Source organism: Megalops cyprinoides, chromosome 16, assembly GCF_013368585.1.
Source record: "Megalops cyprinoides isolate fMegCyp1 chromosome 16, fMegCyp1.pri, whole genome shotgun sequence".
In the NCBI taxonomy this organism is placed as follows: Eukaryota; Metazoa; Chordata; class Actinopteri; order Elopiformes; family Megalopidae; genus Megalops; species Megalops cyprinoides.
The window spans coordinates 20373022-20441116 of NC_050598.1; the positions used below are offsets into that span (position 1 = coordinate 20373022).

At 39.2% G+C, this 68095-nt stretch overlaps 5 protein-coding genes across 6 annotated transcripts; all 5 read right to left on the minus strand.

Annotated features, from left to right (window-relative positions):
- Positions 1–11926: 11926 nt before the first annotated feature.
- On the minus strand, positions 11927–23718 carry emx3 (empty spiracles homeobox 3). Its single transcript, XM_036549058.1, has 3 exons — positions 23376–23718; positions 13418–13602; positions 11927–12094 (listed from the first exon to the last, which is right to left on the minus strand). Exons 1-3 carry the CDS (start codon positions 23716–23718, stop codon positions 11927–11929), a joined length of 696 nt encoding a protein of 231 aa, XP_036404951.1.
- Positions 23719–31722: 8004 nt separating this feature from the next.
- LOC118791248 (homeobox protein not2-like) lies at positions 31723–32517 on the minus strand. The gene is made up of 2 exons (XM_036548547.1): positions 32181–32517; positions 31723–32066 (listed from the first exon to the last, which is right to left on the minus strand). The coding sequence occupies exons 1-2, from the start codon at positions 32515–32517 to the stop codon at positions 31723–31725; spliced, it is 681 nt and encodes a 226-aa protein (XP_036404440.1).
- Positions 32518–35127: 2610 nt separating this feature from the next.
- b4galt7 (xylosylprotein beta 1,4-galactosyltransferase, polypeptide 7 (galactosyltransferase I)) lies at positions 35128–41079 on the minus strand. The gene is made up of 6 exons (XM_036548477.1): positions 40370–41079; positions 37783–38115; positions 37138–37363; positions 36935–37018; positions 36743–36847; positions 35128–36337 (listed from the first exon to the last, which is right to left on the minus strand). Exons 1-6 carry the CDS (start codon positions 40420–40422, stop codon positions 36182–36184), a joined length of 957 nt encoding a protein of 318 aa, XP_036404370.1. The 5' UTR covers positions 40423–41079; the 3' UTR covers positions 35128–36181.
- A 601-nt stretch (positions 41080–41680) lies between these two features.
- On the minus strand, positions 41681–46095 carry tmed9 (transmembrane p24 trafficking protein 9). Its single transcript, XM_036547958.1, has 5 exons — positions 45929–46095; positions 44639–44739; positions 44416–44541; positions 44065–44211; positions 41681–43843 (listed from the first exon to the last, which is right to left on the minus strand). The coding sequence occupies exons 1-5, from the start codon at positions 46074–46076 to the stop codon at positions 43694–43696; spliced, it is 672 nt and encodes a 223-aa protein (XP_036403851.1). The 5' UTR covers positions 46077–46095; the 3' UTR covers positions 41681–43693.
- A 1881-nt stretch (positions 46096–47976) lies between these two features.
- lman2 (lectin, mannose-binding 2) lies at positions 47977–55223 on the minus strand. Of its 2 annotated transcripts, none has more exons than XM_036548976.1 (8): positions 54632–55223; positions 53749–53867; positions 53412–53529; positions 52989–53068; positions 51323–51484; positions 50986–51100; positions 50021–50140; positions 47977–48513 (listed from the first exon to the last, which is right to left on the minus strand). In XM_036548976.1, the coding sequence occupies exons 1-8, from the start codon at positions 54828–54830 to the stop codon at positions 48353–48355; spliced, it is 1074 nt and encodes a 357-aa protein (XP_036404869.1). In that variant the 5' UTR covers positions 54831–55223; the 3' UTR covers positions 47977–48352. The 2 variants fall into 2 exon arrangements, with proteins under 2 accessions (XP_036404869.1, XP_036404868.1); XM_036548975.1 differs by lacking the exon at positions 52989–53068 and adding an exon at positions 53116–53198 and having other exon boundaries at positions 47978–48513.
- Positions 55224–68095: the final 12872 nt, after the last annotated feature.

Sequence of the window (68095 nt, forward strand, 5' to 3'; positions counted from 1 at the left end):
CCAATCACATGTGACTGAGCCACCTTTTCACAGCACCTGTGTAAGACATAGCTATAGTGATAGAATAAGGAAAAATAAAGGAATGAATATTTCCAAAGAAAATCAAACCTTTGAAATACATTTCAAATAAAATATTGAATATCAATATTGATAGAACACGTGTTCATGGATCACAGAATGTTTTATCTTTTAGAATTTTTTTTCTTTTTGGACAAGGAAAGATACACCACATAGAGAACAGTTTCAGTGCTTTCAGGCATGAGGTTCAGAGTATGAATGATACAAATTTTCAGCACACAACTTCCATTTAGCTTGATGCTTATGTATATAACATATCAAATATGTTCTTGGAAAAAAATCCGGGGGGCACACAGGTTTATATGTTTTTTTTTCTTTGTATTTTTAATATTAGCATTAATTATACTTTAATTACAGCCCTGTTCTGATTCACAATATCAATCAGTTACAAACCCAGGTTTGACTGACAGCGCCCTGTAATTGGTCAGCTGCTTTCCTTTCCTCAAGCAACCCCCAGCCAATCAGCATGGACCAAACAGGTGGCGGCAGAGGAAACAAGCTCTTCCACTCTATAAAACAGGCTAACTAGCTCCTGAAACTTGCCAGCCAGTAATTATCATATCATTTGTGTTGTAAATCACTCTGGTTCTTGTCATGGTATCATCAGACACACAGCAATTATGTGCTGCAAATCTACCTGGTAATTTAACAGACAAAGCTGGGTGGGTAACGTGACGCAGAGGTATAAAGGGGTGATTGGTAGCACACTTGAGAGGGTCTTCGCTGTAGGGAATTGGAAGAAAGGCAAGAAGAGCACACTGATACTCCCCAACAGATCCCACTTAATAAGAGAACATCTGCCTGGCCTTTATGTTAAATTTCATGATGTGCTGAAGGAATGGACAGGAGCTCCTCTCATGTGTTAAAGACCTTGAAGCAGAGCAGCTGTTCTAAAATATAAAGTGGAACAGCTGTAAAAGGGGCATGTCAAAACGCTTATTTTTCTTTTTCAATTGAAATCATTCTTACCTTACAAAGAAATATGCACACTCTACCAGTAGTCCTTTTTGATGAATCAGCTGCTTACCATAATCCCGTCCTTGATTTAGCCTTCTGTTTATTTTTTTTAAATCCGTATGATTACACTGATCCTGTTAGCGTTAGAAAAATACATTACCTAAAGTAATTATAAAGCAGCATCCCTACATTTCTTTGTTTTCACAGCTCATGACATCCTAAACTACACAGGTCTACCATTTGCTTGTTTCTTCACTGAACACAGATGGTCCCATCACTGATGATTCAGTCTGCTTTTGTGATAAAAACTGTCAGTCATCACCTGGGTGAGCCATGTCATTGACTGACGCTGTGGGAACAGCACAAGCAAAATGCTTCCATTATGTTATATTATGCTGGTACATTACCAAAAATGATTCATCTTGTGATCCACCTTTTCACCAAATGCTCTAATCAAATATTAAAATATTAAATAAATAAATATTAAAACATAACTAGTCAACTTCAAACTCAGTTGAATATAGCAGTTCAGTGGCAAAGACTGACAGATCGGCCATTTTAGCTCACCCTCTGGGACGCAGTGTCAGGTTTGGTCTAGCAGGATGCAATTACAAATTTTGGCAAGTTATTCCATGCACTTTTTCATGCATTTAACACTCCGTGTGAAGTGCTCTCTGGTGTCAATGTGAACTTCATTTTTTTCCAGTTTTCACCTATGTATTCTGATTCTGTTCACAGAGTTAAGTGTGGTGCTGCCTCGGTGGTCCACTGTGTTAATGCATTTTACCATTTGAAATGCTTCAACTATTACACTTAGTAATGAATCATTTTTTAGTTTATTTCTCATCAATCTGGATGAATGGACTGCCCGGTCAGAGGCCGATGTGTAACTGTAGCTTTGATGACTTGCAAAACACACAGTAACAGCTGAAAATAGTTTGGCAAAAAGATGAAATATTACAAGTCGGAGAATGTTTCCATTTTGCTGCTGGTAGGGCAGATTGGGTGCCGATGATTTATGGGATTGCAGGGCTTGTTGTGAGCTGCTGTCAGAACCAGAGACTTAACTCTTTCCTCACTCCCCATTCTCTCTTATGCCTCTCTCTCTTACGTCCACAGTGCAATGTGATCCAAACCGAAATGATCCAAACTAGGTGAGTTACATTGATGTTTACCTTGTTTCCAGACTCCTTAAGACTGCCATGACATAATTTTTTATTGGCTTATTTACCTCCAGATATTTTGCAATATTTAATAATAGTAATTACCATTAGTTCATTATGAATACGGTATCACACAATTGTGTTGGAAAGATCATGATTATGCAACGGGAACACTGCAATCATTTTCTTTGCTGACAAAACACACAACATCAATCTGCATCTTTTTCTGAAATACATTAATATGTTTGTAGCGAAGAAGGCACACATAACTACAAGTTGTATTGCTGTCTTATTGTTCAAATTTAGATAATCATTTCACCATGACTAAGACATGTAAGACATCTTCAAAGAAGGCAGTAAGCCCCTGTATTATTGGGTGTAATTGTTTATCTGACATTAAAGTATTAGCATCTATGGGTCTAATTAGCCAACCATCCCAAGGGATGATGCAATAAGCAAGGGAGTGTCAGGTGTCATCACATTAAATGTCCGCTGTTGTAATAATGTTCATAATAAACATCAGTATAAACTGCAGTGGAGCATAGTGGTTAAGGAGCAGGAATCGTAACTGAAAAGGTTGCTGGTTCGATTCCATGCTGGGGCACTGCTGTTGTGCTCTTGCTGTACTTACAGTAAATATCCAGCTGTATGAATGGGTAACATGCAAAAAAACTGCAACCTATGTAAGTTGCTCTCAATGAGCATCTGTTAAAAGCCAGTAATGTAATGTAGCTAATGTAGCTGCTATCTATGCTTTATGTTAAACTGGCACGATTCTGTGCTCAAAACAATTTTTGTTACAAGGTTAATAAAATATTATACGATGTGAGTGAAATAATCCACAGAACCAACAAATATTATTGGAATGAACTGGAGTGCTCACACTGAATCTTTACACAGTTCACAACATTCAGGACATTGTATTAAATTAAACAACTTATATGTCCAGTTTCTCCAAAGGTTACTCATTAACCCAGCAAAGAGTGATGCCTTTGAAATATGGCTCTAATGCAGCACCTGTCTGTACCACTGAGTCTGTTATATCAACTCATGGGAACCATAAATGAAGCCACCAGGGACACCAATCAGGGATTAATAGGGTCTAATTGTACACGTATTTTGATCACATCAGTAATAGCGTGGTGAAGCAGGGATAGGAATATTAACATAAGAAAAATTCATATTTGGCTTTGTATTCTCTGTTCTGCCCCTGCATCAAATGCAGTAAATATAGAGCTGCAGCTTCCCTTTTGCTGTAACTGCAGTTGTATGTATCGAAAATAAAGCAACAGCTGGAGATGTATCTGTAAATAATCCCAACACGGTGCATCAGACAGGCTTCCAGAGACCTCGTGCCAAATCCCCATCCGTTCTGTCAAATCCCTATCCTTTCTGTCCACTCCCTGCCAGCTCCAACAGTGACAACAAGTTATTTCCAAAGGGACTGAGAGCGTGTCCGTCCAGAGCAGGTTTCATCGTGCAAAGAGAGAGCTCCGTCTGATGCCTTTTTTTTTCAAATGAAATGACGAAAACTGCAAGCACAAATAAGGAAAACTTCTACTCCTTTTTTTGCACCCTTGTTTTGTTTTCATCGAACATCATCCCTTAGCCCCCCCCCCCCCCCCCCCCCTTGGGTCTGCATTTGCTGCTCAACAGCCAACTGTGTATTCCAAAGTGTTGGATGACTACAGCATGATTGATAGTCGAATGTACAGATTAGTGAGACAGTTCATCCCATTGCAGAGCAGACACACACCTACCAATGAGCCCCATGTAAATCATAGGCGAGCAGTATTAACTTTGACTGGAAATGCAAAGAAAAACAGTGACCATATTTCTTTCCTCACCAGCCTCAAGGTCTAGCTTCGTATCACTGTCAGCTAATTGCTCTAAACATGCAATCATGTAATCACTGCTCGTTTGCTGTAAACACTGGCAAATCACAATACTGCCGACACAGCATCAAATGACGGTGGCTCTGAGACACCCTGGAATACCTTGAGCAATTATGCTGTTCATGAACAAAGAGCTGTGATATCAAACTATAACCACTCCTGGGAGACACTGTAGAGGTCAGTTTGGGTGGCTAGATTATTTACCCCTGGCCAGAGGAATAATTAGAATTACAGCTTGCAGTGACACCGATTGAGCTGAACAAACACACACACTGAAAGCTAGTTTATGCACTGTCTCAGTGTTACAGGGTATTCATATTACCTGCAGGACACTTTTGTATATTTGAGCTAAGAGTGATCATAGTGGTTTAGGGTTGAAAGTTAACAGCAAGGTAAACAAGCAATATACCTCACAAGTAACATGATTCAATGGATTTCCTTAGGCTTATTCAGAGGAAGGCTGAAGCCCTTCCCATAATGCCTTACATGGCCTTGATATCATCAGTCTGTGATCTCCTCTATTTCAAATGACAGCAAAAAATGTTTGTGGAGGAGCAGTAGCTTCTGATTTTTGGGTACACAGGTCAAGAGGTTTATGCTGTGTTGGAAAGCACAAGACTGCAAGTCATGCGATCTAGAGTTCGGTCTGCACTGTTTGTGCATAGTACATATTGACTCCATCATTGACAGAGCATATCATTTTTATTCAGGCAATTTCTGAGCTTTTATTCAACTTTACATGTTGCTAACATATACAGTAAACAGCTTTCAAACGAATCCAGTGACAGGGAACCATCTGCACAATGCCTGTACCACTTCTGCTAATGTGGACTTGAAAAATGGTAGGTTCATGAAAAATGTTTTTCAAAGTGTTTAATCAACTATTTGTCTTATGTATAAATGGCATAGCTATTCCGGTTTGCCTAATTATTGGTAGTTAATCGAAAATGACCTCCTATTTTATTCATTTATTTATTTATTTATTTGTTGTGATATAGTTACACAGTAAAATGGGGATCATAGAAATCTGAATAAAACAGAAAGTGGATAAACGTGTTTACGAGGTATCATCCATTTGGAGACAATGAACTAGGCAGTATGTCCCATAAAGATCTTACTGAAGCTGATATGTTTTCCATACTAGCATGGCTCTCTTTTTCATGTTTTTCGATTTTAATTTTAGAAGAAAGTGCACCAGTGCCAAAAATGAAAGACTTCTATCATTACTGCAGAACTTTGTTAGGGGTGGAGTCCGTTATCCATTGAGTCAATCTCCTGAACACAGATTGCAGAACTTTGTTAGGGGTGGAGTCTGTTATCTACTGAGTCAATCTTCTGAACACAGCCTTGGCACACTGTACTAACATGACATCTATTAGGATTATGAATGACTTTAGTGGTATTTTCCAGTGAAATAACCCATTTTTAAAAAGGGTGAGCATTTGTAGTGTTGAATTAGTCATCATAGGACACAAGGACCTTAGGACCCACCCTACAAAACCATAAACAATACTCATATACTATTGGATATGATCAATACTCCTACTAATAATAATAACAACAATAACTAAATAATTATTTAAGTTTAAAAATCACATAATTGTAGGAACAGAAACAATGTCAAACAAGCATGATTAAAGTCATTACAGAACCTGAATTTAATGTCAGTACTTAAGTATACATTTAATAATCCACATGGAACTGATTAATAGAGCCTATGAACATCAATTATGAATGCAATGGGGGGGGGGGGGGTCATAATCAAGTAGATGCAAGCTTGATCTCCAAAAGGCAAGCACACACTACTTTGTTCATTGTCAGACGAAATTATGGCCGGGCGAATGAAAATTGAAAAGGAGGTCATAAATCTAACTAACAGAATATGAATGAGCCCAGGGGGGCTAGGGATCAAGAGGCAGAAAACGCGGCCGCAATGGAACAGCAAGCGGTGATAAAAGGAAGCCCCCGACAGAAACACGGAGGTTCATAATGCATGAGACAATGAGGTCTCTGAGAGTGTGGAGACACAACGCAGCGCGAGCTCTACACCTACATGCATCCAACCATCTGTTCTTTTGTTTACACCTTTGGGTTTCCACGGCAACCGCGGGGAGGCAGGTAGGAAGGACTGTTTAAAAGACATGAATAATCCAGGGCCGCGGACACAAAAGGGAGTGTTTAGACAACAGAAACTTTCCCTGGGCATGAATACATGTAATACTTACGAACATAAACACTGATATAAGTTCATGCGCAAGAATTCACAAGGTAATAATTCAAGGATTTCTTTCAGAGCTGCATTAAGGGTTGGTAAGGGTTGGTTCTAGTCGTAGACTGCAGTGATTCATCTTAACAATGATTAAGTGAGCCCTGGGTAATCTGAAATTTAGGAAATTAAAGTCTAACCACCACAAGTGCTAGAAGCCATTAATCCAAAATCATGCCCTTCATCTGTAGTGTACAGCAGGGGAAAGTCATACTGCTCTTGGTCTTCATCTTATCTTGGTTAATTAAAAATGTGTAGAGGTTATCTACCATACATCCATATAAATCCAAAGACAAGGTTAAAGCATGGCATAAATATGTAAAGGTGGACCATAAACCTATTGTAAAAGTAATGAAAGATTTGTTCTTTCCATCATTTTTCCCTTTGAAGGACATAGATATTTGAAAGATATAGAATTATGGAATTATAGATATAGAATTCTATACAATACTGCAATAGCTGGATGCTTTAAGATACACATCCCCAATTTATTAGTAACATGTATATTTTGCTCATACATTTTCCTTCACAGTTTATATGCATATCAGCTGATAATGAGACTGTCTATTGTAAAAAAGGTGATGGGAACCATGTAAATCTAACACCTTTCGTTAGCTCCGGGCTTGAAGAATTAGCAGGTGTAGATCACAGTGCATAAAGGTGACATGTATTAATTTTCCAGCTGGTGTAACTAAGAGCCTAAAGCCCTGAGATTTATGAGCAATTTACCATCAATCTGTAACCTCATAAATAAATTCTTCAGAAAAAAAACAAGCTGGATTTGGAGTGATAACCACAACAGACGGCCGAAAATCATCACTTGGGGGATAACTTGAGTGAGAAGAATTAAGACACAGCAGATAATCACACAGAGAAGGAAACAATGGTAAATTAGCCAGAGATCATATATCAGATAGAGCTAGCCACATTCATAAATTATTTTAGCATCTAACATTTGATCCTGAAAATTTCTTTAATTGTGCATAAGTGTATTTTTCTCAATGCAGCTTATCACATACATAATATTAATCAAGAAATTACACCTTAATTTAATTAGGAGGTAACATAAACAATGACAAAATGCACAGACCCTCAAAATCTCCTCTAATCACAAGTACTTTTGATTTCACCAAACTCCTTTGTAAAGATAGTGCCAGTGGTTGCGCTGAAGAGGAATGTTTTGGTCCTGCAAAGTGTGGTGTGGTTTAGGTTTTTTGCTAATTCTTCTATGAGAGGTTAGGAGCAACTGTCTAAACCCAACCACCAACCCAATATGTCACTGGCCCCCTCCCCCCCTCCTCAATCACTTTGACAATGTTTTGACTTGGCTTCCTGTCCTGGTCACTCACCTGTGACGGTCGCAATTCACTCTTCCACTTTCCCACTCTAATGCCCAAGAAGAACAGGTAACACAGGGAGGGGTCCAAGAATGACACCTGTGATTCTCGGTCTAGCAGTGAAGCCTGGAATGGAGTAAAAAAGCATGCCACTCGACCTGAGTAAAATTACACCACCAGCCAGCACCCAGGCTTGTACAAGACCAAGAGTTGCCTCAACTCAACAATAATATGCAAGAACTATTATCCGTGGACCATATTTAGCAATGAAGCCACAAAAAAGCTCATGTTACAATAATGGCCTCTCTAATGTGTGCGGCTTGTACACGTTTCACGTTTTTCCACAAGTTTAGTGGGAGTGGGCTTGGCTTTTCTTTCAGTGTCAAAAATGCGGTTAAAAACTTGAGACTGTGCTAAGTAGAGGCCATAGTAACTTTGATCAGGTATGTCCGTCTTTTGTGTCCCCTCGTCAGGGATTCCTGCAGGTGTCGGGGGAGGTACACCTTATCCCTGTGTTACAAAAGAATGTGATGACAGGTAACTCCATTAGGGGCCAGTGGCAGTGTGTGTGTTAAGAGAAGGAGACATCTCTGCTCACCTTTAACGTTCCCTTAATGCTCCAACTTTTTCATCATTGATGTAGCCCTCTGTATGCTTCACGAGCCTTGATAGCTCCTTCTCTCTATCACATAATGTGAGCATGAGTTCTGCCTTCCTCCTCAGTTTTTTTTTTTTTTAATGTAGGAGGGATATTTAAAAGTGTGAAACTTAGAGGCTTTCATTTCGACACATGGTAAACTGCAGCTAAAGAGCCTGTAACAGATTGTGTGTGCGCGTGTGTGTGTGTGTGTGTGTGTGTGTGTCTGTGTATGCGCGTATGAGTGAATGAGTGTATATAGCTTGAAAAATGAAAAAATAAAATAAAATCTGATTAATGAATAATAACAATCGTTACCCCAGTGCAGTCAAAGCATTCACACAATATTTCATTATGTTCCACGGAGGCTTCATGAAAAAAAACATCGTGGGGCTAACTGAAGCATTTCTAGCCATGAAATAATACAGTTTAAGTGGATGATATCAGATGGAGGGAAAAGAATTTACTGAACTCTTTGAGCAGAGGTGTTCAGACTTTAATGACTCAGGAGCCACAATGGCCATCATCACAGGACAAAAGAAGTCACATTAAATGCCTCTCTCAGTCACCCATTAAGCCACTCACCCATCCACAGTATGGGAATGGTTACACTCATGTGTTTTTTGTTTTTTTTTTCTATTTGAAGTTGAATTTCTATTGTTAGGAGAGGTACCCTGCTTTTGTAAGAGCTGTATGTGGCTCTTTAGTCACAATGTGGAGATCGCTGTGATAAAGCACATCTACATCTAACCTCAGATGACAACAGACCCACCAAGCAGGACCACATAGATCACCATACGTCTGAGGCACACACCCCTCTTCTCAGGGTACAGCTTTACTGCACATTGGTCCAACAGTAACACTGCCCTCTACTGCTCTACCACAACCTGAGTATTTTAATCTCATTTCCTTTACAATCCAGTGCATATATGCATACATTTTTATGTATGGGTTCAAACATGTCTATATATAAACCAGGACGGAATCAAGACATAATTAACCCTACGACAAAGTGATCCATCAAAGCCTATATTTAAATTTTAGAAGTAATTGGCCATTTATTTTTATGCGATTTGTATTCCTTTTTTTATAAACTAGTCATAACGCAAAGATAATTCCGTGTTACATGTGTTTACAGCACGACCAGACTGCACAAAAAGAGACCTCGATGGGAGTGAGTGTTGCTAGGGAAGCCTTTGAACACTTTAAATTACGTCGAGGGAGGTTAAATATACTTAATTTCTCAAGGCTGTCTCCTGCCGCTAAAAATCTCAAAAAAAAAATTAGCGTATGAATTGGCCTTTCATTTACCCAATAAATATTTTCATCGAGAAAATCCTGAATAAATCAAAGGACACATACATGTACTATGTGTGTGTGTGTGTGTGTGTATTTCTTAAAATGCCCTTCAGTTGTTCATTGGCACTTAACACTATTGATTTTTTTTCTGTTATTTTACCCCGCCCATTTACCGTTGGGGAGAAAAAATTCCCCACATACCTACGAGGGTAATGAATGGTCCCTCTCAAGACTCAGAAGGGTACACCTCGTCGCGTTTCCTCACAATAATGCAGCCGCTACAGTCTAATACGTTCAACTTCTATGTTTAAAAAGACAAAGCAATATTGTATGCAAATAATTTGGCTCATATGCGATCTTTATTTATCCTTTAATTAAATAGCTACTAAGTGAATATGTTAGTCTAATTAACCAAAACAGAGTCAGGCATTTGCGTTAATGAAAAAATGCGTGCAGTTGCATTGAATGATAGACTATTTAAGTTATTGTTCAGTCCAGAACAAGCAAACTGTACTGCCGAAACACCGAAAAATATACGTAATTTTTATAAATGTTTTTTTTTTTTTTTTTTTTTTCAACAGACAGCACGATTCCGTCAGTTAATTACACACATAATAAAATATTTTTAGTGCACTCCATGTGTATTTCGGGGAGGAAAAAATTAACACAAGTATACAGTTTGACACAGAAAATATATTCTACAACCAGTGCTTACATAAAAATAGCGTCGACTCACAAATGTTCTATATACATACTTTGTGCTTTTTATGTCTTACAGTTTGCATTTGCAGAATTCGTTTGTGTTTATTTTCTGTAAGTATGCTTGCAGGCACATTGGGAAAGTAGTTCTGTTGGTTTAACAATATGTTTTAAAACGTATTTAACTTCGTTTGAAATGTATGTTTCATAAGTACCTATAAAATAAACTAAAAAATGTATTGCTGTTGAATATTCATATCAATGCAACAATATATTTAAACACAATTAAACACCTGACATGATTCATTCAGAGTTATTAAATCTGTCAAAACCGATTTAATCTGGCGTGAACTCTATATAGTGTTTTTTTTCTTGTATAATCATCTTCCAAATTATATAAAAATTTAAAACAAAAATATATGCCTGTCCAAATGAAGTGATATGTAAAGTAATGCCCATATAAATCTGATTATTGTTGCCAAAGTATTTATTACTACCAGTACCAAGTACTAACAATAATGTCACTATTATGGTGATACGTTTTTTAATTATTATTTTAATTTTTTAAAAAAGGTTATTGGATTCATCAGCCAATGTCTCAAGCTAATGTATTTTCAAAATGAGCTACAACAAAATTCACCTCAGACCCTGATAGGGAACCCAAATTTTTACTTCACGCCAAAAAAGTTTAAAAACACAACAAACCAAAATTTTTTGTTTGTTTTTCTTTTTCTTATAAATCAAATATATAAAAAGACATTCCTTTCATGTAATTATAAATGGCGAATAACCTATGACTTCATGAGAGGGCCACAAAGGAAAACATTTTAATAGTCTCAAACCACATTATTTGCTTTACAAGGTTTTAATGTCTTTTTTTTATTTTGATGTATCTGTCATATCTTTAAATTTTGTTTGAATTCATATATTGCATAGACTACCATGATAAAGACAGATATCCTACTCAGGCATCCCCTAACATTCCTCACTTCTCTACCAATGGCTTACATCTGACCACAATTGTGCTTGTTAAACATTAACAATCATGTACACAGATATCACCGATGAACAGAGAATGAAACGAGACAAACGTGACCACATTTAATCCAAAGACAGAGCATATTGAATAGGGAGACGAGTAACCTCAAAGTTCAGGCAGGCAGAAAGATGGCTTCCGCTGAATGGAAGATGCAGGTCACAGCAAAGCTCCCTGGCTCTTTGTTTTCTTCTCCAGCACAGTGGCACCTGCACTGCTGTAGAGATCGTCACACCAAAAAAGCAGGGTTCAGTGTTGACGGCTGATCATCACTTAATCTGTCCTTTTTTTGAGCTGCTCAGCCACGTATTGTGAGATCTTTCATTCCTTCTCTCTGTTGTTTGTGTGTCAATCAGGCGATGGCCAAGTGAGGTTTTGAACTGTTCAACGTTGCTTACGCTCGGTGCCATAATCTAGCTCAGAGCGCATAGGTGGCACACTGAAGGTTCAACAAACATCTACATTTAAATGCCTTTAAAAAAAAAAACTTCCACCAAACATTCGCAGTCAGTGATTACAATTGAAGGGGGGTTAGTTAGGTTGCCGTAGGTGGGTGACATCAGTCCTCCGATATGACGTCGATATCCTCTGGGCTGCCCTGCTGGGTCGCTACACGCCAACGGCTGACGTGCTGGCTGCCTTTCCTCTTCTGCTGGGACTCGGGTGACTCCTCCTCCAGCTTCTGCCTCTTATGTTTGGTCCTTCTGTTCTGGAACCAGACTTTCACCTAGGGGAGAACCGTCCTTTAGCATCCAGAAATCCAACAGGCCCACAGAATTGGCCCTATTTTCAGCACAACTCAAATGCACTCCCTCCTCGAGGCTGAACACCGAATTTTGTTTTTTTTCTTTTTTGCACAACAAATTCTTGTTTATTACAACACCAAACAACAACAGAAATACTGGTTAAAGCCTCTTACTCCAAGAAAAGGACAACTTTATTATTATTACAATATTGCTATTAAATTCAATAGAGCCTGCTTAGTTTGCCCAACTGGAGTTTTTTTTTTTTTGAAGATTGTCAGCAGAATTGAAATGGTCTCTTTAATTCATTCTTATCTTTAGGCAGTTGCCCCCAGGAACAAACCATGGGGCACATTTAAAAGCAACCTTAAAGCAGCCCTTCACGTCCCTCTCCTATAGATATAATTTGATGTCAACCAAAATTATCAGGTGGGTGAGATGGGGGTAATTCCAAATTCCATTACACTGGAAAATAACTTTTCTGATCTTTTAGTTTTATAGTCATGACTTTTTAAAATTATAGCCATTTGTTTTGTTTAATGCACCACCTGAACGAGGATCTGATTACAGAGGTGCGGGGCTTTTTCATCAGAGAATCAACTTACAACGTAACATTTTACTAGCTACCTACCCAGCAATTTACACAGAGGTAATATTATGTATTACTCAATTTCCAAAAGTGCAAAAAAAGAAAGAACATTTCATATTCATTTTTTGGTAGCATGATATTATTATGTTGCTATATTAATTGATGTGAGCTTAAATTAGTGTGTGAAATCTAAAGTCTAAATCAATCAATTCTGCTAAAACAGTGTTTTGGTTCAGGACCTGTGTTAGGAACGGCACATTTGCGACATGTGATTCTGGCATAGTTTTAACATTATTTGGATACAGTTTTCTCTAAGCAATTCATATAAAAAATGCAACTACACTTGTATATTCCTCATGCTCAAATGCATGTGAATCCATGTCGTAGTCACTAAAAAATAGCTGAAGAGAAAATACATGACCAGTCAAGTTCTTCAGGGTGTTCATCATAGTGGTTAAACACGATGTAACTCATTACTGTAAAAAACACATCTGTAGCATTGACTGCAATGGGGAGATGAAAAATGATTGTAAGCCTCACTTTAATGACAGTCACCTGCCCCCTTCTCAATTCAATCAGCCGTCCCCTGGAACAGATCACTTCCTCTGTGCTTGAGAAACCTGCTTTTACAGGCACATTTGCCCTATGGTGTGGATGTTGCACGGCATGACTCACATCCCCCTGCCCTGACTGTTTCAGCCCTGTGGAATGCGCTCACCTGCGTCTCCGTCAGACACAGCCCGTTGGCCAGCTGCTTCCTCTCGGCGCCCACCACATAGTGGTTCTTCTCGAAGGCGCGCTCCAGCCGCAGGAGCTGCGAGGGAGAGAAGGCGGTGCGGATGCGTTTCGGCTTGCGGGAGAAGGGCCCGTGCAGGAGCAAGTTCTCCGGACTGCTGTCCTCACCTGGAGAGCGGGGAACAGAATAGACCAGATACAGGAGGCAGAGCGTCAGAGATGATAGACAGGAATGAAGAAACTGTGTGTGTGTGAGTGTGTATGTGTATGTCTGTGTGTATCATGAGTGGGATGGGTGAGTAATTGAGTAACTGAGTATTTGTGTGTGTGTGTGTGTGTGTGTGTGTGTGTGTGTGTGTGTGTGTGTGTGTGTGTGTGTGTGTGTGCGTATGTGCGTGCGTGCGTGCATGTGTGCGTAGGTGTGGATGTGTGTGGGTGTGTATGTGTGTGAGGAGGTTATAGCTAGGAGCAACAGAACTACACCAGTATGAGTGGAAAGGTGAGGGAGTGCCCTTGTGTCACAACTGCACATAAATGTCACCTGTGATCCATATTTTGAGTACACCACGTTTCTTTTGGATTAGACATTTCCTAAGACCCCATATGAGCCCATTCACTGATCACCATGAGTGTCATCACAATGTTCCCACGCCCGATTCCGAGGGTTCATGCTTGTACTAGCATGGATATGTGATTCTTGTCCTGCAGATGTTCCGCCAATCATATTGTGTTTGAATGCTCTGGCAAACTTATGCTGTATAATTGACACACTGATATTGATTCAGCTACCAGGCCAAATAACCTTAAGCATAATTTTTATGGTTAATGTTTGAAAAACAAACTGTAACCATTTGTTTCCATACTTTAGCAAAGGAAATTGATTTTCATTTGGAAATAAAAACTCACATTGGAAGCCAAACGGATATGGGATATAACCCTTAGATACCTAATTTGATCTGATACAAATGCATACATGGAAGTTAATATTAAATTGGCATCTCCATTTACTATTTAAACCACATTTCTTAAATTTCTTGAATTTAATGTGCACGTGATGTAACACTACAGGTTCCAAGTTGATGTTGCAGGTTAACATAGACTGCTGGCATTCAGAGCCCCAACAAATTGACTTTGAACTCCATGCTAAAGTCTCATTTTTTATATTCTGTTTCAAATTGTATTAATTTGTTCCTGTTTATATTCAGAATAAGTACCTCATACCTATCCACTTCAAATAACTATTTTGCTTAAATATGGGGATTATTGCACTTGATGATGGATTGGGTGAAAGACTGTAAGTCACCACTATGAGAACAGCTATTACAAAGATCAACTTTCAAGGAGATTTCCTGTAAGTCTTACAATTGATTCATCTTGTTAAGACTCAGGAATTCTATTCTATTATTTGACTCCATAGTAAATAGAATATAACTGACACACATATATTGCATTAACACCTCTGGTGCATGGCAGTGTTGCTTTTACACACCCAAAGGTACAAATGAAAATTAACTGGATTTATTGCCTTCAGGCAGGTGGCAACAGGCCTCTTAAGGATAATGTTTGGAGGAAAATTTCCCCATTCTGAAAAAATGTGCCCCATAGAAAGCTACCTGCTACATCATGTAAATAACTCATAATTGCAAAGGATGTCAAAGACATTTTATGGTAAATGACTGATCATTCCTTTCCATTTCTTCATCAACAGAATGCAGCATGCCATCTGAAATGGGATTTGGACAGATGCTGGTATGGATAGAATTTATGATAATAATACTGCAATAAACCATATCCAGAACGATACAGGGTGACCCACAGCCGGTCGCCATTGACTACAGTGGCTGATTCCACGTTTCCACAACTTGTTCCAAAATCAATGCTTTTATGAATTGCATTTTTTCAGGTGTTTGTTTTTTGCTCACTGGGATTCCAATAAAACAACATGTTCATCTACCCTCAATCAAAAACTGTCTGAATATCAACAAACATTTGCCATAATTTAACCATTCGATGTGTGCTTTGGCAGTACTTACAAAACCGCTAAAAGAATAATGTGCTGTTAAATGGTTCTGTGTATACAGTACATTACAGTATTTAAGGTTTTTTAAGTGCAAGCTGGCACTCCATAACAAATTTCAAACTTTTTTTTTCAAATTTTTACAAAACAACTACCCAAAAATAAAAATAAATCTGCTGTGACAGTTCCATCTTGAAGGCTATACAATCTTGCCTGACCAAGTGACCTTTGAATTTCAAACTAACAAAATGAATGCTTTTAAATCTTTAAACAAATATGTCCACTTACGATCTCCAACACACAAAGCTGATAGCCTATATGTTGCACATTGAGGTCATGAACTCATTTGTATACTAATGTGTTGTATTTATGTATTGCTAAGCGTTTAAGCCATAACGTCTGTTTTAGATTTGCGAAACATCATAAGTAAATAACTTGGGCTGGAAAAAATGCAAAAACAATTGTGGAGAAGAAATTGATATTCAGTTAAGCAAATCAAAATTTGACGTGCTTGCATTTGAATTCATTCAACCCAAGGCGATAGTAAAATTTCGGTATTCTTCGGTTGCATTGTTAATGTGATTTCACAATCTGCAGACAACATCTGCAGCCCCTGGTATAGGGTCCGTTTATTGAAATTGTTCCTAAAAAAATGAAATATTTTACATAAGCAAATAGATCTATAAATTGTGTGACCACCAGTGGAGTTGGGTGTGCCTATGTTGAAAAGAAAGTGTAACACAAAAGTCACCTCAATCACGTGTAAGCAAAACTGGCCAAATGGAGGGGTGGAAAGGAGGGGTCAGGCGCAAATGGACAACATAAGATGTGAGTGACAACAGATTCAGACTGGATGTGCCTCTCAGACCCAAATAAGTGGTAGCAAAATAAATATTGGGTCTCCAGCCAAATTTGAATAGGAGTCAGCATGTCCATATAAAAATTGTCTAGGATGTTTGTCACAGATTCACGCCTGAAAACAGTTTGGCTTGTTCGAGCCCTGAGCGAGAAAATAAAATTAGATGGCCCAGGGGATCACACAGTATTGGAGTTTCACCACTGTTTCTGCAACTGTTGGAGAAATTTATGGAATTATACATTACTAGAAAATCATCTTAGATTTAAAGAAATATTGATTTGTGATATGAACAGAGTGATTTATTACACCGTGAAGGTATAGTTCACAGTGCCAACACAGTGCTAGTGAAGTTAAGACCATAAAACTTTGCAGCCACAACCTTTACATTTGTGTACTGTTCTTTTTTTAATATGGGAAACTACAGCTGAAACCTTTAAACCTGATTGCATTGTTCCCTCAATGATTCACTTTGCTAAATTGTTGTTAAACATTTGGAGTCAGAAAATGGTGGGATGCAATTGAATTTAAGAGTGAATGTATCCTGGAGCAGTGGGGGTAAACTGCATCTCTCAACATAATGAGTAACAATGCAGATTTGGGGTCACTCATGTACTATGGAGATCAGAGCTCATGCCTGTGTGTCAGACTTATGTCTATAGTTTCTTCTCTGCCAGGAATGATAGCCAACAATATAGTGGGGTTTTGCCACAGACTTTTGGTGATTATTCGGCTTCTAATTATGAAGCCCAAAATGCCACACCAAGGCTTTACGTTTGCATTCTAATCATCAATAATTATCAGACTTCACAAACTCTCCGCATCTATTTCTTTGCCTTTTACAAGTCTGAGAAAATACAATGGTAGCATCAAGCGAGGCCTTAACCGCTACATTCATCAGCATTACCGCAAGATAAACAAGGATTTAGCGAGCTAGGCTTCTCCTACTTCAAATGTTTTTAGAAGCATTGAAACCAAAAATGTTTTTCCTTCAAATAGTGCCTTTGAAGTTGAAAGCTTGTGAAAAGCAAAGCACTTGTGCTCATATGTGGTTAAAGAAGGTCCATGATATAGATAGCTTCAGACAATGATATGTCTTTAGTGAAGGTGTATGAGTGTTTGTAAGCAAATCCCACCCCTGTGTACTGTGCACTATATATTTGCACACTTTAAACGATACAAAGAAATTTGAAAACCAACACTAAGACTAATTAACTACTATTCAAACATGAACTGAAATATTAGCTACCCATGTGTTCAACTTCTTCAAGTGTTTGGAACCATTGAAGTGTATTTAAGGATGTACAACTGTATAGTGGATTCTGCCTCACTCTGTGTGTGAATGCACTGCACATATAACTAATAAATTACATTTTGGTGCATGGCAAGTATTCACACGACTGCTGTCATTAACACAAAGATTTGTGGGGCACACCTGACTGCTTCTGTATGTAAACGTCCTACAACCAATGGAACCGAAAATATGAGGAATGCACTTTGTCTCTGTCAGGCAAAGAGTGCATATTTTCTGTCATGGGACTGTCACTGGCAACCATCCTCAGCTGGTGTGCTGAAAATCCTTTGAACATCAGACGACAATGCAATAGAAATATTTCGGAGCAGGAATGAGAGGAGCTCAGTTCTGGTTAAGAAAAAGAATGTAAACAATATGCTCTATGAGGTCAGGAGGCGATGACAAATACTGCCTAAATATTCTTCTATGAGCATCTAAAGAATGAAGGCAAAATGACCATGCTTAGAACACTACTTGATTGGTCATGAGTTTAAAGAGCAAATTTTCCACATTCCATACGGAAAAATTTCCTTTGATGGGTTACATTTGCACCTTGCATGAAGTAAAAGCATTTGGACCTTCCTCTTGAAAAATTTCAGGTTGCAATGTAACATTGCAAAATGTCTCTGAAGTATTTTAGCTTTTTTTTCCTCCGTTACTTATTCTAACAAGCATTCCATGTATGATTTTGCATTTTGTAGTTTCTATTATTGTTATGATCCCACACCTCCAATCTGTCGTCATGCATATTTGCCTTGGCTGCAGTGTGAAAACGGATGTGCTTTCTCGTCTGGCATCATCTGTTGTGTTGCGTCACCTCCGAGTCTCCCCCGGGACGACTGGTACAGTGGAACACTCCCCGAGTCCCAAATCTTACGGCGACTCAGCCCTCCTGAAGAGCTGGGGGAACCCTCCGGGGGTTTGGACTGAAGCAGGCACTAGCCAATCCTCAGTGAGCATGCCCCCCCAACATGGCTGAAAGAGAACCAGATGGCACCCGCAGCAGCATTGCCACCATTCCCCTGGCATGGACAGGCTCAGTCTTGTCAGAGTCTGGGGGGGGGGGGGGGGGGGTTGGGGGGGTAGGGGTGGGGAGGTGATTCTCTAAAGCTGGAGCAGGAGTGGGACATGGCAGGAATGGGGGGCACCAGACCATGCTTTCGTCAAGCCATGAATTCGGTAGTCTTTTTTCACTATGACCTGGAGCTGCCGATCCAAACGCCCCTGGGATACAGCCACACCTTCCCAATATACAGGCAGAGTAGGCCTTGCTTTAGGTTCTCTTTAGATGTTATGCATTTTGTCCGCACGGTTCAGTTAAATTAACTAAAACGCAATGTGCTGTAAATGGAAATCAAAATGCATGTTAAGGACAAAACGCCCATTGAACGGAGGTTAGAGCCACATAAAGCAATTGCATCTTAGCCCAGTACTGTCAATGTCTGTAAACCAGGGCTGTGTTCAGTTCAAATCTGAGGGAAGTCTGAAGGGGAAACAGAGTATCAACATAGTACATCATGCACGTCAGTTTGATTGCATCTTATCTACACCCCATAATTCAGAAGTGCTGTTTGGGCCACTCAATATCAATATCACAAAAACAAATTATAGACAATGAGATGGCTATGGAAAACAAGAACGTAGGAAATGTATTTGTGTATGCGCATCATAGCCCCTCTGGATTGGTGACATGTGATGAGGAAAAAAAGGTGAGCTGGCAGGTACAAAGAAAACCTTCAGACTGGCAAGCAGATGAGTGACCGGGGTCAAATGAACTGTCAGACCTCCTTCCTGACGGCAACAGTCTTCGGCACTCAGAAATGCACTTTATTAAAATACTGTACACACTGCATTGGACCAGGTCTGTCCGGGATCCTGTTTACTCGGTGCTGCATGAAAGATTCAAAGACACGCAGGCCTTCCCCGGCCGTCCAGGAAGTAGCCGAGCTAAAAACCTTGCTCACCTTTCTCTCCAACAATAAGTGACACTCTCGACGAGTAATCCTCTCTCACTCAATCCCCTCGGCCATATTTAGGCTTGTCTAAACAGTCGTTTTCAAGGTTATTGGACACCATTAGTGAGTGGATCCGTTCTGTCAGTAAACAAAGGGGGCTTTATCTGAGTCCCGGATCTGAGAAACAGTAACAACAACCCCTGACTTCCACCAATTACCTGGTGCAGGCCCTGGAGGGCCAGAGCACAGCGCAAGCTGCCCCAGGCACACCTGAGGCGGCTGATCTTAGAGGCGCAGCCAACGACCCGATCACTGAGACCAGGGAGCGGAGAGTTCTTGATCCTTCTGGTTTAACAAATTGCTTTGTTACCAGGAACACCCGGCATGGGTGCTGGTTATTTCACGCAGTTCAGTCAATAAACAAATGTATGTTTTGGTCACAAAAAAGGAAGCCTTGAGGCGAAGTGTGTTTTTTGAACAACTGCTTTAAATTCAATTCCAAGTTTAAAGTTGTGGACAAGACTTGCCGTGATGATGACTATGTATGAGCTGTCAGCCAGTAACTTTCATGTCTGGAGCATTTATGTTTGATATGGTTTCTAACTAGGCTATCTGTTAAACACAAGTAGATCTTCATGTAGGAGATATATATATCTATAGACCTTGATTGATAAGTGAACTGTGTGCAAACAACAGCACACAGTGCATGCCATAATGTGGAAATCCAGCACTTCCCCGTGACTGCATGTAAAGGACATTTAGTTGCAGAATACGCTACGCAAAGCATATGTTATTTGAGTTTAAAGCTGTTAAACAATCAGCTCTTGGGAAACATTCCATCATTGCAATTATTTCTGATGACCAATGAAACAAGTGTTCAAAAATTATTCACAACACATCCCGAGCGCTCCGGAAAAATAGAAAGTAAAACTTTACATATCTGTAAATGCAAATGGATCCTGACGTCCTAACTACTGCCGAAAAACAAATATTGTAAATCAATCAAACTGCATTTACTGTAGTACCCCTCCCAATGGAACCTCCACGGGAGTGGTTTACAAACATCAAAATATATACTGTATATTTAATTTAAAATTTCAAAAAAAATTAAATAAAACAAAATAAAGTCAGCCGTACATGAGGCAGTATTTCTGCAGAGCCCTGCATCACATCGTCACTGACCAGAATTCACTCGTTACAGGCGAAACTAAAATTAACTCAAATGTTCAAACCGATCGCATGAATATTTTATGTTCCGTAATTCCGTGGAGGTTATGTGCTGCGATATAGATAATTTTCTTATAACACTGTATGAGAGGATGCTGCTGGCTCTCTGAATCTATTTTTTGCACTTCTGCATTTCAATAATTTAACATTTATTTATGTTGAGACAACCGGGCTGTTGGAAAAAATAAATAAAAGGCTAATTTTACGTAATACAAACGTAAATGAAGAAATCCTAGAAATGCTCAGATTATTATTATTAATCATAATAATAATAATAATGATAACAATGATAATAATAATAATAATAATAATAATAATAATAATAATAATGTTTTGTTGTTCTTGTTGTTGTTATTAGTCATTGTTGTTGTTGTTATGATTATTTCTTCTCAGCACTTGATTATGCCGAGCTTGCTTTTCCGTTTTTTTGCCATTACTAATTTAAACAATTTTAGATATTGGGGAGCAGGACTGGAACTAATTGAACTGAATCCATCTAATCATGTTGGGATTATTTCGATTACTTTTGTCTTTATTCATACATTCTTTCTAGTTTTAGCTTTGGAAATGAACTAAACTGTAGGCCGAATCAGCCATACAATCTGTGTTTAGTAATTCATTGAAATTGAATATTTATTTTTTTTACGGTGCTCGTCGTTGACTACTATTTTAGCAAGTAAATCAGGGTCATTTAGCCAATAGCATACATGAACACCTCATGAGTCGTCTTATTTGCTTCTTTTCACCGTTCAGCATTATTTCCGCTGAACTCCACAACAGAAACGTCGTAGCATATGTGTGATTTAACCTCCCTCTGGTTGATGATGTTTAATGATCAGTATTGACCTTGCCAAACACATATATTTTTTTCTGAGTCCTAAAATTCAACATGTCACTGTAATGAAAACATGATTTTTTTTCATTCCAGTGACATATTCATATGTCATAGACATGAAATATGGCGTAGTACCTGTATGTTTAGTATAGTATTTGTGTGTGTGTGTGTGTGTGTGCGTGTGTGTGTGTGTGTGTGTGTGTGTATATATATATATATATCGATAGATAGATAGATAGATGTCGATGAGGCTTGGGGTAAAATTATTTGGGTTGATTACGAGATCAATATACCATAATTTTTGGGACGCAGTATGATCTATAACAGTAATCACATGAATGACAGTAAATGTGCTAGTGCATTACCATTAATTATAATATCAATAAAATATTAAATATCGTTGTTTATACTGTCATGTTTTGGGTGTTTTCTCTCTTAACGCCCGGTGCTTTTAGAATAATGTTTAACATAGAATTACGACGTTATTAATACAGTGGTCAACATTCTTATCTTTACAATGTAGACATATATGTGTGTATGTGCTTACTAACTCGTAAAAAGCATGGAAACAAGCTTTGAGAAATCACAATACACAACAACTCAGTGGTCCTGCTCCAAAGTCTTTTATGTTACGTCTGTCCTGACTAATTCCTTGTGTGAAACACAATAGGCCATTCGTAATGGTGTCCAGTTTATAGGCTACTAGCGGCAAAAAAAAAAAAAAAAAAAATCGAGAAAAATATTATTTTTCTATTTTTAAAGGTTGAAAACATATCAAATGTTAGACATGAACATGCAGGGGACCTGAGATGTAATTGTCGAATGGCGAGGCCAAGTTTATGAGTTTTAACACGCCGTTTGACATTGTTAGACTTTCCGGTGACGGGATTTTTATTTTATTTTTTTATATATATATTTTTTTTTATGAAAGACCTTTTACTGTGACAGATGATCTACAACAGTCTGCAAATTGATCTATGAGTGACACATAGCCTATGTACTTGTTGAAGCGTGTTTCCCCATTCATTAAAAAAAGGAAATTGTGAAACTGAATTTAAAGATGACAAGTATGTCATAAAATGCAAGAACATTATTGAATTCCATTTCTGTCTCAATATCGTCTGTTTCACCCTCAGATTCACTGTAAAAACTATTTTCAGTTATAATACCTAACTGAACCTGACCTACAGCAAAAAAAATACACAAATACAGGAGGTGGGTAGGTATTGCAATAGTTTCGGATGTTGTCGTTAGTTGCACTTGAGCAGTCTCGATTATAATGACATAATTTAATGATTTGTGAACTGTACAGTTCTTTCAGTCTGTCTTTTGGTTTAAAAGCGTCTGCGAAATGCCAAATTGTCTTTCTTTCACATTGGGTCAACATGACTATGCCATCCTTTCCTCATATCTCTTTTGCCTTACTTATTATTATTATTATTATTATTATTATTATTATTATTACAAAACGAGGAAAAAGTAACGTTTTGGCGTCTTTAACCGATTCGTCGGGAAGGGCACTTCTCGTGTCTTGTTTGATCAATTCCCATTCAGAAGACCTGCGTAACAGTTGCGTATCAAGCTAGTAGCTTGATACCTTTATTTGACTTATTGGTATGCTGTTGTCACTGCCATTTTCACAACGGTCGTCATCATTACCATCATCTAGCTATCGTAATGGACACCTTCTGATTTATACATTTCCAATTTTTATGCCAGTAATGTTAAGGCAAAGGCGTGGAAATTGATATACTTGCCTTGGAACCTGTGTCCAAGATATCGGTTTCGAAGAACCCATGGGTAGAAGTTCAAAGTCTCTCGCTGGTGCGGGTTGAAAAAATGCTGGGAGGGCAACTGGAGCGGATGCAGAGACAGAGCGGTGTTGGTCGAGTGTGTACCCGGGTCTGGGAACATCATATCCGGGCTACTGTACACGGTCCTGCCGGAGTTCTGAAAGCAAGTCGCAAAGGGAGAAGGGTGAATTGATTCCGTGAATCGTAACGCCGTGGGTCTGACAGGTTCTTCACCTGCAGTCGAGGAATTCGCTTCTTTGCCAACCAATGACTCGATGGTGAAGCATTTCTTACTATGTTGGTACATCTTAAACTTTTTTTAATCGACCAGTCTTTTTATAAGTTGTTTAAAATGTTTCTGGATCGAAGCAAACGACAGGGAAATTAGACCGGTTTATGACGAGAAAATAGCTCTGTCTCTAAAATCCAAGCAACGATAGCCTATTTTTAGTCCCCGAGCAATCCATAACTTGGTGCAGTTCCTTTGGTCTGAATGTCGTTGGTAGAAGAACTTCCTGACGCGACGGCGATGAGATTTGTCGAGTTGCACACTGTGAAAATACGATATAGTTGTATTTCTGGATCAACGCAGAAAATATCAACAAAGGAACGCAAGTTTCTGATGTTAGCAACACTTTTCAAGTAAAAGAGAATATCTTTTACGACATGAAGCTCAGATCAGAACATATCAAAACTGTTTCATCCTATGACAGCGCTGGCGTTGTCTCATCTCATGCTCGGGAGCAACATTTTTGAACGCTAATAAGATCGAGGATCACTGAGCTTTTGATAAAAGACCTGTCACTCACTGAGCTCAATACCTGCTTTCGGCTTTCCGTTCGCAGAGGTGTGGTGAGCATGCGCAGATGCAGTCCTATCGCACCAATTATAGCCACCTTAGTACAATATCATAAGGTCGCGGTTATACACCGTGATAATTACGTAGATTAGGTCACATGCTTGAATAAGATGAAAAAAACGTAGCTGGTAATTGCGCAATGCATTATTCAATTTCTGAAAAAAAACAGATATTACTACATGCAGATATTTAAGAAAAAAATACAATCAATGTAATTACTCCTAACGAAACATTAGAGTAACAATAATAATACTAATACTACTAATAATAATACTAATAATAAAAAATATAATAATAATAATGATGATGATGATGATGATGATAATAATAATAATGATAATAATAATAATAATAATAATAATAACCTTTTAATTGATAATACTAGAATGTCGAGAATCATATCTTTGGTATTATTACTGTTGTTGTTGTTGTTGTTGTTTATGATGCAATATTAGCCTAATTTGTGTTCGGACACAATCCAAGGGTATTTTACTGTTCAGTACTCTTATGGGCGCTTGGTTTACCAAATGAGTAATTCGTGTATTTTTATTTAGACAGCAAGCATGTGTTTTAAGCAATTAGGGTAACAGGAAACTTGATGTTCCTCAATAGTCTAAATTATATTTGTTAATATGAGGTTCGTTCGTTCATTTGCATCTCTTGCATTCGCCGTCAAGCGAAAACATCGGTTTATAGCGCCCCCTGCAAGCAGTTCCATCAGTCTAATGAGCAGATACAAACATCCTTGAAACTGTAAACCATTCCACGCTATTCGCTGTCATACAGTGTGCCCCCAATTTGCTCTCAATTAGATGTAGATCATATACATTTATTTAAGGCCAGGGTATGTTCGTCCAGATTCATTAAATGAATGTCTTTCAATATCAAGGAATGGAACAACAAACGTAGCACAAAAATTCCATCTTGTATCGTTGGTAATAATCCATCATTGACCAGCACACATGATAAATGACAAATGACAGAGAGGTAATACGTCTCTCCCATGAAGCCCCAGTGTGCATATCATCCCAGAAGACCTATAGTGGACAGATGATGAATGGCCTTAAGTTTTAACAGAATATTATAGGTATTCTAGCTTTTGGAAAGTACTCCTGAGCCACTCTGCAAGCACAGATATGACACTCCCTTGACTGACCACAGACATGGACAAATGATTAACCCACTCTAACATACACTCCTTGTAGCTCATTATGAGCAGCTGAGACCTGTAGGTCAGCTTAACTGAATTGTGCTGTTTATGGTGATTCAACTGCTGAGCATCTTTCATTAAAAGTATCATGAAAAGGTATACTCTTCCACCTAGACTTTTGGACCGACCTCTTACCACAAAAAAACCAAATGTTCTCCTCAAATGAGCTGACACTCTGTCACAGTGGGGATGGGGATGAAGGTTAGACACATGCTCATTTGACTCCAATCAAAGCGAAGTACCAGGAAATATGTCACGCAATTCTGTGTGCCTGGGTACCATGGCTTCCACCTTTTGTCTCCAGCCACGTTAAATCTTGTGGGGGTAGATCAGAGTCCCAGAAACCCCAGGACAGATGTCACCCCTTTCACGTGGAACAATCGTGGCTCAGGGCAGCCACAAAAGCCCCCCCACTCGCCCCTTTCAGGGTCCGCTCGGCGGAAGCCCATGTGAACCACACAAGCCCAAAGCAACCCTGTCCCCGCCCCTCTTGTCCCTGCCCGCCCAATCCCTCGACACATAATTAATAGCTTTCACTTGCAGCTTTTTGCCCCTTTGCTTTTGATTCAAACGGCCATTAACATCTATTAATTTCGCCTCTGGCAATTAATTATAGATAGTGCAGCACTGAAAGGAGGCATTAACCAGTTGGAGTTTTTGTAGGCACTCGAGGTGTGAAGCTGAGTTAAAAAGCGATTATTGTCCCCCTGCCTGGAACCAGCTAACTGATGTTAAGCCCTCTTACAAAGGGAGACACCTTAATAAGGCAGCGTTGGCTATTTTACCGGTCATAAAAAACACAGACAAGGAGATTAGGAGAGTAGCTGCCATCCATTCCTGAACATATTAGAGCACCAAAAATGTAGTGCAGTACATAACTTTCCAAAATGCACGACATCACATGGAGATTCATGCAATTATTCCATGTGTTACCAAGGACTCAAAGCTACAAGAAAAAGAGCCAGTGCAGACCAAATGAGCAAAACTGAACTTCACTGCAATGGTGCACACAAAGGAAATGTCCCCTCAAAAGGGCAAATTCTGTAGCCCACGGTCTTTGGTGAAAACTGCAGAAAGACTGGCAATGGTGTAAAAAGGGAGCATTTGGTTGTCTTTTGATAAAGAACCCTTTTGACAAGGAGTTTAAAGGGCTACTAAATTAGTTTAATGCTGCTCTATTTTTTCAGAAGTTGTACAATGTGCCTTGCTTTGATTTGAAGCTGAAACTGTGGGCCTGTAATAGCTTTGATTTTCTTTACACAATCAGATGTTATGATGATATGCTTTTATGGAGATATTATGGAGTGTTCTTGTTCTTTTATGAAATACATATTCTGTTTATAAAATTATCTTAATTGGTCCCTTTGTCCATTTGTGAGTTTAAAAAACACTGCTAAGTAATTGCAATATATCCCGCATCATACTATTGCCTCAAAGATAATGTGGAGCATTCTTATGTTAACACAAATCTGGAAGTAATACCACTGTAAATCCCATTACATCTGGCAGTATCTGTGTAGCAAAGGCACCGCTGTTTTATTTTTCTTCCTTATTCCAGTTCTTTTTTTTTAATTACAATACAACAGTTGAATGTGGTGGTTAGATTTAAAACATTAACTATTATAGAATATTAATAATGTGGTACAATTTATTAGGGAAATAATCTGATAGGGGCTGTTGCCATACAAATAGCGCCCTCTAGTGGATTAGGTTTGGGCCACATAACGATGTTTAGGGCACCAAAGCAAGGGAAATATATCTTTTTTTATTCATCTATATTTTAATATATATTATTCATACTCTGATGCCTTTTCACACATCGGCATAACGATTAGAATTGAGCTCTCTTTAGTGAAATATTATACAGGGGAAGCTGCTGCTGTATTTTTAAATGAAAGTGCCCACTCAAAAAACATTAAGTGATTTTACAAATTGTTTTGAGGACCTCTATTATATTTATAGGAATGATAACTAAAACACTCAAACACACAAAAGACACCACCAAAATACCAGTGGTCTGGCACGGGTATCTTACAAAACAGTGTGTAGAGTCTGGTCTGAAACCGTTCTTTCTCACATTCTGTACATGCGTTGTGTTCGTCTACAGAATACAATGTGCAATACAGAACTGGAATAATGTCATAGTAGCCCAGTTACTTCCATAGCAGGGCAACATGAGTGTCGCGTTCAGTAAATTATTCATGAAACTGGCATTTAACCAGCAACTGAGAAAGACAGCATTGTCATAGAACATGTCAACACAAACTCCTTCATCTGCTTTCAAACTTCTTTCAACATTTCAGTTTCTTTGGTTTCTTATATTTGGTTTACGATTCTGAAGTCTGTTGCAAAAGGGTTATGTCTGGGAGCGGGCGAGAACTCCGTTTTGCAACCAGCATATTCGTTCCTTCTCTATAATATCGTACAGTTCCGCAGTACATGGTACATGCAAAGATGTACTACTGTTAAGGGTACTTTTTACAATCCATGCTTTTCAGGTAGGTCACTGATTGTTACAGCACAGCTGGCATTGCGAGCTCAATGAGCGACAATACTGAACAAAAGAATGAACGGACTGCCTAAAGTGCGTGCTGGCCTTTTCCAAAACTTTTCAAAGACAACATTGCCTTGCTCCTTGGTGTACCGTTCACTTCTCCAACAGAATATGCAATAGAAGCCTGCATTTGAAATTTACACCTGAATTAAGACAACAGACCTCTATTACAGACTGGAGTTTACAGTTACTTTTTACCTTGCCCAAAGGTACAACAGCAGTGGCCCACCTGGGAATAGAACTTTTAAGTCACTCGCAAGCCCTGTTCCCTCCGACTATACAACATGGTTGCTTCAAGTTTAGCCATCGCTCCAGAATGTAGCATATATATATATACATTCCACCATTTCGTGAATAAATTGCATAATAGAATTTATTATTTAAATAAATTATTTAAATAGTCTATGTATTTACACAAATAGATGACGCATTGGCTTGCGGTACATCTGAGAAAATGATATATTTGAGAAAATGTCACTAAAACATTAGAAATACTTACAAATGAGAGACTGAGAACGAGGTGAGCTGTTCTCACGATCCAATGGACACCAAACTGTGATACTTGACTTGGTATGTTTTGTTAGTTATTGCATTTTAATAATCTGAAAACATGTAATAACTGTAGCAGCAATATTTCTGCAAAATTACTTCAGAACATGACATTTCTTATCGTTACAAGGATATATGTCACATGTCTTTCGAACACTCATAAGAATGTGAAATATTCTTTTGTGGGAAAAGCACAATTTATGAGGTCATAAATTTCATCTCCATAAGGTGAAGATCGCGTCGATTTTGAAATTTGTGGGGATGATTACTATTTTAAATTATTTGCTCAAAACATTTCACGGAGGTAGCCGTATTTAAAAAGAACTACTTCAATTCCCACTTACAAAACCTTTCCTGCCGACATCATTTCGAGCCCATAAATGTCAATTACTGAAAGGAATTTCCCTACACACCTGGCCATCAGGAACCCGGCGCTCTGTTGCTATGAGGACTGCCTCGGGCAGAGCCCTGTACCGTAACAAACCAGCTGAAGCCAGGGGCCAGATAATGTATTTACAACGGCCTTTGGAGAGTTTAGAGCTGGCGGCATTTAACGCCATCCTGTCCAATACAGTATGTCCTCTGGCAAGCTAAACGGACTTAACTAGTCCAGTCCTTACTCGAAGAAATTATGACATAAAAGTGCAATTTGAGGTAAAATTCTTACATTATTTCAGAGAAACGAAACGCTTAATGCAATGCCTTAAAACACATTGGCGGTGTAATTGTGTAATTGTGGCGGAATGTGCTCGTTATCACAGCACTGCCTTTACATAGATCTAGAAGTAGGAGTGACACTTCTTCAAATGCACTGCATCCGCGTTTATGGTATGTGTAACCTATCTAGACACCAATGTAATATATTTATGTAAGTATGTATGTGTGCGTATCCTAGACTAACTACTGTGCATGTATCCTTGCACCTGACACTTTTCATTTTTTGAAAAAAAAAAAAAATTGCACACATAATGCAGTTTTTTTTTCGAGGTCAGAGAATATGTGATCAGGATTTTAGACGGAAACGGAGTGTATATAAACTAGGAAATCCAGAAGGATCCCGTGTTTGCACATGCTCCGGAATACACATGAACTACTTGTGGAATGATGGTCCCAGACGTTCATTATCAGGTGAATGGGATGGGAATCATCACGGAGAAAACAAACCAATGTAGGGTTATACCGTAATGACTCCGATCAACAGTGGCTAACACAAATGCTTGCATTATCCTGTTTTAAGCGTGAATATGTGACTTATGGGGATATTTATGTTGCGAAGGTCTAAATCTTGTTTGTAATAAATAAACTGTTGATACGTAACTGCCGTGAGGTGTTTCAACAGTTTCAGTGTAGCTAAGGATAAGCTTAGGTGAAAAGCGACAGATTTTATATAGCAATTACGACCGACATAAGATCTTAAAATTTGTTCAGAAGTAATGGAAAATAATTATTAATAGGTTATCTGAAGCAGTGTTGTAAGTTGCTTCTTAAATCGGTATTAAATTTTATCAAACAGTACAAATGAAGATGTTTTCACGAAAAATACTGAAAAATGCTGTAACTACAATTACCGACCGTAATTTATTTATGTTAATGCTAACACTGTCGCCCACCTATATTACCCCACGGTAAATGTTCATAATCGCACATTCAGATTAAACTTCTAAGCATAAAAATATACTTAGAGCACTGGAATACAAATAAAACTCGACGTCACAGCGCGTGCACTGCTATTGTTGCATAGTGTTACAGTAATATTTAAAGCCAGCTTTAAAATATACACATTACAGTAGGTTTTGCACAATAGTATGTCACCGTCGAAAGGCAGACCTAATGCCACGACCGGCGAGAATATCTGCACCCGGAGGTTCAGGATTAGTTCGTATTTACTCGCACCATTTAGTTAAACATCAAAATAGAAACAAAGCTATCTTCGTCGAGGATAGCAGGTATTGTTATCCTCAATAGTATTTAAATGGCTTACATGATGTGTCAACGAGATGCAATCTGAATTTGAAGTAAAACATGGCCAAAAAACACCTTTGAACATATTTTTTTAAGTTCGATAACAGGAACGCGTTGCAGCAAGATAAAATTAGTTAAATTAATTAAAGCGACATTCAATTAAATTCTAAACGCAACATGATTACAATTAGAAATATGACATGGTAAATGTTGCACACTGTAATAATGGCAATAAATCTGAAAAAAAATCTATACCTATCGTCCCTCTCTTTGAATATAACTAAACTGGTCACAACATATAATGTAATGGTATTGGCATCATTTCAGGCGTTGTCTGATGAACAAAGAAACGTTTCTTTGGATAACTATGTTACCATTGGGAGCTTTACATTATTGCAGTATTCATAAAATACAATAATGGGACGCTAGATCAAGCAACTATCTTTTTAATCCCATTGTGTGATGGAGGTTTTGATAGTAACAACCAACAATAAACCATTCAGAGCTTTTATCATGAAAACTAATGGCGAAATAATCAGACAATAACCTTTAAAAGGCAAATGGATAGCCGGAGCACAGAATAATCAGCTGGTCATCCTTATTTTAAAACAAGATGTTGTGGAGTGATGTCATGAGGTTTAGATAACACAGTAGTTTAGAGTCATGCATGATTTAAAGATCAATCTATAAAATGACTACTAAACGTTTAGCATGTGCTTTCTGTTTTGTACAAATACCCGTATGAAGCAATAGGTGAGTGTGGAGGGATAATGGAAGAGAAATTAAACTACATATAATTTTCGCGTCAAAATACCTGACTTCATAGTTTGTACCTGTTGTATGACTTAATACTGCAAATCGTAGACAACGCTGTTGCACGAAATTATTTGTAAAAAGGTTACATCTACGTTGTCTGTGATTTGATCATTAAACCCCATTGTATACAGTCTAACCTCAATGTATTATTTATGAGACAACAGTAATTGATGTTGGATTCGTTTTTTATTGGGAAGATTTTACAATCACTCTTTGATATCCCACACAGTGGAACAACGATCTCTGAGTGTAAAGCACCAAAGTCATCTTGTTTAACAAGAATGCGAATTACATAGGCTTACGACACGACACGCCTTACGCCACGATATTCTAAAACCATTAACTGTCATTTTGTCCTTTCTCAAGATGACCATGAATCCTCCTCTTCCACCGTGTTAAACTGGTCACCCTCTGTTGGAGAAGGGATCCGGAGTTCGTTGCTCTGCGGAGAGCTGGAGGCCTTGTCCTCCTGTGTCTTGCGCCATCTCGTCCTCCTGTTCTGGAACCAAACTTTCACCTGCGTCTCAGAGAGGCGCAACGCAGAGGCCAGGAGCACCTTCTCAGTCCCCGTCATGTAGCGCTGCTTGCTAAACACTTCCTCCAGCTTCTTCAGCTGTTCGTCGGTGAAGATGGTGCGGATTCTCCTACAGGTTCTCCGTACGTAATTTCTTCTAGACATCAGCTTTCCACAAGGCCCAGAAAAACCTTTAAAATGAAACATATGTTCAGCACAACTTGAATATCGCGTGAATATTGTGAGTAATTAAAATAAACTGAACGAACAGACAGAATAAATATTTCGTCCGGAACGTATCTTACCTTCGTTATACAGCGCTTGGTGGTGGATGTCGCTTTGCTGATAACCCATGTAATGGTGGGGGTAAGAGCCAGGCGAGCTCGGAGCGGAATATCCCGCTGGAAGCCACAGTGGCAGAGCAGGCGGTGCAGAAAACGTTGGCCCATGATGAGTTTCCACTCTGTGTTGGACAGGTTCCCGGGGACTGGTGGAGAGGATGGCCTCGATACTGAACGAGCACTTCTGTGTTCCGCTCGTCCCCGGGTGTTTCATGTGGAGAATCGGCTGCCCGTCCCTCGCGGCGTAACAATAGTTCATTGGTGAAGCATATGACGGCCGGTTGAAAAACGCTGTATCCATACTGTTCATTCCTCTATCCTTCTGTCACTCAACGGGATCTTGATTCCGTGAGAATGCGAGTGTCGAAGGCTGAAGTGACCACGGCTTTATACCCCAGCCTCAACCGGATTGGATGGAGCATTAACTGTGCCCCAGGGTGTTGTCACAATGCTGGAGAAAAATCTCTTTGAAGAGATTAGGGTTAAACTTGTCTTGATGAGGCGGTTGGTTCGAGCTGGTGAGTGCTAATGGATCAACTACGACTCGATAAACTCGTAAATAAAGACTTCAGAGGGTTTATTGTCAATGCACTGATGAAGTGACAAATATCACCAATCAAGCCAAGCGCAAACCTACAATCGTTCCTCAACGGGGCCTTTATTGATCCATTATATTTTAGATAATGTGAGCCATTGAAGAAAAATACCCACAGTTTCGACAAACGCCCACAATAAAAATGCATGCTTAGTATGCAGGCGGATTTTAGAGTAACTGTTTTTTCCCCCAAAGAATAGTCCGACGTCGTATCCTTAATAAATACCATGCAAATTACACGAAATGAAACCATGCGCACGAATGCAATGATGCTATAAAGATGTGAAATTGAATCGTGTGTACCCATTGAAATTCCGACTGTGCTGAAAAACGTGTAGTCTAGTATAACATGCAGTTATTCTATCCAACATCACGTTGTTTGGTCACTTAGCGTATTTAAAGCGAAAGAAAATGGTTAGGCCATTTTTGTGTTGGGTTTGCTCAACCCATCCGTTCTAGAACGGGTTATGCATGTCATCAACAAAAACTATCGCACTATTGAATTTGAATTTAAACCGCAGCCCATTCAATTTAATGTATGGTATTATGGCTATGGTTAACGCAACGTTAAGGTTTTTAAGATTATTTCAACACATAATAAGCGACAGGAACTGCACTTCGTGTTCACGGATCGTTAAGACGCAAAATCGACTGAATCCATTCAAACGTTTGATTACTGAGCGGGATATACATGGACTCACATTTGAAAGTTGCACTGTCCAGAAAAGAGAAGATTAACATAAGTGGACCACAGCCAAGTCCCGCCACTGAACACTGCATAATCAGTTGTTAATTTGCTTTTGATCTAGTAAGTCTCCCCTTCATGGGGTGCGCGGAAGTGCAATGATATAGCCTACACTTCTTCACAAGCATTTAGCTTTTTTAGTGACCAATTCCGATTCACCCGCTTTCCTCTACTTAGCAACGCTTTTATTTCATGAGGTTGGAAGAAATGTAATTCCAGTATGTGTTATGTGTTAATTATGTTGTTGGTTATTTCGACTTGATAAATGACAAATGAAAAATGATGAATATCAAGCCATAGTTTTGCTCCTAAGACTAACTATGCAGCTCTAGCACTATTGGTTTTATTACTACTAAATTTACTAAATTAGCTATAATTGTGTGTCGTGCTGTTCAGAGTAGTTTATATAATAAGTTCGTATAGAGACATTGAGTCTCTTATTGTATTGAATATGTATCGATTTAACAACTATTGCCAACAACTGAGAGGACTTAAGTTACAGTTAAGTTACAGTATATTTTAACATTTCCACATGTCTGAGACATTTGACTCCCAACATCATTAAAATAAATATTCACCAACCGCAAACGCCACGTTGGGTGCTAGAGGATGAATTTCTATATCAAGTTTCGACATCTGTGCCTCTGATTTCACGTTTTAACAGGTTGTAATCTCCAGGCAGAATAGAATAGTTATATTACCATTGTTGCTATTAGTACTCCATGTGAGAACGCGCCATAGAGTTCAAAGAGTCTCAAATGCCCTCATTTGCAACTTTTCACAGGATCATTAAGATTAAAGCGACACTCCAAACAATAGATGATCTGGAACAGTTAAATTCAGATAGTTTAGCCTGTAATGGCTCAACACAGACTGATTCCGGACATAAAATGTCTTACGTTAGTAACAACAATTTCCTAAATGAAATAATTTCCTAAAATGCTGACAGTATACGACGCGATAAGAATCAGAATACGCCTTCGTGAAAGTCACAAGTTCAAACTAAAATTCTGAACTTTCACAGAGTTCACTATAATAATGTGTGGATATGTCTTACGACTCTTAAATTCTTGTATTCATTTAAAGACTAAAGACCTATAGATCGGGAGTCTTAACTGCTAAAGATGGTTTTCATATCCGGCTATGGTTGTTTGCCAGGGACCAAAGCAGCATCAAGACCAAAGTAGCATCATATTGTGCCATCTAGTGCACAAAGATGGCACTGCACCCATGCAATGTATTATTGCCCTGTAACAATTAAATGATAGAAATGCGCTAAAATAACATTTGGATTTTAGTGTATAAACTCTACCTAAGTACCTTGCTTAAAGTAAAACTGCAGGAGATAGAGTGAGGACTTTCAGAGTGTTATGTACAGCATGCCTCTAGCCGAAAAAGATATTTATTTATATATATTTATATATCTATATATTTTTTTAACTCTTCCTGGAAGCTGAAAGGGAGGGTGTAGTAGTAATAATTGCTCTATGATTATTTAAATCCAACGTTTATTGCCACTCTCTCATTTAAATTCAATGATTGTCACTAACACAAATCAGCATAGGGCAAAGAGGTAATATATTTTTGAAAAGTTGCATTGAAGAAAAAAAAAACAGCAGGAAAGAGGAATGAGCAGGACCACACATTTTACAGGTCTCTGATTCAGCACTTTATATACATACTGTGCAAACACACGTACCATACCATTTAATCTCCGTTGTATGAAAGCCAACAGATTATACCAAGGCTTTGTTTTTGCGCAACTGACGCAGTATGTAAAGGGATACAGTTAAGAGTTCATGTCATGTGCTCTGTTTACTGATAGGATCACATCAACGCGGTCCTCTTGACCTCCTGCTTCAGTCCGCCGATAAAACAAATCAAACAGGGAACAAAGTGTTTTACAACTTGGACATAAAACCTATTGTGGCACTGTTAGCGTATCAAGGAAACTCCTTTACCAAGCAGCATGAGGTTCATGATGACAAAACAGGTCTTTCCATCCAAGCACCTTTCCACCCACTCTGAAATGGTAACACAACTTCAAGTGCCTTTGAAGGAAAGAACAGTCTTGCAATGTATGATTTTCAGACACCACATGTAAACAATAATACTGACTGAAGCACACGTAAAACGTTCCAGAAGTACATGAAATACATTTCAACATCTCCAAGTATTACCTGTATTACCATAGCAAATTCACTCCAAATGGATCATCTGCCAACTGCTATCTCTTCAAAAAAAAAAGTCCTGTTAAATTGTTTCCACATACAATGTGTACCTCATTTCTGCTCACATAAGATCCTAGCAAAAGGTTCAGTTTTGTGACCTCTTCAAAAAAGTCCCTGAAATTTAGTCCGTGATTCAGCACTTTTCTCCAAGACCAACTTAGGCAGCTATTATGTAGTTTATCCAGAACTGAAAGACAAAGGGGGAAATACTAGTCCAGTTTAAATGACGCTGTCACTGCAGTGGCCATCCATGCCCTGCCTTTATGCCTACATGTCTTTGTTGGCGTAACACAGAGGGGTTTCCTGGTCCCTGGCAGCCTCTGTATGCAGCCAGAAGGCGGATCCAGACCCCTCTCCACTGACCTATGGTCCACGTGACCAGATTCAAGGCATACTAACTTAGTAGACACCAAGGCGTTTGGCTATGGTCACACTCCAGTGTAACACTGATGACAGTACAGGGGGCACCGCTGATCGTGAGCTCCTGCCTGGACTCCACCTTGTACCGCAGGTTGGTCAACCCACCCTCCGGGTCCACCTTGAACTGTTCCTATTTAAACAAGGCAAAACATGGCAATTGCTTTACTACAAAATTTGAACAAAATCAAAGTTTTAACATAACAATGAATCGTCATTTTATGGAAAAGTTTATTTAGAAAATATGTACATGCCCTTTTTCCATTCCCAGATGACCTCGTCAGAAGAATGGTTCAATAGTGTGAGCAATTTCATTATCAATGGTGATGAAGGACAAATGGTTTAATAGTGTGAGTACTATCATTATGAATGGTGATAAAGTGGTTTCTACAGCCATGGCAAGGTTACAAAATGAAGATCCAATAATTCCGCAGGTGTGATGAGGCCCTGTATTCGATAGCTTTGCACTGGTACACAGTACATGTGATTATCTTTTTGTGGAGATTGTTAGCAGGTGACAACAGACTAAATAACTGACCTGCTTTTGGGCAGCTATTCTCTTCTGGTCTCTCTTCCTCCAGGCAGGGTCGTGAATGTGTCGGAAGGTTTTGTAACCCGTGGTTATCCCACTGGGTCGAAACAGCTGAAATAAAAAAGACGATGTGTGTCGGTAAACAGGCGCCGTGCGAATGAAAACACTCCACTGTCCATTCGAATAATGCAGGAATACCTGTAATCCAGCTGTTCTCAGTCTCCTGTAGAACTCATCGTCTTCCCTTCCCCAGCCCCAGAACCGGTTGGACATGCCATTGCACTGCAGTGACAGAAAGAAGAGTCAACAGAGCTACAAACACAGCGTTTCCTTAACCTACTGCTCAAGGTGCTCAGCATCTAAGCAGTCTCAAAATGTGGAGATGTGGAGCACTGGGTTACCATTTGATAGTGCTGCTTAGTGAGGAGCAGTATCCCTCCCACGTAGGTCTTATAGTGGTAGAGCGGATGCAGCTCCGGGGAAGCTATGTGAAAGGGCCCCTGTTCTGGGAATCCATAGTCCAGCGCTTCATTCTGAGGCAACAGGTCTACATCATGCATAGCGATGTAATCGGTGTCATTCCCGCTTTCCACGAAGCCGACGTTGATAAGTGAAGCCCTATTGAAGCTGTAGAAGGAGAAGTTTTTTTTTTTAACTCAGAGCTGAGGATCAAGCTTCTTCATATTAGTTACATCAGAAATTTACTATGTACATTTACTCAATAGAGAGTAATGTACAAATGTGCATTACATGTACAAACTGTTACAAACTATTCATGTACAAACTGTTACAAACAGTTTATGCATTTATCCATTTTATGGATCAGTCGCATAGCTCAGTACTTTTCACTTCTCCACAAATACAGCACCACAAAATGATCTTGTTGTCACAGTGCAGTTTAACGTAAAAGACCGAAACTAGTTTCAAGCATGTAACTGTGTTTAAAAATAAGCTGAGTTGGAGGCCTATTTCTGAATATTTAGCATAATCATTCTATACTTTGAAAACAAGATGCGGTTTTGAAAATCAATATCCTTCTGTCTTACCGATAGTGATCCAACTGGTTGATGACAAAGATCTTGTGTCGTATTTTCTTCTTGTTCAGGTAGGCATGCATGTAAGGGACGAAGACCAGCAGCTCTTCAAATCTCTCCCGGAAAGGGATGAGGAGGGCCATTTTATGAGGACCCCAAGAGGGGTCGTCCGCTGCGGATGGCTGTCTGTCCAGCAGGCAGGGTTGGTGAGGCACATGACTGTCCTCCACCACAGCGCGGCTCATGTCACCCGAGCAGCTGAGCTGTAGCCACAGAAGCGGGCCCAGGACCAAGGCCATGCACAGGCAGAACAGCTTCAGCACACTGCATTTCCAAGACAGAAATCTGAAAGACAAAGGCAATTCATAATTCTGCATGTTTCAAATTGGTTGAATATTTACTCATGCTAAATGTTGCAAATTGCATACATACACACAGAGACTTCAAAAAAAAAAGTCTTTAAAAACCACATCGTGCATTCGGCACATCTTGACACTGCACTTGACTACACTGCTGCTAGCCATAGGTTTATTATGTCACAGTAATAATTAGGGGTGGGGAGGTATAATTGATTATCTGGTTACCTGCAAAAAAACAGACAAGTGAATGCTGAAAATACTGCTCAAATACAGGATATTGTCACATGAATTAGGACATGTGTTCGGACTCTTTTTACAACACCATTATTGCAGATGTAACGGTTTTCTTTCCCCTTGAAAAATAAGGTTTTTTCCCACGCACAGTACAGTTTATACCATATCATATGACTGCTGCAGGCTCCAGATACTTTCCTTTAACATCAGATCCAAGATCAGCTGGTCCACACCCAATCCTAACATCAACTATTTCATATGAAACTAAAGCTAATGTGTAAAGCACAGGTGCACACTACTGTGGCAACGTCAGTGCTCAATTGTTGCCTGATTTAGAAAGCTGTCATTTGTGAAAGTGATACACACGCTGATGCAGCAGACACACAGTCATCGAAGAAGCAGTGGCATTGATTCTCCTTCATATGTCTACAATGGGATATTACGACATACTGTATCAATGTACCATGTATCATGTACCATGAGGTGGAAAGTGACCTGACCATGAAGAACTAAAAATATTGATACCAGGTCAATGGCCATTCCAGAGGAACACATCCTGTTCCCTCATGTAGACTAAATCTGTTTATGTGTGAGGGTCTACAATTTGGAAGCAAACAACAGTTTTCAAGGGCAATTCAGTTACCTTGGAATCTTACTTCTAGAGAATGGCTGATTACAAATACCCAAAGGTTTTCCGTTCACATCACATGCATGTCACACTGCAACAAATAGCAAAATCACTCAAAATTCACACCCCTAATAACATTAACCTCATAGATTCAGGAAAAAAGGCTGAAAAAGGCTCTTAAACACAGGGCCTAGCCCATTTAGCACTTAGTATAAGCCAAAACTGACTTGCACATCTGTTAAAAAACCGTGCATGCCAAACATCATGTTTAACATTCATATCATGGCTTGAAATGGCATAGTGGCAAACCAGCGAGATAAAAGCAGTGGTTTAGATTTGCTACACTTCACTGTCACTTGTTTTGATTGACTTTTGTTAAATGTCAGTATCAGTTATAGTTACGCTCTGAAACAGGTCAAGCAAACACAAATATTAAGTGACCTGCTTTCTTGTTAGCATGTGCGAACTCATTTATATTTCTCCCTTCCCCTCGGCCAAGTTTCCGAAAACTAGTCTGAGCTTGAGCTGTCGACATCAGGACGTCGCTCTATGTTCTGTAGCTCCTGCAGGTTGCGCATATGTTACCATTTTGTTCTCACTAAATTGAGATCACATGAAAAGCTACAAACAGCGGGAAACAAGTTGGGGTAAGGACCTTGATCTTGTGGAAACGCCGAGATGACAAATACAAAAGCACGTGCACAGCCTGTAGCCCGAGGACTGCTGTGTAAGCTCCAGCCATAGGCTTTGGGTCCACCGTTCAGAAAGACCCTACTGCTGTAAATGAACCTACAGCATTCTGTATAACGCCACAGTTTCAAAACTTCCCAACGTAAGTGTTGCACAATATTCCATTGTGGCAGAATGTGGTTAGAAAAAAAGACAACGATCATGCACTTTGTGCCACTCATGGAATCTTTGATGCACAATTCTACAATAATCATGAGAAAGCAAACGTCGGAGAACCACACTTCTACAATACTCACAAACTATTTCCTTGGCGATGCAGAGCTTTTTGGTGTTCATCTCTGAAAGGTTGTCCCAAGATAATATCAAGATTGTATAAACAGATCATCACCTCTAACGCCACTTCGCGTTTGTGTGTGACTATTAGCTCAACACTTAAAGCTAGGTAACTTACATAGTACCACTCCATTACTCTGTTATACAAAGCCTTCACATACACTGAATATTACATGCATTATTGATTGTTGGGTAAGATCACTCGCACTGCATTATAAAATATGCCCAGGTAGCTCAACCTGAGCAGTGTATGGAGCAAACATAGCCAGCTACACATAACTTACTAGCTAATCCAGTTAGACAGCTAACGTTACCATCAAAATACACCGTAAAACAATCATTTAAAGCACCTTACCTTCTGTCCTCTTTAAAGTAGAGAACCGGTTTTCTTCGAGAAGAATACATCATCTTCACAACTACGCTTCCCAGAACTGTCTTTAGCAAACTGGCTAACTTGGTAGATAGCTAGCCAAATAACACCCCTCGACTTCGGCAGTCTAGCTAATGCTAGCTACTATTTTCTATCCGTACAAGAAACTGATGTCTTGGCTGTAAATCTACAAATGTACATCTCCTTGTCAATTTTCTCCTTCCATTTTACTTCAACGCCATCATGTCCCGATGAAAGCCTATTCTTCTCTTATCCAACTAATTATAATAGAAAATGGCATAATGTACCAGGCTAGTTACTTAGCTGGTTAATATAGCATGGATTCGCTTTCGCTTCGAATAGCTAGCTAGCTAGCTAACGTTAATTAAGTCAGCTGCCTTGCTACATTTCCCTTTTTCAGATATCTAGTCTAGCTGTGATAATTCAAGGTAGAGTGAGCGACAGCTACACTGATCTAACTGGCATGCTAACATAGACAGCTAACGGTTATTATTAAAAGCCGTTGTAGTAAGCTATCGAAGGTTACAGCAATTAAATCTAATGAATCCTATACATCGACATAACAAGACGTTTTTCCCCCTTCTAGCTAACCGCATTGTACATACACTGGCAGACGAAACCTACAATCAAACGGTCTTCCTTTCCGCTGAAAAAAATGCTACACGCTGGCTATTTTCAATCAGGTGCGTTTCGAAGATTGTTCTAAGTGGAAACCGTGGCCAAAGTATTTAAGTTCCTACGCTCGAGAGGACTACATTATTTGTTACACTGCGTAAACAAAGAGGACGTTTGCTGCACTTGTTCAGTAGCGCTTTAAATGTTTTATGTAGTCTGTAATAAGGAGCCACAGGCAATTATTAACATAAGAAAATATACAGTACACTTATGAAAATCCACGTATTAGGAAAATCCACATAGGACGTAACTACTTGGTATTTTATTTATATCCTTTAACAGCATTATTCTGTTGAATAATTAATCTAGAATTAGATCTAGAATCTAGAAATTCAATTGCTATACCTTTTGTTAGCACGAGAAACACAGTCAATATTGAGCCGATATTGTGAATATTTCTAGATATTCTTTTAACTGCTGTTCACCATTAATTGTGTACTCCTCTCATAGTTTACAAAAAAAAAATCATGTAGGTGTTCAATGTAATAACGTTATATGGCTAATATTATTGATATTAAATATTAAAACTATTTTAAACAACAAAAAGCTTATGGGGGGAAACTTTATTTTCAGGTCTCATTACAAAAATTCAATTCAAAAGAATTCTTAAAGATTTGCATCCAGATTTGAACACCCTTAATAACCCAAGAAACATTGAAACGCAAAACCTTCACCCATTTTTCACTGTTACTTCTTATTCATTAAAAACAGATCAAATTCAAAATATAAAAGACTGATTAGCCAGACTCTTCTCAATAATACAAATGCAAAAAGAAAATGGCACACTAAATGAATGAATGAAAGTCTACAACAGAGCATTTGCTATGATGATTAACCAGAGAAATTTTGTGGTTGCGCAATACCGAGACGAAACACAGGGATCTGATTCCTCAGATGTGCCTCAGCAAAAATAATCAGCAAATGACTTTAAAGTACTGTGATCAGGACCCACTATGTTTTTGGAAATGTTAGGAAAACATTTACAACACATAATGCTCAAATCCCATTGTCCTTTACAGTAGCATACATACATTCAATTCCTTTTTTAAATTTAAAACAAAAATGTTAACATTTTACAGTGCCAAGAAATCCTGGATAGGAGGAAATGCAGTATGTGGTATTCTTCATTCTCAAGATCACTTAACTGTTGTAAGTTCTACTCAAACTTCTAACCCAGTTAAACCATGCACATGTAGATATTCTAACCAGAGCCATTTGCCTGAAAAGTTACTACACAGATTGGAGGGCTTACACATTATCTATTAATGTTGGTATGTACACCTACAACCTAACAGATTTGCCATTAAGAATGGAATGGGCAAGATGGTTGCCTCTTTGGACACTTCAGTATATTGCTTTGCCCAAAGACTCTATAAAATTGCCAATATGGGCCAATCAGACGGAAATGCACATTTTCTGCACCATAAGGAAAATTACCTGACCTGGGTTTTATTCCAATTAGAACATAAATGATTGAGATTCACGTTGTAAAACGTGTCCCTAATGCATACTCCCACCACAATTTCACAACCCAAAAGGACACCGGCATATTACCCAACCAACTACCATACAGGTTTGGTTCAAGTGACAGTAACTAGGTCTTCCAATTGTCAAAGACTGTATACATAATTCATGGTATATAAAGCAAACAAAAACACAGCAACTGTAACAGATGGCACAATTTCCTGCTTCACATCTGGCTAGTAGGATTTTCCATGATCAAGCCCTGAAAGGTCACTCTGTCAACATTGCTATTAACAAGTTTATGTCTGACCATCTAGGACTTAGATCGGTAGCACACTGGTTTAATATCACAGTACAAAGCACATCAAATTAATCACTGGAAGTATGTTACACATTTAATATTTTGTTAAAATAAGCCTTTTGGATGTTATAAAAATCCCATTTGCCGCATGAATTGGTCAAGTTCTACCAAGAGCAAATTTCACAATACAGACTAAAAATGAGCTGATCATGTCTAACACAGCACTATGCTGTAAGAAGGGGTCAGTAAATGATTGTGTAATGTTTAAAAATAACTATCAGTGGTGTTTGAACTTACTTTATTGTCATTTTAGAAGACTCACACTGACCTACCTTGATTAATGATAGGTGTATGTATTCTTTACCTGTTGAATTACATCAGAAATTTTCAAGTGGTTTTTGTGATTTACAAAGAAAAAAGTGAGAAGTGCAACTAACCTTTACATTAATGAGCCTGCTGAAGAGTATCATAGCCAAACAGACAATCTCAAAAGCAAAACAGAGGCAGAAAACTAAGACCAAATCAGTGGCTAAAACCATGCCCTGCCCAAAATAAAACACAATACAGGGTAACCTATTACAAAAAAGGGGGGATTTATCACAGCTTTTAAAATTCAAGCTGAACAAGTATGTTGTGACTTTAATTGGTAATCAAGGGTATTTTTACTGTACAACAAAAAGGTAAAAAATAAACTCCAAAGAAAAACTGTGAGGGAGGAGGGGAAATGCAATGTTGGAACAATATTAAGGTAATTTTGCCAGTCCAGATCTTTGAGATTGTGACATGTGCTGAGTGATGTTTCCTTATACTGCATGAACTGAAAATGCATAAATAAATAAGAGTGCATTCTAGACTAGTTTCTTGGCCTCAAAGAAGCTCTTGAGATGCCTCATCTGCCAGAAGCCGATGGCCACGAGGATGAGCGTCTGCACGATGGACCACCACAGGACCCTCTGGTTGGTGCTCTCGCTGGTCTGCCTGAAGCGTTCTTCACGGTACTGTGAGAGAAGACCGGCCAGCAGGTCACACAAACAGCCAGAGGTTTCAGCAACGGACACCAGCAATATGCAGCAAGTTTTCTTCTGCACTCTGTCCACGTTGTCTTTCGACTTGTGGTCCTAAAATGCCTCAAAGAAAATCTGATCAAAGCTTGTTTATGCTGAGCAGTGTGATCAGATTGCTTGAACTTATGCTGTGAAGAATGAAAAAGGCAACCCACCCTCTGGTAGTTCTGCTCCTTCTGAATCTGGTCAACCTGTTCGACAAGCTGTCGCACCCTAAGCTGCAGCTCTGTCAGCTTGTCTTTGGCTGCGATTTCGGCATAATTGTTGGTATGCTCCCCAACCTGGATGTCCAGATGAACCCTCTGAAGAAAACATTTTTTCTTAGTCAGGAGTTGCGTTTAAGAATGAACATAAAGCTGAAACCCACAGATCATTACTGGAAATAGGGACAAAAGTTAACTAACAAAAGTTATCCAATCACGTAGCACCACCTTCATGCTATGTACACATAAATGTTTTGGTAAAGACTCCTGGTGCAGCATGTTAGCTTGTTGTATAGCTCTCACCAACATTCCCCCAGCAAAGAGTGCAAACTTGGACGAGTTGGAGTGTAGGCAGATCTGATGTTCTCCTGGGGTGTGGGAAGTGAACGTGAATCGGCCCTCCGAACCGTACTGACGAGACAAGATCACCTGGAAAGCAGTGGTAATGGCAGACAGAGTGAAATCAAAACTCACAATTATATATCTCACCTGGGGGGCATAAAGTGATTAACCCAAACCAGCGTACCTTCTCATCAGGATCTTTCACTTCAACAAACATTCCGAGTCCTTGTGTGGCAGGCAAGTACTCTTCCTTCTGTTTGTCATACAGCTGTGTCCGATAGTTCCCTAGATGTAAGGAAAAAAAAAACGTCATATGAAACTCTCAAGAAAAAAACTGAGCCCCATTAGCATTGTCATTCAAAGTGTAGATCGAATCTTCGCTCTCAGTTAAAACGTAACAACTCTGCAATGTCACAGATTTCCAACAACCTTAGGTTTAAGGCATGCCTACCTGACACTCTTAGAATGATCAACCGGTTCATACCCCTTTACATCTATATGACTGAATCTGCACCACGGTATGGCTGAATCTTTGCAAAGCACCCCAGCATCACATTGCAGGAAGTGGTTAGCAGCGTATGCGGTTGCGTGGCTTGCAGGAGTTTTGAACGGAGAGCATAACGTTAGGCTAATTTCGAGAAGAAAGTGCATCTCGCCTCCATTTCACCTGTTTGAGTTGTAGACTGAGGATCTGTCCACCTGCCGTTCGCTAGGCAGACAGCTACGCATAGCATGATCACAGAAGTTCACAGCAACGAAAACCCAATGAGCAACTACGCAGGCAGTAAGGCACTACAAATGTCGCCCTTCATCGCTAGCTATCCGTCTTTTCCATAGCTGACATTTACTAGCAATGGTAGTCCAATATACTAGTAGTAAGCTAACGCTATTCGAGCAGAACAACTTATAATACTAAGCTTTTGTCAGTAGTGCCTTAAACGAATGGAAGACCACGTAATAGACTGTCATCAACAGTCGCCTAACGTTGCTACATTTTTCGGAAACGTGAAACTAGTAGACTTGCAGGCTCGGTAAACCAGCGGATTAAAGAGAAACGGAATCAGCTTTTGCCAACTGACACAAGTAAACTAACCAGCTACTTAACAGAAGCGTTTAAAATCGACCTTCTTTCTTGCTTGCAATTTGATCACGGCAGCTAACTATCAAGTACACTGGACTAGTAAACTCAATTACGGACAATAGCCTAGCAGGCTAACGAGCTAACGATCAAGACTACATCGCGAGTTAGAAGCTCGCTATCGATCAGATTTTTTTAGTTAACCCAGTAACATTAGAACATTTAATCTGTGATCAAAACACCCTAGAGAGTTATTACTGTTTGTCTGTAAAGTTAGCTAATCAGCTAGTCCAATAGTCATCAGCCTTCCAAACGAAGGACCTTGCTAGCAAGCTAGCTAACGCATTAGCTAACTAGCAAGTTCAATACAATAAATATACTCAGGAAAACAATTACCTATGATCATGGTTTCATCGGGGATCTCCTCTATAAAGCATTTCTTTTCTGTCTCCCCTATGTGAAAATATAAGGCGGAGGAAAAATTGTACAAAATGTTAAACAACAAAACAGACCACACACTAAACTGCATTTTGACGGCCACCATCTTACTACCGGTGATTGGGAAAGACAGGTAGACAGAGCTGAGTTTGCGCAAAGGAGCCAATGCCACGTAAACTATCACTCGGCATCATCCAATTAATGTTGGTGGCTCAACGGCGGGCATTTCTGGTTCTTGTAGTTTTGTGAATGTGCTCGGCGTCTGCTCCGAGTCCATTTTTCGTATGTGCGATTACTTTGTAACCGAGACGCTTACTCAATTTTAAGTGAAGATAACACTTCACAAAATACACTAGGCATACATACAAATGGTATGAAAATATACTGAATATAATTCACTAAACTAAGGCATTGATCAATATATAATCATTGAACAAACCAAATACCTACATACACATAAATATGCAATGCACAAGAATATGAGGGTTAATGACAAAATGCAATCATTACAAATCATGGTGTGGCTGGAATAACCTTTTTATAAAATGATGTGGTTTTCCTGTGTGTTTAGGAAGTAAGGGAACTCAATACTTATTTCTTGGTTAACTGCCAAAATGCTTCATACATGCCATTTCAATAAACATGCTTGGAAAATATATGCATTTCAAATGTCGGTTTTAAATAAAGAGTGCTCAGTCGATTTGTGTGAATTAAAGTCACTTTATTACATCAGAACCCAACATTGTAAGAACATTGTTTTTCCCAAAGAGCAGTGCGTAACACAGGTTGATCAAGTTTACCAACCGAACATGCAGCCGGACTCCCTGCGCTTTATGGCCTTCTGCTGTTACTGGTACATTCTGTATCAATAAATATGTTTCTGCATTTACTTTGTAAGTTTTCTTTCATTGTTAACATAGGGGGCTATAGTCAACTCTGCTAAGAAGTGTTTGAAACTTAAAAAAGATTTTGATCATTTAAACTAAACGGATACCACAAGGGGAAGGCCTTATACAAAAGGAACATAACACAGAGCGCTAGTAACCATGTTTAAAGACAAAAACACCCATTTTGTTATACGGATGTGACCACCACCCCCTATATAGCATAGTATTCTAGGTTTCTGAATGGTGTTCCTCTGTAATTATATTCATATAAAACATTACATGTACATTTACCCTACAGGTTCATGAAAACAATTGTTCTATGATCATCTGTAAATACTGATACAATTTCAAAGGGTTTGTCTAAAAACTGCTGTTACCAGTTGTGTTTGGCCCTTTTTTTGCCACAATCAGTTCAATTTACAAGCAATTTAATCATTGGTGAACTTTATATATCATGTCAGTACGACATCTTTCATAATAGCCCCCCCACACTGTGTATCATCCTAATATCCTACCAGTGACACAGTACTCACTGATCTATCAGAGCGATTTTACTGCCTCAACACTGCTGGTCTCAATAAACCAACACCAATCTGCAAGGGCCAGGCAGATTGCAACCCATCTCATCTCCACCCTTCCATCTCTGAGTCCTTCTGAAGAATTTTTCCATAAAACCTAATATACCACATCTAACAAGTCTGTAAAGTAAACCAATCCTTGATGGACCTCACATTTAATGTGTCAACTTAGATTTCTTTTTATCTGTGAAACAAAACTCTTCATACAGTTCTGTCATCATAATGAACGACACGTGAACGTTTAAATTTACCTGCTTCCACACTGCTGCCATTGAGCTCCACAGTCTGCTTCGTTTTTACCCCTTTCCATGATTCATCCCAACACTCTTAGTTCAAAGAAAGTGAAGGAAACATGGTTAACACTCAAAAACACTTTAAGGCTGATTCCAGAAACAATCCCAAGGTATAGTTCAAACAAAGCAAACTTCATTCAAAGCACAAGCCAATTAAAAAAAATAAGAAAATCGACAACCTTCTATACATCTGTAAACAAGCGTAGTCAGAGTGCATGGGTACAAAAAAAAAATCAAAACAAGTAGAATAATCATCTTTATACAATGCTGCTGGAAAATACTAAATGTCAGAAAATAATTTCATTTGAAAATTCTTTATTTATTCAAAAATCTGAAGATTCCTGTTTAAAGATTAAATATCTTTTTCAAAAAGAAAATATTTTTAACAAAAAAATTATGAACGAGAGAAACAAAATAATCAATTTAAAATGAATCCCCCACCTTTTCAATTTTTAAATCATCCAGATGCCTTGCAATTATGGGCCATGAGTTCTACAGCATGTTGAACATAGCAAAATACCATAAGTTACTTTCTCACTCCAGCACTTCAGAGATATAAACATTGTGATTTTGTACAATCTTTAAAAATTCACATTTCTTGAATGTCTCCTCTTGGTCTGTCTTCTAATAGAACCTCTTGTTTCTTTCCTGCCTCTTCTGGAAGACAACAGCCCCCACAACAGCACACACAACAATACCAAGGAGGGCACAGAGCAATAGGAGGAAGACCTTCCATCCTGTCAGAGGAGTGCTGCGGAAATTGCCTGTTGGATCATCAATGTTGTCTGTGCCGAAAGAGGAAAAAACAGATACTCAGTACTACAGACACTAAAGCACTACAGAACAAATGCATTATCTATCAATTCGTAAACAAAACGAAGACACCATTTGTTATCGATTATACTGCCCATCCCTCTTGTGCTCTGTATTCTGTTTAATTCTAGTCCTGATATTCCTTCTGCAGAGGATATAATAATTTTAGAAAGACATTGGCTTGCCCATTTCAAATGTTAAGAATGAAACCACTGAACTATTGTAATAATAACAGTTCAGCTCAACACTAAAAGACTCCCCCTTGTGCTTAATCAAAACCCACTTTTCAGACCTTCCCCACTCCTTCCCATTATGGTGACACTGCAACCTAATTTATCTCAAGCCATTCATCATCACAAATCACAATTCTTTAGAAAACTTGTAATATATGTCATATTTATCATGGAGGATCAAATTGTTGCTATGCAATGCATTAATATGACATCTATTCCTTTTATTATTTTATCTGATTTGCAGTACAGTCTTTAGAATTCTACACTGGTTAATTACATTGTAAGGGTTTATTGCTTATGGATCTGAATAAATGCACAGCACCATAGGGACTTCCAATTTAATTAATCCGGGGAACATGAAGATCAGCTGCTCTCTGTAATGTACAGTTGTCAAAAAAACATCTGTGTTTCTGACATTTATTATAAAAAAACGCATTGTTACTGCCTGCTGACGATTAATACTTTGACGAATTTGCTGATGAATGCATCAAATGACCAGAATTCTCTGGAGAAATATTACATATTTACAGTGACATGCTTCTAAATTCCATAAATTGGTAAGTCTTAAATGAAGATCAAAAAATACAATTCCAGTCATTTAACCCGGTCTGCAGTGTCAACAACTTTAAGTAGTCAAAAATAAACAACCCATCTGATGTTTTTAGTCATTTTTTAGACCCTCAGTCATGGAATTTGTCTTCCTATTCAAAGATGAACAATTTGGAGATTGCAAAAGTAATCTGCTTGTGGCATACATCCAATGATGATGCGATGAGACAAAGACAGATTACCACTGTCACGGATTCACACACATAATGATTTTAACTTGGTTAATTGTAATTCAAAACATATAAATTTTCCCTGTTTTAGAAAATAAGTCTAATAATTGCTCAGAGCCATCCTAACAGCTTTACTGTTAATCAGAACTGTTTAAGCCCAATTGCTTATTATTCATGACTAATCTATTTATACATTAACTTCAGAATTTCCTTAAAATCTAATGACAATGATAATGTGAAATTAGATTAGGACCTCTACTAAATGATGAAAAGAAGAGCACAGAGCAATCAAATTCAGAGTTTTTCTTTGAGGAATGTTTCTGATATTTAACCTATCCTGAATAAATAGGTTCTGCAATCAATCAAACCATGCATAAATTCTTCATCTCTAACTTATCAGCAAAACACTCTGGTGAGGTCATGTCTGGAGCAAGTGGGGCAAAAGAGCTTATGACTGTGTGAGCCACCTTTTGGGGACTTTAGCAGGCTAACACTGGGCTCTATCTTAGTCCAGTCGAGGCTGTCTTCTTCAGGGGTGTGCTCCACCATCAGCTGGTACATCTTCATGGAGATAATGTCATGGTTATCTGGGGGGAAAAAAAAGATGAAGAGAGGTTTTTATTTTCAGCGGAAGTCACTGTCAACAGCACACAAATGTAATTTCTAAAACCTGATCTCACATCTCTGCATTTGAGTAAAAGGTACACAACATTTTAAGGTATGGTCTCATTAACTTACCCCAGTTTTTGCAACTTGTTAACTTTCAGCACCAGAAGAAACTACGTTTACTCACATTGATGCTTTAAATAATTCTAAAAATTGAATAGAATTGTAGAAAATTGCATTTAATAAGACTACACTTTTATTATTTATCACATTAATGGTAATAGTAGCTGCTGGCTTACTATTAACATTTTTGGCAAAAACAGAGGGACAAGTTATTTCAAGGACTCAAGACCTTCACCATGCTGTAAAAAAGTAATCTGATCAGAATTAAGTACAGGGACATAAAAGAAACTGTCAATGATGGTCTTACATAAAGATCTGCATTAACCAATAAAATAAATCAAAATTACAGAATAAAAGGAAATCTTTACATCATAAATGCTGAAAACATGTACATGCAGAGAAGTCCTAGTGATACACGTTCTGTTTAAATGAATAAAATCACTAAGGTATTTAGTGGAAGTGGAAGCGGATCAATGCAAACGTAACTGACACTGAGTGTTCCTCATTTCTCTGTGCGAAATCTCGTCCGATTGGCTCCAAGTGTCTAATGGGTCTTTGGATTGACCCACTGAATTATGATCATAAAAATCTAGGGGCCAGCCCCTTTGTAGTCTGCTTGGGTACTCAATGAGTACTGCAAATTATAATGTTCAGTATTTTATATAAATGGCCCTTAACTTGTCCTGACAAAATGTGTACCTACCAGAAAGGTCCCCTGTGGCTGCAGAGGCCCCAAAGTAGTATCCTATGGGCAGGCGGACACCACCAATATCGATGCATTCCTTCCATTCATTTTTGTCATCTACATCAACCATGACCTGTTAAAATATCAAGGCCAAATGATGCACATCATTTTTGTTGTTGTCTAATTTTCAGTTTTGCAAATCCATAACCACCAGCCACTCAAAACTCAACACTGTTTAATGCGGTAAGACCAGAGCTTCAATTCAAAATCTAAGGATTTCAGACACAAAACAATTGGGGAAGCCATCCCAGGTCCTTGGGAGGGTATAAATGAGCAAAGTTAATACCCTACTTACCGTGAGTCTGCCCTTGGAGTAGCGAATGGCCAGGTAAGTGTCGTGGTCTTTGTTCCGGATCTCTGCAGAGCAGCCCCCCAGCTCTGTTGAGCGCCCGTCCTTGCTGTGGTCATATGGCAGGGAGCCGTTGTTCACCATGGCCGAAATGTAAGGGAAAGACCGCTGAAGGACAGAGCAGTGTGGGCCAGAGTAAAGTCAAAGAAAAGTGATGCCTTTACACGCAGTTACCTATTGCCACCACTAGCTGCTGGTTTCTACGTCCTGGCATGATTCACTATTAGTAACCCCAAGGCAGTTGCTGTCCCTTTTCCACAAACAGCCAGATCACTTTCACTAAACTGACAATGTAGACCCTGTTTTTATGCTTCTTCTGAGAAGCGTAAAAGCCCCTTAGGTCCCACCATGGGACTCACCCACAGTGAGGCTGATGGCAAAGTAGTCATGCAAAGTAGTATGCTCAACAGGGTTTCTCCTTGCTAAAAAATTACCCCATCATAACTAACTGCTATCACACATTATTATCATTTCTAAAAAAATTACCACTTTAAATATTTCACAATGAACAACCCAAGATGAAGCTATCATATCTTGTCATGAAAGTACTGAGTAAATCTCGTACCAAATGAAGGTCAATACTACTCGGAATATTCACGGAAAATCTATACAGTTGTGAATCAAATTTTTACAAGATCAGGAACCAATTCTGTAAAACTAATCACAGCATTATCATTAATATCTGCAATGTTCATTGATAACTTAGTAATTTTTTAATTTGCCTTGCTGATTAATCCTACTGCACGTGCTTATAACCCTCATGTGAAGACAGTTTTGTGGATATTTCTGAAATGTCAAACTCTCATCTCAGACCATTCGTAATCAACTGATCTGTCCGTCCATGCATTCCTCCATTTATCTACAGATGTCAAATACAGATTTGTCTGCTCTTTGATATGGTATTTTAATATGCACAGGCGGTGCTGTAATTATCAAATCAGTACATTTCTAACATGTTTCCCCCTGATCTGTTTTGGTAACGGGGAAATCCGGTGGTAGGCCTACACTGGGCACAGACAACAGGCTGACGTAAGAAAAGCATGCGCCTAAAGAGGTTTTATCCACACTGCAAGAAGCCAAGCTTGAGACGATGAGTCTAGGCAAGCCATCTGGATGGTGACAATCTCCATGGCGTACATGACACAGCAAAGAACCGAATGCTATAACGCTTACTGCCACAAGCAAAAGTAAAAGGGCTGCAAAGTATTAGTGTTTAGAAAGCAAAGTATGTGTGTTTCTCAGCTTGTGCAACACAAGTCAAGCAGGTTAGATAGCAGTGCTCAGGCTTGAATCAATGGATTCTCAAGTACTGGGGGAAGGGGGTGGCTTCATCAAGGCTGCATTCGGATTTCCAAAATTGTGGTGGCAGCATGCACCTCTTAGGAGAGGAAAACCCCAACTAATAAGAGGGAGAACGTAAAGGAACCACTGCTGGAAGCTAACTTTGTTTTTTTATTTGTTCAGTAGCCAAGTTCATCTGAAGGGAAGCACCACCTCAGTCCTCTGCAACAGTCAGCCCAACACAGAGCAAGTGTAAACGAATCCATTGAAAGGATGAAGCCCTTAAAACAAGACCAGGACGAAAAGAAGGAAAGTCAGCTTGTCAACTCACGTCAGAGGCCTCATCATTAGGGTACGTGTCTATAAATATGGCCAACCCATGGAAGTTATCATTGCTTCCAAACACAGGCCCTGCAGAGAAAGAATCATCAGTGACCTCATTTAGTAGACGCACTTACATCCATTCCGTGGAGATCATTGCGGAAGGTATCCACAAAAAGGGCCAGGCCAACAAAGTGGTCTTGGTTTCCAAAGACAGGCCCTGAGTAAGAGATGGTGTCAGGGAAAATGTATTATTATTAGTAGTAGTAGTAGTAGTGGTAATATTAGTAGTAGTGATAATAGTGAAAGCATCATGCATTTTACAGGTCACTTATATTCAGAATTTGACATACTAAATACACAAAATTTCAAATTTGTATAATGTAAACTATACATTAAAATGTATGCTCTCTAAATGTGTTTAATAAATTACCAGGATGCAGTCTCTCTCTTGTGTACCAAATGGCAATTCCATCTCCATGAAGATTCTTCTTTCCTGATCCATGTATTTTAAACTGAACATGCATCTCCCAGTCTTTAAGAAAACAAGGCTACAAACAGAGAAGTATGTTACAAATATGGCAATAATAACCTTCTGTTCAAAAAGCTAGTATCTAAATAACGGGATCACACTACCTCCCCCACACTGATTCCATGACAACCACTGTAGTGGTGCAGTCACATTTGCATAACTGACAACTGACATAATCTTTTGATTGTCAAAGTAATATGCAGCTCCCTAGATTATAGCCACCTAGTCTACTACTCACCACTGTATTCCAGATTGAGCCCTGTTTGCTGCGCTCGTCGGGTGTCAGACGAACGTACTGGCTGGTCACCAGCGTGCTACCCCAAAAGTCCCACTGACTTGATGAACTTGTACCCACGCCTGTAAAATTTAACACATAAATTAGATTATGGCCCGTGTTATTGCATCTCACTACAGCAGAAGGCCAAGTGGAGCGTCTGACTGAGATCTAACCGATTAATAACCTAACCTAAACGGCTATGTCACAAAGTGTTTTTGTGTAACAGAAAATGCCGTAATAGTTTACTAATCTATCTAAGCAGTGTGTGTGTGTGTGTGTGTGTGGGCTGGTAATGGTGGTATGTGGCGGCAGGGTTCATCTAAACTTTTTTACAGGTAACGTTAGAATATCTGAGGCTCCAACATAATGTAATAATCACAAGCATATGCTTAACCAGAAGGTGCTGCAAATTTCTTCTTCGAGCTACACCTAACTGCTGTGCGCCAGGGATATTTATATTTCACGTTAGCGACTAGTTAGTGCAACATTAATAATAATAATAATAATAATAATAATAATAATAATAATAATAATAATAATAATTGGTGAGTAACGTTAGCTAACCCAAACTAAGTTTAAAAGTAAAGGTCCAGTTTAAAACTTCCTGATCAGTCTTAGCTGGCCATCCAACTAGCTGGACAAGTTAGCAGGCAAAATAGCTACTTTATAGCGAACTACTAAAACGAAATATCCCTGAACAGCGTAGCTAGCTGGCACGGAAACGTTTTAAGAAAACATATGATGTAGGAGAGGTAACGTTACTTAAGTCGAAACTCCTGGTGCTGTCAATTTACATAGGTGTGTTCGGCAGAAAGATATCGATTCTTGCATGACAGCCACTCACCCTGGTACGGTTTCATCAGCGAATGTTCCCGCTTTAAGTGCTCGCTGTTACCATCTGTGATATCGGCATGGACTAAAGAGACTGTGTATATCCCTAATAACAGGAAAATACAGATAACTGTACTAGGGCTGTCGATCTTTTTAACCAGACCCATTTGAAACGAAGTACAGACAACTCTTCTACACCCTTCGTACGCCATTTTTGTGTTTAATATAACTTCACGTTTCCTGCTTCCTGCTTCCCGTCGTGAAACACTTAATTCGCTAACACGAGTTCCACTGCACTTTCATTTATTCACGAATAGACACGTAGTTGTCAACGAACAAGTCATCAAGTGCTCCCCACCAAACAAACGTTTTAAACTGACTAGCGTGTCAGGTCATGATACAGATTCCCCGGAAAAATGAAGTGCAACTAGCCACCTACGTAGCTATGCTACTGAAAGGCACATGTCAAGCAAAATGAATAAGGATGCATTTTGATACGATTGAAAATCCTTTAAATATGCATATACGGTACTTTTTGTTATCTTATTGTTGTATTTAAACGCAAACTCTGTGACTACAATGAGCAAAATCCGCCGCTGGATAACTCTTCCTTCACATTTGTGCATCACATGTTGTAGTACGACATATTTTAATAGTTGCAGTTAAACACTAAAGCCAATCAAAAACGAGCACATAGTACCGCAAGCGAGTGACGCGTCAGATATCTTAAAGGGAGCGAGAGAACCACATTATGACGGGCTGATTAGGCTGACCTCTGACAGGTGGCAGGTGGCAGGCAGCCGGCCAGGTTTCCAAGTCTTGACAGTCGAGCAGGGGATGGGGGGAGGAAGGGTTAGAAGTGTGTAATGAAGGTGTAGTGTCCCATGTGAAGTGTCTGTAATTTGGAAAATATTTTATGCCGAGTGGCCTTGGAAAAGAGCTTTTACTACAGCAATAACTATTATTATGTGTAATTGTGTCGTCGGTAATAAATATCGAGTTTTAAAACAAGAGTTCAAAAATGTTCAAAACATTTTCCCAGTTCTCCATTGGTTTTCACTACTTATTCACAAGTTTCCCAGTGACCTCCCTTTATTTATGATATTTTTGTGAGGGAAGGTAGTCATTTATTTAATTGAGTTGGGAGGGGGCCATCGTTTCTTTTTCCATTGGTTACTCTCTCGTTTGTTGGTGGGGTTGATGACAGATTCACCGCTCTGTTGATTGTTAATGTGGGACTTCATTAGCAATGTGTCCCTACTCAGGTTCTGACACATATTCTTGTCCTGTGTCCAGGCGTATATATGTGTATGCATGCAATACGTATCAGTACTCCTCGAACCATTTGTTTTTGCCCGTTATACATCAAATGGATAACAATGTGCATTGTGAGTGACCTGAGCATCCACTAGATGGCGCTAGAGTGCTAATTGGTAGGGTACGTGTTGCTAAAATTATGTTTTTGTTCAAACGTGGATGAGAGCAAAAGATTCCCATCTCTCCAAAGAGCAATAAATTAGTCAAAACAGCAAGAGAGATATTCCTGAGGAAATAATTAAAAACAAATAAACAAAATGGTAAAGGAAATGGACTCCACTGGTATAGACAAACATTTTTACAGACACCAACACTCCCCATCAACATTACAGACAGAAAAATTATTGCATTTCTCTTCAGACTCTCACTCTTGCTCAGTCTATACAGAACAAGGCATAAATGGCTCTTCAAAGAAAGATTTCCATTTGGTGCTCCAGATTGATTGCTTGCTCTGCTTCTTTCAGTGTACAGTGTGAAGGATCTGAGAGTAGTGATTGTATGGGGAAGGGGGTCAAGCAGTCTAAGGTCAGAAGGGTCTCCAAAGACAGTAGCCAGCCTGGGGATTCATTTCCAAACAATCTGAATCCACAAATTATTCCAAACCTATGTGTTGAATCAATTTTACGAATAATATGTGATTTACCAAAAAATTGACATTTCCTTATGGCTGAGTTGTGGTACCAAAGCGGAGAAACACAACTTCTTATCCTTCTCTATAACAACTGTCATGTGCATGTCAGAGCAATTCACTTGTGGCAACAATTCAAGGCTAAAAGTCTCTGGAATAATAACTTAAAATGTACACATGTACACTGTACACATCCTGTCCCCATACTGTCGCTATACTTACTGTATGCACTTTTGTACATCGCTTTGGATAAAAGCATCTGCTAAATAAATAAATGTAAATGTAAATGTAACATTACACATGTATATTTAATAATAATAATTCTGATCCCATGAGCATAGTTTATACTTTTCCAAAATACACCTGCATGTGCTAGTCTGCTGAGTTAGCATGGAATGTGCAACCTGTTAAAAAGCACTTATGATTTCTTATATTTTGTCAAATATGACAAATTATGAAATAATTGCAAGCAATGAGAAAATAGCTGATGGGTATCATTGATTGCACAACTGCATGTCCATGGATTTCAGGTAGCTAAAAAGAGAATGAATATTCACATTTGGAAAACAGGGTCTGGATTGGCAACAGCAAGGTACTCATCCTGATATTTATGCTCATTACCACAGGGATGGCTTTAAATCAGAGGCTGAGGACTCTCCGTTCTCATCATCCGACCCTTTATTACTTTACCTACTTTTTCAGTGGCTTGAAAGGGAAGAATATCTATTCAGCTGCCAAATCATTAAAAAAAAGCAGGTTGCTTCATGACAGATGGCCCATATTTTCCCACATAGCAGCGAGTCAGTTTGTCACTTCAGAATGACAAAAGACCAGAAAAAATATATTCATTGACGTAAGTTCTGCGATCAGTGATTTTCACTCACAATAGCTGAGAGCCCTGTTTTTCCCCTTGCGATGCTCCACAAATACTGCAGTAAATGCAATTAAACCATTTGAAGTTGCCTATGTAGTGAGTCAGAGTCTTATTAAACTGATTTGTTCGACTCAAGATACAATTTTTTGCAGCTTTGGCACACTTACTTTTCCTGATGTCGTCCATTGGCTGCCATCTCTCATCAAAACAGTGACAGTTTTACATCAATTCCTTTTGATCCAAATGTGATTAAGGAATGCTTTGAGGTCCATAAACATGTCCCTGTAGTAAAAGGCCTATAATTATGCATTATGAAAATTACATCTCCAGAGGTTCCAATGACTCACAATTATAGCCGTAATTCTCAGAAAGGCAGAGAAGATTGGCTATGCACATTTTAAGAAGCTACTACAGGCACATCAAGTGCATTTTGAAATGAAAGCCGTAGTCAAGTAGGTTCCATTGGCTGCAGATGGAGAACTCTCTCAACACCTTGCATGCTATATATTAGAAAGCATTCCTGCTGTCTAGCTTTCTCTTCTCACAGCATCTGGTATCACAAATAGATAAATATATGGCAAATTAAAAATATCTCTGGGGGAACATAATCTTCAGTTGACATATTCAAATTACCCTACGTAAGCAACACAAACCGCCAAGATAAACACAGCCTTTGCCATCCACTGCTCAGCACTTGCAGAGATATATAAATTATCACTGAGCTAAAGGTACTGTAGCCACAGTTTTATTCATACTTTCCCATCATGTTTATTTTATTCAAGGAAAATAATGGAAAGGCAAACAGTAGGCATTGGGATGACAATGACAGTATTATAATGTCCTCAATTTTTCATACTCTGGACTAAACAATTGAGATAATCTGTGGAAAACATTTATTTTGTCCTCTGTTAATAATTTCTTTATAGATGTGAATGAATACTTCTAACATTCATAGTATGATCATGCATGCAACTTTTAATGTTTCTTTATGATATTTTATTACCTATGATGCCAGTTTGTGAAGGAGATCTCCAGCTGCTACCTCTGGATTTACAACTGCCTCACAAACCACTCTTCCACCCAACAGTTGCAAGATATACACATCCTCTCCCTAGCAGGGTTCACACTGTACCAGTTGCCAAGTGTATTAATAATGAACACTATAGTGGAAAGTATTATATTCAGCATTCCATGAATTTCTTTGGAGCCATCTTCCAGCTTGTGGAGGTCAGTAAGCATTTGTCTGCAGTCTTCAGAGAGCTGTCTGACCTTAGCCATCATAATGCATGCTGCTGATTAATCTCTTTTCTGCTATCTCCTTTTATACCACAGGGAAGCAAGGGGCCTTTGGGTGCTTCTATATATTTCAAGAGGTGTCCACTGAACTTCTAATGAGAATGGATGAATTTTGCTGTAAGCTTGTTTTGATCATTAATTATTAATAATAAAGATTACTTAAAGGTATGAATGAAAAGGAACCTTCATGTTTTCTGGGCTAAAAAATAAATTGTTTGTGAATGATCAGAATTTCCTTGTAAAATGGTCTTTTATTGTAGTACGTTTTATGCTCCCATTTATTGTGAAGTATAACTAAACACTGTACTTGAACCAATGCTGAAAGAAGTACCTTGTGTCCTCTCACCTGACTTTCCACTTTAGCCTTGGATGTGGTTGAAGACAGCATATGCTGTGCTGCAAACGCAATGGGCACCTGGCTGTCCTTTATAACATACATGTCATCTGTTAGCAGAGCGCTCAGAGTGGTGACTGGCCACAACCATTGGTGGAATTCAGCTTCTGCCTTGCAGCACTTTATGCTCTGATTGAAATGATGTTTTCTGAGTAAGCAATATTAAATTTAATATTGGGAAAATGGTTTTGGTCAGGACTGGAAAAGAGCACAGCAATACACATGCAGCCATTAAAGTTGTCGTAAATCATGAAGATATAGACCGAAGCTATTCTCCAGTGAAAATAACTGGCCCCTTATTCAAATTCCATATACATGAAGCATTTGTACTGGGGTGACCTGTCGTAATGATTTATGATTTATGATGACTTAAATCTCCAGCTGTCACTTCAAAGTATTTTATGCAAAAAGTTGGACTTTTTATGGAGAGCAAAAGACATCTTCAGTATCTTTCTGACAATGGTCCTAAGTCTTGCCTACATATTTTTGGGCAATGTGGTCTTATTGAATAAACACACACTGAAATACAGTGAACCTCAATCATATTTGGACACTGGGAAAATAACAGGGCATATTCATAATTCATAATTTCCCAACAAAAAATAATGTCTTACTCTTAAGCATTACATAAATCATCAAGGTTGTTTGGCAAGCACAGAAAATTGTTGATTAATTAATAATTTCATTAATGAATAAATAAATACACCATGGGAGTGCATGCCACATTCAAGCTATAATAATCTGCTAAATCATGCTAAAATCGAGACATTCAAACTTCCTAGTAAACAAATTAAAGTCTCTCAACATTTTTGCAACTTTGATGTAATGTTGCTGCAATCCCATCATAATGCTGCAAGACTATCTGCTCTTACATTAGTTCTTTTGGTCTTCCTAACATCATACCAGCATGTCTCTTTTTGTGTCATGATGCCATTTTCTTTGCTGTATTTTATACTAATCAGCACAGATGATTAAGATAAAGGACCAATGGATCCACACAGTGCCCCCTCTAAACCGAGGCTTGAGTTCAGACTACAAATGGAAAACTACTCTTTTGACCACAGCTGCCTTCCACATCAAATTGCAATGTTGTGTCCATCCATGCTACACAATGCAAAAAAGAGAGAGTAATCTCTGTCCTGATTAAATTCAAATTATGCAGATACACACTTTGAAAGAGGTATAGCGGCAGCTGTGTTTGTGGGAGTGAGCTGGAGGGGAGAGATTGGGCCTGGCTTTGGATCTGGTTTGTGTGCGTCTCCTTCTCCAACACTGATACAACAAGTGGCGCTGCATAAACCTGAAGCAATCCCAGGCAAATATGTCTCTGCTAGATATAACTAAATCAGCAAGGGCAGAGAAAGTCCAGTGGCTTAAATACCCACTCAGGTTTATATCACAAAAACACAAATACATCACAAATGGTGGTTTGTGTTTTCCCTTGGCTGCTCTGCCACTTATGAATACAGCTCCCAGTGGGAGCAGGTTTTTAGTCTGTATTTAGCAAAGCTGTGCTTTCATTTCAGATCAAATTCTTATCACACTTACTCTTCTGCATGGATTTGTGTCAAACCAGACTCTGGCTCTAAAACCAGCCACTGTTCCATCAGGCTGCTATTTAATATTTCAGTGGCCCTTTGCCTAAAATACAATATGTGACAGTTTAGGCTTTTCAGTTATCTGGAAATGGCATTTAGGTTTCTCATAAATCGCTCCAAGTCTGTCAACTGCTCTGCCTCTTTTCTTTGTGCGAGGGCCAGTAATACCTCAACTGAAACTGATTGAACAAATTGGCCATTTAGTATACATTACGACATGGCTTGCCCTTGCATTGTTTTGTCAGGCGATTATCACAGGTAATGATTATGCCTTCCGCATCATGGCGGTATTGATCTCCAGAAAGCTCCCACAACTCTTCATTAGCATGGGCAAAGTGGCTGTGCTTCTTTGACAGCAGCGGGCACAACCATCAGGGCTCTCTCCCTCATTAAGGGATCTATCTGGCAGTATTCATGGTACATGCACCTACAATATATCCTACAAAAGGACTTTCAGAGTTTTATCAGCTGCTTGGTCCTGTGAAAAGTATGGCAACTTCCAGACACCAGCACAGTGGGTCACAGTTGTTTAATCCAGGACTAATATGAAGGTCTTGTTTAGACATCTCTCTGCGCAAAATTCTGCGCAGCTTCAAAGACTTATGGTGTGTTGATCAGCTAGCGTGTTGACATAGTGATTAAAATGAGGGATCTGGATGGTTCACAGATCAGTGAATCTTGGTCAGTATGGTGCCATAAAACAAAATAAAAGTCATCTCCCTTCCACATCCAAAGGTGATATCCATTTTCCACATCAGACAGGAAGCAGAAGATGAAAGAAGAAAGAATGTAAGGATGGGAGCTGGGGGTAGTGAGAGGACAGCCTTGACCCACAGGGCCACTCCTTCCTCCAGCTGGGAAGCAGGCCTGTGGTATACATCAGCTTCAGCCCTTTGCAGCTCTGCAGACTGCTTCCTGCATACATCATACAGGAGGAATAATAACTGTGTTTATATATAATATAATAACTGCGTCTCACAGCACAGAAGATGTGAGGATATCTACGGCATTTTACAACACAAGATATTTCAAATGTCACTTCTTGCATGTGATGAGGGTATAAAGAGAGGATTCTTGTAGTAGATAAAATGACCTTGCAGATCACAGGAAACAGAAATGAACAAACTGCCTTTCTTTACCTTCACTTACGGCAACAGCATGTGCTGTGAGCGGGGGATGCAGAGAATGAGCTCCTTATGGAAAAGAGCACAGCTGCAAAGATGTTTGCTTCTCTGTTCCTAACCTCCGTCACTTTGCCTGTGCAGAAAGCTGACTATAAAGGTGCACAGCCAGTGCAGCAGGATGACAGTTGTTCGAACAGAGCAAGGAATCCAAAAGAGAAGATAAAAAAAAGTGACACGCTGATCTGACAGAGCCAACACGGGGGAGTGTGAGGTAGAAGCGAGTGCGGAGACAGCAGCAGCGAGTCATGCAAGCTGGTCCCTTCCCACCTGACTCCCCCCCCCCCCCCCCAAGTCACAGTCATGCCTTTCTGACTGGCTCCGGTGGAGGCACCTGGTTCTCATTCAGGTTTCAGTACCCCATCACCAAGCTGGCAGACTGAGTGCACCAACAAGGAACCCCCACGGCCCATGCTGCTTAGAACAAGCATGGAACTTGATACATCTAAACAAAACAGGACGCTTCAGTTCCATTTTGATACATAAGCGATGCTGTCAGGGGGTCCGCATCGAGGCAGAACAGCATGCTGGGATTGTTTACCAGGCCTGGTCCTTGCCAAAGTTGGCTCCACATACTCCCACCTCCCATTGCCAGAGTGCTGTTCTCCATTACCATTCTTCACCTCACACCTGGATCATACCCTGGTAATGCTCAGACACATGGGGTAATGTCACAGACACAGGGGAGATAACAATGGCCTTGCGCGTTTTATAAAAGGTTAGATGCATTATTAGGAGCTGTAAAAAATGCATCTGGCAGAATCATTAAAGAACATGAATATGCAAATGGGTGAGAGGACTACAAGGACATGATTACTAAAAGAGCAATGGGGTATATTGAAAATAGAAAATGATTAGCAAAATAAATACATAGGGAATAAATGTCTGCTCAGGTGATGGAGCGGCATAGTTTACATTTGATGACATTAATGCAACATTAAGACTTCAAGGTTGTGTTTAATATCTTTTTCCAGAAGACTGCTAAGATGCGGGGAATACTTCTCAATTACCGCACTGCATAAGTTTTGTGGTTTAATTATGAGTTTGAGAGCACGGCGCAGGTCTGTGTCTTTGGAGTGGAAATTGCACTGTTTCCGTCTTCCAGCCCAATCAAGCCTCTTGTCAGTGACTATTATCAAAAGGCAGCACAGTACGAGTTCCTCTAAGCGCACTTCACATTTTCATTTGTATTCATTTATCACTTTTTTTTCATTTTATTTTTTAGTAAAGGATGAACGCGGGGGCGAGAACCCAGCCCAGCCTCTGCAGGCAGGGATGTGTTGGCACAGTAAGTTAGGGAGGCTTTCCGCTCGATAAACAGACAGAGAGATGTTCTTTCAACTCCTTAACATAATTATACAGGTGGATTCAACAGGGTAGCTATTGACTGTGATGAACAACAAAACCTCTTAAGCTCTCGCAATCAGGACAAACTGTCAAGTCTCCTGGATGGTAAACAAGTCAAAGTCTGGCAAAATTACAGTGCAATGATCTCTAAAAAGGTGAAAATCTGACATGGCACACGATTACACCAATCAAGAGACATGTATGTCTTGGCCCCTGCTCCCTGGTGACAGGCCTGCAGATGCACACAGCTGCAGTCAGTAATCACGAGTGTACTCCTCTTTAAGGATGATGCCTTTCTAAGAAGTGTCAGGGCTAATTTACCCTTAACGGAAAACAAAAGCCTCCAGGTCAAATGGAAGGTCCATAGAAACAACCAAATAAGGAGGAAATGGAGCAATAAGGAGGAAGTGTTGTGCTGTGTGGCTCCTGGCTTTGGTCTGTCAGAGTGAAAAGTATAAAATCTACTATAGCTTTTCTCAATTTGATTACCGTAACTCAATGAGCACAGATGCTTTAGTTATTAGAAACAGGCATGTGAATCCTGAAACTAATCATCTTTTAATTTCTGCCAACCCATTGTTTTTGATATTTTCATTTTTACCACATGTCTGTAACACAATTTAAGCCATCATATACACACCATTTTTTTCAGAAATTTAAGAAGCATAAGCAGGGCAGTCATTTAGTTTACAGACTACATTTGTTACTAATACATTTATTAATATATTGTCAGTATATTATAAAACAACCAGATACCTGCTGCAAAATTAATGAGAGAGGACCTTTGTGAATCTGGAGGCATTGCCCTATTGTTAATTCCATGAAACAAGGAAATAAGAAGAAAGGGGAAAAAATTCAGTATAAGTGCCCTCTGCAAAGAACACAAAGGTCCACATTTCATTTCAATGGATGTGGAGGAATCAGTATACGATTTCACTAAGCTGTGTAACAGCCATAGGTGCAATTATATTTATGGTACTTACAGTTATTGTGGGGAGAAAAACATCAGTAATTAGTAAGGATTTTTTTTTATTTATTCATTTTTACCAAAAAATATATTTTTGTTGTACTGTTTCTTGAAATGCTGAGCTCTTTCTGTTTCTTGCAACAAACGAAGAAATCATTTAGAAAGGACTGGCTCAGTGGCTCTCACAACCTGCTTGTTTCCCAGTAAAACTCATAAAAATAACCATAAAATCTCTATGATTGCTTTTGATATCAACCTGCTTCCAGCTGTTTTTGCACAGCTTTTGATCCCAGACCGGCAAAACATATTGAAGTCATATTGCTAAATGTATCCAAAGTTATTCCTATGTTTGAAGCGGACCTGCTTGGGAAAAGGTTGCTCTAAGACAAGTATTAGTACCTGTAGCAAAGGGCAAGAGCAGACACCCCACCTGGCCTCAAACCCAGGTCTAAAGGGTACCAAACATGCAACTTTGACCGCAACACCAAAGAGCCAGGCTCGTTGGTATGGCAGTCAGAGCACATACTTGGCCGTAGTGACGGCACTCCGTCATACTGCCCTCCCCTTCGGGACCCCAGTGTGAGGGACCCCAGAGATGGGTGAAGCACCCTGGGATGGGAGAAGTATGGCAGGGGAATGCGTGAGGGACGCCTCGGTGCGTGAAGAACATGGGCGCACTTCCTGAAGGGGAGGGCAGTGTGACAGAGTGCTGTCACTACGGTTGAGTATGTGCTCTGACTGCCATACTAACGAGCCAGGCTCTTTGGTGTCGTGGTCGAAGTCACATGGTTGGTACCCTGTAGACTCGGGTTTGAGGCTGAGTGGGGTGACTGCTCTCGCCCTTCACTACAGTACCTATAACGAGGGCAGGCAATAAGATATTCTCTCTAATTTACTGTCAGATTATATTAATGACAGGTGACCAATATGTGTTGCCACATTATCACATTTTAAAGGCCAATATGTTTCAGGACAAGAGAAAGCATCACTAACTAAACACAGCTTTACTCTATAACAAATAATGGCCAGTTTAGTTGAGCTAACATTGTTAAAATGTTAAAATTGTTCGCTGGAGCTATACGAATTGCTAACTGCTCATGTCCTGCTCATGAAATTTACTGAAAATTCTTATGCTAAAATTTCAGACCACTAGCAGCTGCAAGATATGAAGCCACAATCATTACCATCTTGTGTGTGTGTCATCAAGTTGAGCAGCTCCATATTACCACAATCAAGAATGTGAAAAGCTGTGTATCCTGCATATCAAACAACTGGAGGTTAATGTTGTGCCATATGGTCCCACCAGCCTAAATGAGAGCTTGACGCAGTTATCATTCTCTTTTGTGTGACAAGCCCTGAAACTTAGTTCCTATTGACGGTAAATTCTGATCTTCTGACAAGGCTGTTATGCAGAAGGAATTCTCATAGCATGCATGTGTGCACTGACTTCAGCTTAGAATACAGCACAATTTTTGCATTTCATAACAAGTGTCACCCTATGTAACATGGCTATGATTTCTTCCTGTGAAACAGTTCATGCCAAGCAGGTTTTACGAGAGCATAAATTGGGTAACATACAAAGCGTCAACCATCATTATGTGGCTGTGATTACTTTGCAAGTATATTATGTAAGTTTGAATGTTCCTCCATTCAGCATCCTGTGTTGACCTTGATGGTATAAACATGGGAAAGGACAGAAATTCACCTGTGCATTTTAAGGAGACCAGGGAAAAATATTTCTACTGTAAGCATAGAATGGCATAGGCAGTTAATTTTAACTGTTGCTCTATGTAAGCACTAATATCTTGAATGCTTCAAAATTATACAGAAAGGTGTTAATTTGGAGTGAAAAGAATGTACTAAACATTATTCCACAGATATTAATCATGTAATTAATCATATGAATCCTGCAAAATCCTGTTGTAGTACATCTTTTTTTCAGGTGGGGTCATTTGAATGGGTAATTGTCATGCCAGTGTGCTTAATTATTGTGCAGTTATTCCAGAGGCTCATTGATAACAATATTTGCTTCATGCCATTATACATTGTCTCATGTTCCTTTTTCATTTTTTGTTGGCAACCCTTATCATCAGATTCTCTCATAAAGCCTGACATATATAATACTGGTGAACAGCTTCTGCCATGCCAGGAATGTAGCTGTTGCTAAAATATGCCTCAAACGCACTCCCACAGTCAGTCATGTAGCTCATGACAACCTGAAAGACTGTCAGGATATGAGCATTTGTGTTCCATTTTTCCAAAATAGATGTAGCCAAGCCATACAGAGCTAAATCAGGACTGAAATGATGCAGTGCATTGCAGGATTTACCTGCTTGATTTGTTTATTTTGCAACTCACACGGCGTTTCATTCTTTGTAAATAAGGAGGAAGGGAGGATGCATTCTTATGTTCATGGCTAACCAGCATGGTCGTGAAGATAGATCGAGTCCTGCTGTCTCAACAGGCCAGATTGTTCTTGGACCTGGAGAACTGAGGGCTGAGACACATATATTCATATATTCAGAAAGAGTTTGGAAACCATTAATCTTAACCTGCCTTTAATTAGATTCCCTGCAAACATGCCCATCGGCAGCCATGCACCAATGCTGCATACCAGGAAGAAAAACATGCAAATATTCCAAATATTACTGTTTTTTTATATCCATCTCTTCTCTGTGACTATGGAGAGTAGGTGTGACACTGTGGTAAGATAGTGTTGATTGTTTGTTTGCCTAGTAGTCGCTCTTAGCCGTGGTGAATTATGGAGCTTGCATATTAACCATCCACATATACAGCTGGGTATTTTACTGATTCAGCTCAATGGTGTCACAGCTATGATTTGAATATGCAATCCAATTTTCTGGATACAAGCTCAGCCTCAAAATTTTACAACACACTGCTGCCCACTGCTTACTGTTAAATTCTTCTGCAATTTTTTTTTCAAGAAGATGATGAGGTGGATGATTAATCTTCTTGAACAAATATTCCTACGGGGGGGGGGGGGGGGGGGGGGGGATAGGGATTTATATTTATCCTGTCCATGTTGCACTCCCTGCTATTAAACCTCTGGCCATGATTATACGGAGGTGTCAAAGGCAAAATAAAATCTCAGATAAGCATTTTTTTACATCTGTTCATCTTTTAATTATCATCATTTATTAGAGCTGTCACATAGCAACAGAAAAAAGTAATACACGTAGCTCCCTGAAAGAGAAGCCTTACATGAAAATATCCATCTTATTCCATCAAAATAAATACTGAGGAGTTACAAAAAGTTCTTGTACAAGTTTTGGGAGATTTACAAGGCATTCATGCTATGACTTCCTGCCTTCTGGACTCTGCGGCATCACCAAGTGGTGGGGGTGGTGTTGGGGGGCGTGGGGGGGTAGGGGGGGGGGGGGTGAGGACGGGAGGTGAGATAGTCAGGGGTTAAAAATCATGTTTGGAACTGTAACATATGATGGCACCAAAGCTTCATATCTATCAAGTGAATGGCACAAACTTACAAACTCCAGGCAATGCTCACACCAACAGCAAATTAAGTTTTCACATAATGAATGGCAATACATTACTGTGCTGAGATTCACACAGACCCACTTCAGCTTTGTAAAATCAGACTGTGTGTGTCTGGAAGTATACATCAAGTTGAACAACATGTACTTCCATACGCTCACTGGTTTGTCACATAGCGAGAGTTTGTTGATGAATTCTACACACAATTGTTTTTTTTTTTCTGGTTTCTCCCCCTGTGTTGGACTGTGCTATATACAGAAAAATTGTCCTGGCTTAAAAAAAAAAACATCTTATCTCTATTTCCCAGTGCTTGTCTGAGCTAGAAGTGGCTCTCTGATTAGTGACTCTTCTGGCATCGAAAG

Coding starts and splice junctions, on each gene's coding strand:
- lman2 (XM_036548975.1), bottom strand. CDS start 54,830: ATGGCGTACGAAGGGTGTAGAAGAGTTGTCTGTACTTCGTTTCAAATG. Junction 53,868..54,631: donor GCTGATGAAACCGTACCAGG/GTGAGTGGCTGT, acceptor TAAATTTTACAG/GCGTGGGTACAAGTTCATCA. Junction 51,485..53,115: donor ATGATCTCCACGGAATGGAT/GTAAGTGCGTCT, acceptor TCTGTCCTTCAG/CGGTCTTTCCCTTACATTTC.
- emx3 (XM_036549058.1), bottom strand. CDS start 23,718: ATGTACCAACATAGTAAGAAATGCTTCACCATCGAGTCATTGGTTGGC. Junction 13,603..23,375: donor TCTTGGACACAGGTTCCAAG/GCAAGTATATCA, acceptor CCCGCTCTCCAG/GTGAGGACAGCAGTCCGGAG. Junction 12,095..13,417: donor TGTGTCTGACGGAGACGCAG/GTGAGCGCATTC, acceptor GTTCTCCCCTAG/GTGAAAGTCTGGTTCCAGAA.
- b4galt7 (XM_036548477.1), bottom strand. CDS start 40,422: ATGATGTATTCTTCTCGAAGAAAACCGGTTCTCTACTTTAAAGAGGAC. Junction 37,364..37,782: donor AACCAGTTGGATCACTATCG/GTAAGACAGAAG, acceptor CTCCTTCTACAG/CTTCAATAGGGCTTCACTTA. Junction 37,019..37,137: donor CTAAGCAGCACTATCAAATG/GTAACCCAGTGC, acceptor CTGTCACTGCAG/TGCAATGGCATGTCCAACCG.
- tmed9 (XM_036547958.1), bottom strand. CDS start 46,076: ATGGTGGCCGTCAAAATGCAGTTTAGTGTGTGGTCTGTTTTGTTGTTT. Junction 44,542..44,638: donor TGAAAGATCCTGATGAGAAG/GTACGCTGGTTT, acceptor ACTGCTTTCCAG/GTGATCTTGTCTCGTCAGTA. Junction 43,844..44,064: donor AGGAGCAGAACTACCAGAGG/GTGGGTTGCCTT, acceptor CTTCTCTCACAG/TACCGTGAAGAACGCTTCAG.
- LOC118791248 (XM_036548547.1), bottom strand. CDS start 32,517: ATGGATACAGCGTTTTTCAACCGGCCGTCATATGCTTCACCAATGAAC. Junction 32,067..32,180: donor CCAAGCGCTGTATAACGAAG/GTAAGATACGTT, acceptor TTCATTTTAAAG/GTTTTTCTGGGCCTTGTGGA.